Source organism: Ixodes scapularis, unplaced genomic scaffold, assembly GCF_016920785.2.
Source record: "Ixodes scapularis isolate PalLabHiFi unplaced genomic scaffold, ASM1692078v2 PGA_scaffold7__128_contigs__length_106722199, whole genome shotgun sequence".
Lineage (NCBI taxonomy): Eukaryota > Metazoa > Arthropoda > Arachnida > Ixodida > Ixodidae > Ixodes > Ixodes scapularis.
In genome coordinates this window covers 15,276,231-15,347,461 of record NW_024609882.1, presented here as the reverse complement: position 1 = coordinate 15,347,461, position 71,231 = coordinate 15,276,231, and the positions used below count along the sequence as shown (strand labels likewise).

The 71,231-nt window shown below is 45.5% G+C and overlaps 6 protein-coding genes across 6 annotated transcripts; 5 read left to right on the top strand and 1 right to left on the bottom strand.

The window, feature by feature from the left end:
• Nucleotides 1-14,975: 14,975 nt before the first annotated feature.
• On the top strand, nucleotides 14,976-15,803 carry LOC8025979 (elongation of very long chain fatty acids protein 4). Its single transcript, XM_040500297.2, has one exon. It carries the CDS (start codon nucleotides 14,976-14,978, stop codon nucleotides 15,801-15,803), a length of 828 nt encoding a protein of 275 aa, XP_040356231.1.
• Nucleotides 15,804-33,576: 17,773 nt separating this feature from the next.
• Nucleotides 33,577-34,902, top strand: LOC8025977 (elongation of very long chain fatty acids protein AAEL008004). Its single transcript, XM_002400829.5, has one exon. The coding sequence runs from the start codon at nucleotides 33,577-33,579 to the stop codon at nucleotides 34,396-34,398; it is 822 nt and encodes a 273-aa protein (XP_002400873.1). The 3' UTR covers nucleotides 34,399-34,902.
• Nucleotides 34,903-44,507: 9,605 nt separating this feature from the next.
• Nucleotides 44,508-45,426, top strand: LOC8025980 (elongation of very long chain fatty acids protein AAEL008004). Its single transcript, XM_002400830.5, has one exon. The coding sequence runs from the start codon at nucleotides 44,572-44,574 to the stop codon at nucleotides 45,400-45,402; it is 831 nt and encodes a 276-aa protein (XP_002400874.5). The 5' UTR covers nucleotides 44,508-44,571; the 3' UTR covers nucleotides 45,403-45,426.
• Nucleotides 45,427-49,246: 3,820 nt separating this feature from the next.
• On the top strand, nucleotides 49,247-50,586 carry LOC8025978 (elongation of very long chain fatty acids protein AAEL008004). The gene is made up of 2 exons (XM_002400831.5): nucleotides 49,247-50,040; nucleotides 50,517-50,586. Exons 1-2 carry the CDS (start codon nucleotides 49,247-49,249, stop codon nucleotides 50,584-50,586), a joined length of 864 nt encoding a protein of 287 aa, XP_002400875.4.
• A 6,443-nt stretch (nucleotides 50,587-57,029) lies between these two features.
• On the bottom strand, nucleotides 57,030-57,593 carry LOC120838499. Its single transcript, XM_040208438.1, has one exon. It carries the CDS (start codon nucleotides 57,591-57,593, stop codon nucleotides 57,030-57,032), a length of 564 nt encoding a protein of 187 aa, XP_040064372.1.
• Nucleotides 57,594-64,957: 7,364 nt separating this feature from the next.
• On the top strand, nucleotides 64,958-65,904 carry LOC8029424 (elongation of very long chain fatty acids protein AAEL008004). The gene has a single exon (XM_002404946.5). It carries the CDS (start codon nucleotides 64,999-65,001, stop codon nucleotides 65,824-65,826), a length of 828 nt encoding a protein of 275 aa, XP_002404990.3. The 5' UTR covers nucleotides 64,958-64,998; the 3' UTR covers nucleotides 65,827-65,904.
• Nucleotides 65,905-71,231: the final 5,327 nt, after the last annotated feature.

Below are 71,231 nucleotides of genomic sequence, written 5' to 3'. Positions count from 1 at the left end.
GCAATTTTTTTCCCGAGAACAAACGCAAGCTTTTATTGCGATCATAAGTAAAGCGCGAAACACATGTACGACGAAACCGTCCGATCCGACGTCCGACCGCGCAATACGACGGTCGGAGGCGAGGGTTTTCCACGCTCTCCGATGCTACGAAAACCCTCTCCCCCCAAGGTGATTCCGGCAGTCCGCACGTCGGATCGGACGGTTTCGTCGTACATGTGTTTCGCGCTTAAGCGGAATTTAGCGGAGCTGCTCGGTGAGGGCGGCCCCGTCCAAACCTTTGCGAAGTACGACTTGCGCGTCCGAAGGGGTCACAAAGGCTTCGGAGCAAGCACGCATGACAACGAGAGCTCCGAGCACTGTAGAGCACTGCATGGTTGCGCAGAACGAGCAGCTCCTACCTCGCTGCCGTTCCTGGCTGCGCAAGAGCCTCTCGGACTCGGGGTCTGGTCGCGATCGGCGAGGTCTGGCGCGGCGAAACGTGGAGGCTTCCTCAAAGCGTGCACACACACGTCGCCTCTCGTTCAGAGTGGACCGGCGGCCCGGACTGGAGTCCTAAACGCCTTGGTTTTGATGCTTCTTCCGTCGCCCAACTTCTTCCACAGCACCGAAGACAGCGGGCGCGATCTTTACGTTCACTGAATGCGTCGAAAGGCCTCCACGTGCGATGCACCGGAAAACGTGGTGCGGCTGGTGCCGGAACGGAACTGACGGAACTGCATAACTTCGAGCTTTGAGTCAACGTGCACGGCAACAAACCGATCGTGACACTAAGCCGCGGATACCGCATCGCCGGTCGACAGGGGCAAATGGCCCGTTGCTCGTATCGTGGGCCGTGACTCGTACTCGGCCAACTCGGCGTCTTTTCGTGGCCCCTCGCGTCGTCGCAACCAGCCGCAAACATACCAGCCCGCGACCGTGGCCGATGTCGGAGAAAAGCGAAACCGAAACGTAAAGCTTCCGCCCAGTGGCTTCCGCTGCCGCGCCTTTTCTAACTTCCCGGCCAGTCCCGGTTTACACGCTTCCGGTCGTCGCGGAGATGGCGACGCAGCCAGACGTAGCGGTTTTGGCGCTGGCTCCTGCGTTTTACGGGACAGCTGTTTTACGGTCCGTTTCTACTGCGTCTCTGGCTCTCAACTCGACGACGCCTCTCATGGTTCAACCAGGCGTGGTCAGCCGGGGTCAGCACAGCGCGGCCGGCTCAACTCGTCCGATCGCCGGACCGCAGGCGACTTCCGATTTCGGCCGTTAGGCCTAGGATCCGAAGGACTCTGTTTCCGTGAAGCGGTAAGCGAATCTCGCCCCGTTTTCGTTCTACTTTTAAATTACGTTAGGTGCGCTACAGTGTAAGCATGCGTGCCAAGTGTGCGTGACAATTTTGAACTAGAATAATTGTGCTTCATTGCGGTTTGTCATTTACGAAAAAGTAAATCGAGCAATGAACGAGGAGCCATGCTTGAAAACGATGTATGTACGATGTTAACTTCTACCTGGGCGGCTTAAAAAAAAGTCAAGACTGGTTACGGTTGGATGCGAGGCTGGTCCCAATGCAATGGTAACCACTTAGAGCACCTTTCTGAACAGCATGTAAGCAATATAGCGATCAACGAGACGAGCGACGACGAGAAGGTACGAGTGCCGGCGCCGAGCGACGAAGATTTCTCACTCTCGCCGCTTGCGCCGCTCGGTTCCTGGGCTTCTAGAAAACGTCGCTCATCGCCTTGATCGCTCGCACCAATCGCTTTCATAATGTGTGTCTCGTCGCGCAGCTGACTACCGTGTTTATTCAAATATATGTCGACCTTTTCTTTTTTTTTTTTTTTTTCCGGAAATCGTGACTAAAGAATTTCGACCTACATTCGCGACCAAATTTTGCGACCGTACCGGAGGCATGAAGCTATCGAGTCACCGAGCCGGCGTTGCCGTAGAGCTGCGCCGCTTCTTGTTTCCAAAAGCTTTTGTTAAACAACCGAAAACAACAGCGGTGGCTGGTGCCGCTATCGCGCGCACCTCTTGGGGCATTAGATTTCGCCATCGCACCTCTAGCGTTCCCCTTGCTGGGCAATGGGGAAGGAGAGGAACGCGATGCGCCATGCACTTTGTCCTCCATCCTCGCAAACGCGCACAAAAAAAGAAAAAAAAAAAGATGTTACTTTTGTTAGTTGCTTGAGGCGGCTCGGCTCGCGTGTTGCTCATGGCGACACGGCGGCTTTGTTTGCGTCTTTGTAGTTTGTCTTTCGTTGCTTCGCACCTTCTTTCGTTTCTTGTCGTCATTTTACAACGGTGTCAGTGAAGTATTGTGGCGGATTTGCGAGGATGTCTACCAAGCTGTGAAGTGATGTAAATAAAGGTTTCTTTCTTTTGCCCAAAATTTCCCCTGTTCTTAAAAATAAAAAAAAGTCGACCTATATTTGAATTGTTTTTTTTATTCTCGGTGGGTCCAACAAATAGAGTTCGACCTATTTTCGAGTAAATACGGTAACTTTAATTTTTATTTTGGGTTACGTCGGACGTAACTCGAATGCTTGACAGTTACGTTGGGCGTAACTTTAATTTTTATTTCGGGTTCCGTCGGACGTAACGTTAGACACTGCGTTACACTTAAGAAAAATAGGGGCTGATGGTTCATCATATAAACCAACCATTTGTGTTTAATTAAAGCGAATCACTGGCCTAAAAAAATACTGCTGTCCTATAGGAATGTAGCGCTTCAGATAAATTCGTTAATTTTTGCTTTTAGTCTCTGCCCCACCAGATACAACATCTGGCCTAAAGCAGTGTTCCGGATCTCCTTCCAAGACCTCAGGCGGGTCGTCATTCAATCCAGGAGGCGGCGGCGTCTCATGGGCGTGTTGCTGGTGCTTCTTACTGGATGGTGCTACCGAGGGAAAAGTGGTCGTGCTTGGGAAAGGCAAGTATGGCCGCCGTAAGTATAGATATTGTTTTTACCTTTGCTCGAACCCACCTTTAAGAAATGCACAGTTCGCATGTGTGCATCTCTCAATGCTTCTACAGTCGGCTGTTAATATTTGGAGTGCTCCAACTCTGTCAGCGCTAGTTTCTCTAGATTATGCAAATGGGATGCAACACTAAACCACATATGCTCTCGCAACAAACAGTGCTCTGCTGAAGCACGCACTGTGGAATCTACTCTGGCTTTATAATGCAGCACAAAATAGTTGACGCCAAGTATAGCTACTTTTGTGACTCCGTTTTACCAAAAGCTCTGCCGAAATAAACTTGCCACCTTATACGTAGTGCAAAAGAACCTCGCGTGCCTAACCTGGAGAAGGGCATTTTTTCATAGGTAAATTTTTTCTTAAACCAATACCTTCAGCCTCCTTGAAATGTTAACATCATGTGACACTCAGAAGAACAGTAAACCCCTTAATGTTGGCGAACCTTTAATTTTCGCGGCCTTTAATTTTGCGGAATTCAGTGGCTGCGATTATGTCCTCTGTGACCGATTCGAGAAGAAATAGGGGCTACCAAGATAAGGGGGTTTTACTGTCCATCGGAGGAGAGAGGAAGTCACCTTTGTTTGTATGCAAGAGTAAAACCAACAACAACAATCATGGTGCCGACACTTTGTGAGCCTATCTGTGTCTATTGAATGATATCAATTTTGTTTTTGTTCGTTAAAAATTGTTGCCTGTCCACTGTGGGATGTCGTCTTCAACACGAGCAGTGGTTTTCCTCTGAAGCAGGCAGCATGGACGCGTGCCGCAGCACAACATAGTTTATTTGCAGGTGGTACCGCAGTTTGAAGGATGGTTCGCACAATATGGGGGAATCGCAATTCAATGTTCTACCTCGGGCGTAGACAAGATTTGCTCATTCTAAATCATTTTGTCTACAAATCGGGAACTTGCAACGAATGTACCCGCATGGTTGGAAGGGCCAGACAAGCCTTGCGAGCGCTTCGTTTTCTAGCCTCTCAGTCCTGAACCTACTCACGCACCACATGTGTAGATGTTCCGGTACGTGGGAGCACTTATTTGGAAAATGGTGAATGGCAACTGTTGTTATCTTTAAGGTGGACTGCATATTTGCAGTACTTTTCCTCACTTAAAAATATGTCTTACTAAAAATATGTAGTATAGCCGATGACAAAAAGAGAATGGCTGGGCGTCCTCCAGCACATGCTTGTGCTTTTCACCCCGCTTTAGACAGATGTGCTCGCTCCAGGCTCATCAGGCGCTGAAACGTCATCGAAGGTAGCAGACGGGCTGGAGGTCGAACAACGGAGACTTCTCCCTGCCTTTCTGATGGTGTCAGTGAGCATGTACTTCTATACTCTAACTTAGCTTAACCTGCACAGAGCTGAGTAGAATAGGCTTGGCAAGTGCCCTTATTGCATATGCATTTGTACAGCTGAGGCACTTTCTAAATCAAGAACATTGTGTACCTTACCTTCAAAAACACATCATTTTGGGGGTGCAAAAGGAATTCTAAGGCATATTTTTGTTTGTATTGTCCTATTACGCATCGACTCCTTCAACTTAATGCGGAGTCGACCCAGCCTCTTGAAAAATTTAATGCTTGCCAGGTAATTGTTTTGCATTTAGTTGATATATCAGTATTCAGTTAGGTATCCCAAGTCATTAGTCGTTGAGGTGGAGTCTCTCTGTAAGTCAGTCATGTTTAACAGTCATAGAAATGCTTGTCAAATAATGGCACTGTCGAGGACATGTATTCAGCTCGAACAATCGCTGGGCACAAGCTGGTCGTGTGGTTACAGGCAGCAAACATCCCGGTTGGAACGTCCTATTTCGCAATGTAGCTGCAGACTAGGTGAGGGCCCCACTCATAAACGTCTATACTTTTAGTCTCTTTAAGCTGGACCACTTTTAAAACTACAAGCCTTTGCAGCAAAAACAGCATGACGCATGATTATAAGCTCGACGTACCATGGCGTCCAACTAGAAGGTCACATGGCTTGCTTTGTGCACTGAATTTGCAAGGATGGCTTGAAGCTTCTGTCGTGGTTAACTTTAAGCTGAGATAGTTTAAAATAATGCTCTCAGTTTTTAGTGTTGCCCGGCATGGTTAACAAGTTGGTGATATAGCGCTGCATTGAAAAGTCTGTGCATTCATGACTGTATCACCTTATGAATGCAAGCTACCTATTAAACTCTTCGTTTTTCAGAGAAATGAAATGCACTTTGCTTCCAATTGCACCCGCTTCTGTAACTTCATGGTATGAAGCACCTTATGGCTGCAAGCTCTGACCGATCTTGTTCTGTGGTCTGCGCAGGCCCATATGAGGGAGTCACTCCGAGAGCCTCACCAGAGTTTCCTGCCCGTGGTCGTTCTAAATGTTTTTGTTGTAGGTATGCATCCTTTCTGTCTTTCCCTTAATTGTACTCAAACGTCTTCTTTTCATTGTCGCCGATTTGCCTCAAAATTGGTTAAGCACACAAATGCACGCTGTACAACTGTATTGTACATATTTTTTCCAAGGTAACTTTTCTTTGCCAAAGTTACAGATTTTTTTATGAAGGTTAGTCTTTTTTGTTTTTATTTTCAAATTTATGTGAGTTTCCATGGGCAACACTAAAACGTTATGCCAGAAGCAAGGACAAGTTCACTGCTCTAATTTGTTCTCAACTGATTGCAAGAAATTTCGTTAATGTCGTGAAACCTCCTTCCAGCGCTTGCTTTGCAGCATAAAAAAAAATTATACATAGGACATACTCTGTTTCTTAAACTGCTTGCTCATTCTGCAGGTCTGCCTGCCATAGATGTCGTGCTACTGGAGAGCAGGCGAATTCGATTGCTGGTTTTGCCATTGCTTTTTTTTTTTTTTTTTTAGACGTTGTCTTGTCTTAGTAGTTCTTGTAAATTTGGAGATTTTCCTAAAAAGCAAGCCGGGAAGAATATTTAGTTTCGTTAGGAAGCTGAAAATAATGATTTAGTACCCCTTTGTCAGTAAAATAGATACTGTGTGCCGCTGTTAGTGTCAAGCCGAGATCCACGCTTTTTTGGCATTTTGCTCAGAGTGGTACCCATTCTTATTCGTTAGCCTCTTGGTGTGCCAACTAAACTCTTTGTATACAGACACCTGCCCTCTGCTGGTAAACTCTACCCTCATGTTCAGCGGGTGTATGAACCGGAGTTGTATCCACAGTCGACACTCGCTGAGCACGAGGGTAGGAAAATCTTTCCATTGCAGCAGAGCCATATATGGGGAGAGTCTGGCAGTCTATGATTTCGCTGTCGTAACGTCTCCCTTCCGAGTGAGCTGATCAGCCCGTGGCACAGAGCAAGAGGCGTGAGCGCATGCGCGTGAACTCTAGGCTGCTCCCAGCTGAACGGGGAGGGCCGCCATTTTCATTCATTCGCCCGGCATGGGATCGATATTCAAATTTCGGTTCTTTCTTTTTTTTTGGCAGGCTCTGGCAATAAAATGATATAGTGTTATTCCTCGGTGGCTTAAAAACCTAAAGAAAGAAGTTCCTCCATGTTTGAATGCACTTTTATTTAGTCAAAAAAAATAAATAAGCCCGTAGCAGACGACACGTAGCCTCAACAGTGCTCCGTGCAGACAGCTTTGCGTCAAAATGGTGGTCGTCTCCTCTTTCTTTCTCTGCTGCCTTCTCTCTCCCTCCTTCGGCGTTCTCCTCCCTTTCCTCCTCTCCGGCGCCTTCGTTGCCACACCCGCTGGCTAAACTCTCCCACTATACGGCTTTGCATTGCAGTAGTAGTTTTATTTGTAGTCTTTACAGTTGAATGTGAATATTTGACAGAAGTCTCAGGTTGGGGCGAAAGGGGGTTAAATGAATGCATTTGATCATTCACCTAAATTCGGTACCCATCATTTTAACGCCTACGTAGCTTTGTCCTGGGGGGTGACTATGACTAAAATAAGAGGATCTATGTGCTGATCACGAAAGAATATGCTAGCCATTCTAATGTAGCTCTGCCAAGTACTTGATTGTGATTTGTTTTTATTTTCAGCTACTTGGGTGCCTCAAGATCTGGAGATCCTAGTGGCCACAAGCTTGGACTCAATCTTTTTCTGTGGTCTGGGCAGGACCATGGGGGAGGTAATCCCAGCAACAAGAGCATCGCAGTATCTCCCTGGCTGTGACTTTCGGTCTGCGTCACGACACGGGAGTCCTCATGCCACCAGGTGTTAGGTATGCCACTTGAAATAAGCATTTTTCTTACCTATTAATAGAACAGCAAAAGCACTACTAAGCCTAAAATGCAAAAAAACATATTCAAATCTTGGGTTGGATGAAATTCCAATTACAAAAAGGAGTCTGCAGACATGATTAACATGTGAACTTAAAGCCCGCGGATGTAGGTTCGACGGTGTCACAGAAATAACTTCCCGCAGATCGCCTTGCTCGTGCTATACCCAAACAAATTCTTAAAATAATCATTGTGTTTCGTTGGTGTCATCAATCTTATGTCCCTGCCACACTCACCAGTCGGGACATGTGAAATATAAAAAAACAGGAACTTGCACATTGTCAGCTCTGCAAAGATCTATATAGTAAACAGAGCATAGCATGTTCAGCTTAAGAAAAAAATTCAGTGCAGGCCTATATTCATGGTTCACATATGTGTAATTGCTCTTTATAATGAAGTGAAAACTGCTTAAGTTGTGGCCCACTACAGGCTTTCTATAAGTGTTTAAAAGTGCGGTAGAAAATATGATTGCGCTTGGAAGACGGGGACATAGGAAGGACAGACACAACAGAGCGCTAACTTTCAAGTGATTTAATTCAAGAACCTCAGCGTAGAAACGGACTGTGTCACCGCACCACATCTCAACCAATCCGTGGCCCTGCCACGGACCGCAAGTACGCCAACTCCTTATCCGCCAAGTCAATTGACGCCACACTGACACAACTTGTGCCGGAACTATTTATAGTGTCAGCCTCCATAATCTCGCTAACAGTCCTATCTTTGTGCCTCTCAAGAACAATAGACGAAGCAAATAATGGTTTGCACCCGCAGTCATGACAGTGACACGACAGATCATGACTGCGAGTGCAAACCATTATTTGCTCAGTCTACTGTTCTTGCTAGGCACAAAGATATGACTGTTAGAGAGATTATGGAGGCTGATGCTATAAATAGTTCCGGCACGTGTTGTGTCAGTGTGGCGTCAATTGACTTGGCGGATAAGGAGTTGGCGTACTTGCGGTCCGTGGCAGGGCCACGGATTGGTTGAGATGTGGTGCGGTGACGCAGTGTGTTTCTACGCCGAGGTTCTTGAATTAAATCAGTTGAAAGTTAGCACTCTGTGGTGTCTGTCCTTCCTATGTCCCCGTCTTCAAAGCACAATCATGTTTTCTAACGTACCGTACCAACTTGCCCAACAATCAGCACTTGCTAAAAAGTGCTATTGTGTTTTAAGCAGCTCGCACCAAATATTTTCTTGAAATACATAGGTTCATGGAAATTATTATGTAGATGTTGGCAGACAGTCATGGTGAGGCCAATCTTTAATGCCAAGTGGTCCACTTATTCAGAGTTAATTGAGTTTGTAAATATTGTAGGTCGCAAATTAAATTTTTATGGTACGCAATGGGCACAATCATCCGTAATGACTAGCTCTACCTAGGGGAACTTCATACGTTTACTACGGCAAGATGGTTTCGAAAAACAAAGTATTTAGTTTATTCAACTCCTGCACTAACCTTGTCTTTAGAAACTTTTTATATTCTTTGCGATGCTGAGATAAGATTCTGGAAATAGTTTTTCTAGAACTACTCTAGATATTTCCAGTTCATCATTTTTCTCGCAAAGCATTCGAGAGAGCCAAACCCTGTAATGTACGGAGGGAACTCACAGAATGATGCGACTGACAGTTTGGAACATTCGGCACTGTAACAGTAATAATGACATGTCACTTATGTAATGTTCATTATCGCAGATCAAACTGCTTTTTCCGTCTACACTCATTTTCAGTAGACTCATTCAGCGAACTCCCACCTGAGACTGCAGCGCTGGGTTCTGCAAAGTAATTTGAATGAATATAGATGCAACAGGTTTCTTTGAGCGTGCGTCTAACACATATTCTTCATATTGAATCTGCTAACTGTATTCATGTCCATGTCCATAATTCCACATTCCAGCTTATTTTTATTTTCACATTTGAGTTTTCTTCAGTACTTTTCTCAACATCTGTGCTTGCTGAGCCGTACTCAAGTCCATACATCTTGTCTTTCGCTATTACATTAATATATAAAACTGTTGATGCCGAGTGAGAATTCAAGGTACCGAGTCTGTCGTGCGAGCTAAATAAGAACCAATAAAAAGCTCTACAAAGGAAATTTTGTTAAAGGATGCTGTATGGGCATTAGAATAGCACATGCCATGCTAAAAAAAAAATACAAATTCTTGTTAGGTATGCGAGGATGACAGTGCTGTGCTGTTTCTGATGTGTCACAAAAAAAAAAAATCAGTGCCATACAGTGTTCCTTATGGAAGTACAAACTGTTGAATTCGAAGCCCAGAAGTTTTATTCAAGAATGTTCCTCAATACAAATGTATTTAGAGATCTGAGCCACTGACTCATACATGACTATGTGGCAAACATTAATTTTCATGTGGATTATAGTTTACAAGGTCTAGTCTGCATTGATTTATTGCATTCATGCTGAAACTGGGAGGGGTTCCCTGGGTATGAATAAAGAGATAAACATTTCTTGAAATCAAAACATTTGAGAACGGACAAAAGGAAGGATCTGAGAACGGTATCTTAGATTCTCTTCTTTTTCTTACAGTATCTCTAATGTTCACTTTATTTCACCTGATGCATTTAGTTTTTAGCGCAGCTCTTAGCACCCGTTTCCGCGTTTCGCGGCGTCGCTGTCGGCGTAACCACCCAACTAAACTTGGCAGGAAATTGAATTAACGTTGTGGTCATGTGACGTTAATATTTCCGCTAAGTCTAGCTGAGAAACTGAATTTTTTTATGGATGACGTGACACGGTCATGCGACGTCATTTTCCCCGCTACTTTTAGCGGAAAAACTGCATTTGTGTTGAGGTCATGTGACATCAATTTCTGCGCTAAATTTAGTGGGAAACTTAACCAGCTAAATTTAGTGGGGAAATTTTCCCGCTAAATTCAGGGAAGTTTCCTGCTAAATGGGAGGGAGCAGAAGGGGAGGAGGGGGAGGGGGAGGAGGGGCATACCTTCCCATCCTCCTCTTCAAGATCTGTGCTCTAATTTCACGTTACAGAGAATTGTAAACGTCTCATATTTCATCTCATGTTTATTCAACTTTTATATTGCAGGTGCGCTCACAGCACAAATCTGGGTTGTGCTGATCCTCTACGCACAAGTTAGGAACTCCTGAGTGGCAAGAGTGGGAGTTTGGTCTGACAGCTCAAGGGACACCATTGTTCAGTATTGAATTTTTAATAATCTTCTTTTAAGCAAAGTTAAGCTTTGCTGCATGCAGTTCTTGTAAAAATAAATACCTGCAACCAAATTTACCAGGTCACGACATTTCGCCTCTGCTCTTAGTGGTCCTGGTGAGCCTCGGATAAGAGCTTACTGGTGTGCAGACACCATGCTTGTTTGAAACCACTCATTGATGTAGAGACTCGCTGACATCCAGCATTCCAATGAAACGCTGGATGTCCACAAGTCTTTCTTGAACAATGCAAGCGGGGAAGGAACCATACAATCGTATCGTATTGGGGGACATTCTACAGAGTTTTTTTTCTATGTTTTACAGATTTTAAAAAAAAAAAGCCGTAAAAGCTACATTTACGCGGTCTGTGCACGTGAGTTATATGGCCAGGGCGGCATAGTATAAAAGGCTAATTTGTAATGATCCGTCGGCTTATTACAGAGATATGCCAGACTTCTTTCAGAAAACTAGATGAAGGTTCATTCTAGCGTAGTTTTATCCCGCGAATCTGAATATCCCGTTCGTTTTCCTCAAAGATATAACTAAACGTGAGAAAACACAAAAAACATCCCACCAACAGTGACATCGTAAGAAGACCTTTCGGCCGCCAAGCGTGTGTCGCTTAAGGGCCGCGCGTCCAATCGCAAGTTTTCTAGGTATATTCTCCGGCACTGGCACCAGTCGTGACACATTTTTCTGCCCTTTTAAAAAATAGCACGTGCGTGCATAGCTTTGATAGGCGCTGAAGATGCGTGAACAAAGATTTTGAAAGCTGCTGTTGTGACGTCGCTCTCTAGGGAGGTGCTTTCACAGCGCTTTAAAAATGACTATGCAGCCTTGATTAATTAAATTAGTAAATAATTTTGATATTTGAGATTCTCGAGGTCGAATGAAGAAGATTTAAAAGTGTTTTCTCAAATACAAAACTGCTTCAGCCTCTCTCTAAGTATAGTAAGTTCGTGAAATTTTTAATCAGTGAAAATAGACCCATGGTTCCAATTAGAAACCTGCTAAGCATCATCAAAACACACTAAATCAATTTTCTTTGTAAAGATAGACGAGTAGCATTATAGGGCGTTATAAAAAAATGGTCAATTTGGACGCATTTCCAGACTTCGGTTTCTTACCAGAGCGCATCTTTGCACCTGCGGTCCAGCTGCCCGGTGACCGCAGTGCAAAGCCGCCCCCTCGCCTCCCTCGTAGGATGAAGGGAAGCAAGGCGCATGTGTGTTGCGTGTCTATGCCCCTGGGGAACAGGACCGTGGGCGCAGAGATGAGCTCTGATAAGAAACTGAAACCTAGAAACTCGTCCAAATAAAGCTTTTTACAGAATGCATAAAACGCTACCCCTGAATTATATCCTTCTAAAAAAAACTTGATTTTGTGGTTTTCAATGACTCAGCAAGTTTCTAATTGAAACCATATTTTCATTTTCACTAATTAAAAAGTTGATTAACAAATTGTATTTAATTATCTGACTGATCGTTACGACTAGGTCCCTATACTACGTACGCCTGGCCGTATAACTCGCCTGCACAAACCGCATTAATATAGCTTTCACGACCTTTCTAAACATATATGTAAAGCTTGAAACTAAATCGCCCTGTACAACAGTGAAAAGGCGAAACCAACACGCTGGAGCCATATGGCTCCACCATGCTGGTATCGCCTTTTTGCTGGTATAGGATGTCCCATATTACGTTATGCATGTATGGTTCCGTCCGCCTACATGGTTCCGCCTATATCCACTACGCTGGTATAGGATGTCCCATAATACGACACGCTTGTATGGTTCCGCCCACCTGTATCGTTCCGCCTTATTCCACTATACTGGAGCCGCCTTTTTCGCTTGTATAGGATGTCCCATATTACGGTTACGCTTGTATGAGCCTTTTCCGTCATCTTTCCATCATCGAGATTTTCCAACAGGGATTACGCACGCTAGGAATAATGTCTCGCTTAAGTAGATCATTTATGACTCATTACTGTCTTTTGAGAGTATACAGTACGCATGTGCGTTCGAAACTAGAATTTGCATCTGTAGTGTGGAACTGCATATTTATAACAGCAAGTGAAAGTATAGAACATGTACAAAAGCAATTTCTGCGCACCATTTACGACAGATATTTTGGAAGAAAGTGTTTTTATGAATGTAATATGATTTTAGCAAAATTAACATTGGGTACCTTATGTAAAAGAAGGTTTAGTTTTTACATAGGCTAATTCATAATGCAATAGACAGCCTTACTCTCCCCAACAGTGTTCACTTTCGCATTCCACTTAGAACAAACTCTAGAAATGCAAGAGCATTTTACCCTGACCTCATTCGAAACGCATCACCGGTTTCGCGTATCAAACATGTTTTAAACACTCAATTTACTGACGTCGATATTTTTAGTGCAAACCTGTCTTTTGGAGAATGATCAATTTGATGCATGTGTTTTTAATTGGCATATATACATGTTTATGTGCTTGCATGTTTTTTTCACAACTCTTTATTTTGTCAACTCTCTATTTTGTGTGTATTTCAAGTGTGTGTGCTTAACCCAGTGGGCTTTCGAGCTGTTGGTTAGCATAAGAAAAAAATAAACATTGATTGATTGATTCATTGATTGATATGATAGCTCTTCTTGTTCGCTTTTAAGTCTATAAAACGGTCTTGTGCAATCCATTGTCTATGTAAATTACTCTTCGTATAGTGGCTACTTTTATCTTTTCATTTTTGTATACCCACTCCTGCAATAGCCTCATGGGCTGACAGTATCAATAAATGAAATCAAATGAATAGACGCACGATTGTTCCAGCGAGCGCACAGCTTCCACCGCGCTCTCAACTTGAGTGCCAACGGAGTATAGCAGCCTATTAAACGCCGAAATGCATAAAATACGAGCCTATAGTCAGGACCCGAAGTCGGTTATAACGAAATAGCGGATATACCGAAGTGATTTCCGATTCCCGTTGACTTTGTTATAACCGGTCTTGGCATAGCTTGCCTTCCCGAAGCGTTGGTTGTTCGCTCGGAGGCTTTGCTCGGGCGTTACTTCGCGAATGACCAGGTCGTGTGGTCGCAGCTGCCAACCTGCGCTTTACGTTTACAGTACAGTAATTCTACGGTGATGTATACACGAAGTTCTCGAGAAACGAGAGCCACGTTTTTCTGCCCTGGTAAATTAACAATGCATCGCACAAAGCCCAAACTCTGTGAGAATGTGACGCTAGCGGTTAGATAGAACGTGACGTTACTTGGATAAAAAGATAAGGGCGAAAAATGGAATTTTTCTATACAGTCAGTAGCGTGCTTCACAGGGGAGGGGGGGGGGGCGCTTTGGGTGCAGTTCTCAGGGGGGTGCAGCTGGGCAGTGAAAGGGGGGGTCGCGGCGGGCCACGAGAGCGGGAGAGGGGGGATGTCACCGGGGAACTTGATTCCGCTCAATTTAGCGGGGGAGTGAATAGGTCACGTGAAGTCAATTTTCCGATACATTTAGCGACCACCTGATTCCGCTAAGTCAATTTTCCGCTAAATTTAGCTGGGAACCTGAATGGATGCATAAGTCACGTGAAGTCAATTTCTCACTAGATTTAGTGACAAATTGGTTATGTTAGAGGCGACAGACTTGGCAGAAAATTGGGATGAGTAGCTTAATAATGCTGTTGCATTAAAAACTCCACTAATAATTCTAGCTTTTTCGGAAATATATAATTGATTACTTGTAAGAAAAATAAAATAATTCAGCGAACGTTACCGCAGAAAAAAAGTTATTGAAGCGTTAAAAAGTTACAATAAAATGTAATTTGTTACAAGTAATTACTTACCTTAACTCGTTACGTACAAGTCTGCCAATAGCACATCCCAACAAGGCAGCGTACAGGAGTCTTTCTTGCAAACGTGTATATATATACTCGCTTCACGTGGGTAATTTCGAATGCCACGACGCAGAGCCAAAAGCAGGTGTTGCGATGAAGGTGATACGTTGGCACGTCACCAGCAAATCCTCGTTGAACGCGGCACATGTGTTAATAATCAGTCCATTGATCAACTCGCTCTTGGCTAAGTAGCACCTGCTTTCCCCGCGTGAGGCACGTGTAGTAAACTTCCACACGATGTTGCCATCGTTGGGTTCCGTGGCCGCTCTGAAATGCAAGCGCGTCACGCAAACAACCGTAGGTATCTTGCACAGATGTCCTCCAACCCTATATAAAGTCCAACGTTAGAAAGACGGCACCCACTTCATACCTGAGTTGTGAGCCGGAATCAATGGGATTCGAGTTCGTAGATATCGTGTCGAAACGATAGGACAGAATCAGCGGCCTGGAAGCCCGCCAAACGAATTTTTCGATTAATTCCAGAAGATTCGCTGTACAAAGGGCAGCGATGGCTGTGCTTGATTACCATGGTAATTGAGAGTATTACTTCACTTCACCCCCCCCCCCCCCCCTCGTTTCTTCCCGTTTCGCTCTCTGCACCCCTCTCTCTCTTTCTCGACATTCTTCATTTTAGATTTAGCTTGGCATTCTTGGTTTTCTCAGACCATCCGGCAGCACGCCGGTTTCTTCAAGTCCTCCGCGACGGGCGTCCAAGACTAAACCCCCAAAATGTACGGCACGGCGTTCGGCAACGCCACATCGGACCTCTTTCCCCGACGCGACCCACGAGTCATCAGCTGGTTCTTCGCGGGAAACAAGTGGTTCCTGATCACCCTCCTCTCCGGCTACGTGTACGTGGTCAAGGGCGCAGGACCGCGGTTCATGAAGAACCGTCCACCGTACGACAACCTCAAACCGGTCATCATCCTCTACAACCTGGCCATGGTGTTCCTCAACATGTACTTCGTCAAGAACTTCCTGACGAGGTCCTATGTCGGCGGTGGATACAACTACGTATGTCAGGGGATCGACTTCGACGCGGACGACCAAGTGACCAAAGAGTTCCTCGTGCTCGTCTGGTGGTACTTCTGGGTGAGAGTGGCCGACTACCTGGACACCATCTTCTTCGTGCTCCGCAAGAAGGACTCCCACGTGTCCTTCCTCCACGTCGTCCATCACATCATAGTGGTCTTCAACGGCTGGTACGGTTTCACGTACGGTGCCGACGGCCAGGCCGCCATGGGCATCATCCTCAACAGCTTCGTCCACGTCGTCATGTACTCTTACTACTTCCTGTCCCTTCTGGGCCCGGCGGTCCGCCCGTACCTCTGGTGGAAGCGCTACCTCACCCAGTTGCAGCTCGTGCAGTTCGTCATAATGACCGTTCACATTATGATCCCACTCTTCGTCGACTGCGGCTATCCGAAGGCCCACTCGGCGATTGCGGCCAGTGAAACGGTGTTCTTCATCATCATGTTTCTGCGCTTTTACGTTAAGGCCTACAGTGGCAGGAAAAACTTTGGTCAACGACACGAAGCAAAGAACAAGGTTCAGTGAGTTCCTCCGCATTCCAATTGTGGCCAAGGTCAACAAATTCCGCCCGGTGTGCGAAGTACAAAGAAAACTGACAAAATGGGAGTGCAGCCAACACTGTGGTTTTCAGCTGATGCATGTGTTTGAGTGAACAGAAGCAGTGTACAATATTGCTCAGCTTTAAGTGAGGATGCCAGATCCCCAGTCGAAACATGTGTAAACGGGGACCGAACTTAAGCAAGGCGAGTGATGCAAGGTACTCTTGGAACGTCTTCGGATTTTTGTAGAAACTGTGAAAAAGATTATGCGCCCAGAATTTAAATGCAGTGAGTCTGATTCCGCAGCGGTATGTTTGAAACTATACTGGGCGAAAATTTTAGCACGGTCCAAGGAAATTATGGACTCACCGAGGATGCCGGGAGGGAGATAGTGACACCGGCGTCACCTCCTTTCTTTCCTTTCTTTTTTTTCTTTTAAATATCAAATTTTAATTATTTAGCTTTCTTTTTTCAAGGACATGTACAGTTGGGAGCAAAAGTTTGCGGGGCACGGGAGCGCTTGCCGAAATACACCGCCGCGACGTGCAACGGCGAGCCACCGCATTAAAAAACCGCGCTTTGCGCATGCGCGCCCTTCGTGCTAGCAGTCATGTCCCTTTCGCTCGTTTCTGTCCGACTCACTCCTGATAACCGGAGTCGGCGCCAGGGGCGCAAGTTGCCGTTTCGCTGGCTGTCATGCCTTGCGACCCCTTCAGCTGCCTCGGCAGCCGCGCTGGGTGACGAAGCGCCTGGTCCCCTCCCCCCACGCGAGCTCCGTCACAAAGCGCGGCGGCTGAGGCGGCTGAAGCAGACGCGCAGCATGACAGCCAGCAAGCGCTGGCTCGCGCCCCTGGCGCCGACTTCTGTTATCAGGAGTGCGTCAGAAAGAAACGAGCGAGAGAGACATGATAGCAAGCTCAAAAGGCGCGCATGCGCAAAGCGCGGCTCCTTAGGGCGGCGGCGCGTCGTCGGACGGCGCGGCGATGCATTTCGGCACGCGCTCCCGTGCCCCGCAAACTTTTGCTCCCGACTGTACAAATAATGTATTTGAATAATTTCTAACCGGGTATTCAGCCCTATTTTACCGGCGTCAGTCGTGATCGGGAGGAATTACAGATGCTGCCGGACTGCCTTTCCCGGAGAGTCGTGGATGAGAAGTGCCTTCCCTAAATGTAGCGGAGTGGTGATCTCAAGTGAACGTCACGGACGCAACACCGCGACGTCACAACGCGTGATACCATTACGTCACACGACACTGTGACATCACGTGACACTGTGTGTTGCGTGATCACGCGTACATAGTGCTCCGCCTCAAACGCAAACTTTCTGCCTTTGATGACACTTCGTCGACGAAACGCAACGAGCACGTGCAGGAAGCGGACCTTCCACTGCATTCTCAAACCGCGTCACACTGCTCACATGTCATAAAAAAAAAAACGTTTTTGCGGACGCTGTTTTTGGCCACAAAAACTGTTCTCTCTATGAAGCAAGCATGCATCGAACATGGGTGAACATGATGGCAGATGTTTCCGTCGTCATACTGCAGACCGCGTATTTTGCATGATGTATGCGAGCAGTGGGATTGTGAATTTGCGGCTATAGCCTGCCACGGACAGTCAGTGTGCAGCACCTCGGCATTTTCCGCATTTTATTCGCAGAACAAGGCGTGGACCCACAGCGTTTAAGCAATTTCGTTGCTTTGACCCAAACTATAGGGCTTTGGTTGCGTCACGACTTCAAAACGCCAGAGGGGCAAATCAGAAGGGACTTGTAGAAAGTTGGACGGCATATATAAAAGCCGTGCACATTCGCCCAGCTCAACGAATGCTTAGCACGCTTCGAAGCAGGCAACATCAGCCGGGTTTGTACGGTTGGCATTGAGAGGGCTCTCTTTATGACCGTCCGCCCACACCACGAGTCATACATGGCTTTCTTACAGAAGGCTGCGGGCCCTTCCTTAAAAGGTTTCTTTTTCCCCGACTTTGAAGCTTTTTATGGAAACGATTCACGCACTCTTCCTGTTTCTATACCGCAAATAGACATAAGGTCCGTCCACAGAACGATTATTCATCGTCGCGGGAGCAATATTTAGATAAGAAACGAGCAGGCATTGCGACCGACCATTTCAAAAGACGGTTTTCACCACTGAAGATCCACGACAGCTACAATAAAAGCGAACCAATAAAACGAAGAATGAAGAACGAAAGACTAAAAACGCAGGCAAGTTGGTGAATTGTTTTTATTATATCGCCCTAGACAAAATAAAAGATAACAAAATTAAAAATAAAAGGGACACGCACACATGCACACGCAAGTACACACACACACACCCACACACACACACACACCGTCTCAACGTTGTGACGATTATGTGCATATCAGTTGAACGGTGTGTGTGCGCCCATGTTTTTTTTTTTTATTTTTGTTCTCACGTTGAAGTAGGAAACAAAGAATGCGGCTTTGTATTTGTTCTCGGTTGTAACGACACAACGTCTACCCTGACGTAAGCGTACGAGATTTCGTTCATTGGATAAACTTTCACTTTTGTTTTCTCTTTCTAGAGTTACAACTGTCAATCGCTTACATCGTGTGTGTATCAGGGACCCGCGAAGCGGTATATAAAAACCGATTTAGCTAACCGTACTTCCCCACACTTAAATATGTAAAAAAAAAAAAAAACATTTTTAAATGTTTATGTTTACGTATCCTACGAACAAGCGACGCGTTGAAGTAATATCTGAGCGAGCAGCGAGCAAAGGTATCCAGGTACTCTATTTTGAATCGCGGGTACTACGTGACTGTTACGGAGTACACCAGATCGATTTGACCCTCGCTGAGCGCGACATCGAACCGGTTTAGGCGAATTTGTTCCGCAATCTTTAATGGCTCCCGCGAAATCGCCGCAAGAGCTTATAAAACATTCAACAAACGGCCCTGAGCTTCGTTCGAGGTGCACATCACGAAGGCGAGTTTGATCGCCTGAGCGAATGATTAAAGAAAAATCCCACGCCGGAGAAAGTCCACCACCCGTTTGTGTTAGCGACCGCAGCAACGAGGTTTCGTGCGTATACCCTTTTTCCAGGAAAGATATCGATGTTTTCGACCGTACGGAGGTTTGAATTCGAAAAGTTCGCAACTTTAAAACACCGTGGAGTTTCGAATTCAAAAAGTTCGAAGCTTTCATGCTTTCTAAATGTTCGGGTTCGATTATTTCGAAACATTTTTTTACTTGGGCTGTGTTCCAAATTTTACCCAAATAAATCCGAGTTACTCCGGCGTTTCGTGTCACGTGACAGCACAGATTGAAAAACGCTGGACACGGGTAGGTTTTAGAACGCCAAGATACAAAACCCTTACCCTGGAGTAGGATCGAGTACATTTTAGAACTCGCCCTTGAGGTTCGAGAAATTCGAAGATTTCGAACTTTCCTAACTTGAAACTCGAGGGATTCGAAAGTTTTGAATTCCTTGGGATCTAAAGTTAGAAAAATCGAAGATTTCGAATTTCTTTGAATCTGAAGTTTGACAAATTCGAACGTTTCAATTTTTTATAGACATAAAGTTTGACAAATTTGAAGATTTCGAATTTTTTTCTACATAAGGTCGAAGAGTTCGATTTTCTTTTAAGGCAAAATTCGAAAAAAATAAACATTGAAGGTTTCGAATTTCTTTCAAGTCCAAGTGCGCCAAGTTCGAAGTCCGGTTTTCATGTTCCTCCACAGTTTTAGTTTCAAATAACGTTTTCACGCCTCACTGGTTTTCACGAAATCAGGTTTAGAAAAGTCGGGGTGTGATATTTAGTCTTCGCGAAGTTGCTCAGGCAATTTCGGTAAATGAGACGACGAGTGTCCCGGATGTGCTGGAATATTTGCCAGTGCAGAGTGACGTGTGACCATGGATCAGTAATTGTGACCGCCAGCCCGGGGGGGGGGGGGGGGGGGGGGGGGAGGGGGGGGGGTTTAACCTGCATCACGCAGTATTGATCACACGAACGCACTGTTTAACGATACTCATCCAGTTCGAAACGGCCAGGGGCAGGCAGGTGGTTGAGGCTCAGAAAGACCTTGAAGCTATCTGGAAAACTGCCTCCTTCCCCCTTGCACGCTGGTAGTAAGTAATTCGATAGAACACCGCCCCAGTAACGCTGGCATATAGTAAGTTTTTTGTTTGTTTTGTTACATGACGCAAAATTCTGAGACTGGGAATGAAATTTGAAAGAAAAAGTGTAAGAAGACGGAAAAAAAGGGACAGGACAACGTCTCAAACCCAGCTCAGGACAACGTCTCAAACTCAACTCAGCTGAAATCTCAGCTCAGCACAACGTCTCAAGCGGAACTGAGCTAAGTTTAAGACGTTGTCCTGCCCGCTTTTTTCTGTCTAACACTTTTTCTTTCAAATTTCATTCCCTGCAGTCTCAGGATTTCGCATCATGATCAACATACACCAGCTCGCCTGCACCTTGGCAATTTTCTTAGTTTGTAATTGCTTTGGAGGTTTATTTTCCGGGACGGAAGAAACGCCGAGCAAAAGGCACAGAAGCCGACACAACAAGAGGTCGAGGAGCATTCTACCACACCAGTGGCGTTGGAAGAGGAAAAACAAGGGGGGGGGGGGGGGGGCTCTAGCTCTCTCTCCCCCCCCCCCCCCAATTATTTCGGACTGTTAAAGGAGCTGTACAACAATTTCAGGGCTTTGCTTAAATAATTGTGGAAGTTGATGCCTGACACTTCTGCAGTGAACTACAGAAAACAGATTTTGCCTGGATACCCTAGTTTTTACTTAAAAAAATGAAAAAGATCCAGGTTTTTGCCGCCTCTCAACTCGTGCATCGTCTTCCGGGTCACGTGCACAGTGACGTCACTAGAGTAGGCGCGGAGTTCCGGAAAAGTTCTCTCTTTAGAGCCATCAGCGAGCAGCGAGAACTCATCCGCTGCCGACCGCGTGACCACCCGTCCTTGCCAGTGTGGCGCTGTCCCCCTCCCCCTCCGGCTTCTGGCGGCTGTTCGCGGTTTTGTGGACCTAGGATAGATGGCGCCACTAAAACTCCGTATAATAAAAGTTTTGTCGATGATACCAGGGTGTTGACGCATTTATATATATGTTGGAACGACAAGATTTGTAAAAAGAGTTACCTTTTATCGAGCAGGTATTCGCACAACTTGCTATCTTTCTTACAACGACCCAAGTGACGTCACGCCGCTTGTTTCTCATGGCCGCCGCTCGTGGCTGCAGGTCGGGAAATATTCCAAGTTTTGCCTCGCTATTACGCGGCGGAATCGCAACATTGCGATGAAAAGAGGTGTGTTTTCTGCCATTTGTGACACAGTGAACAATATCAAAAGCAGAAAATGCCAATTCCTTCAACGTTAAAATCGTTGCACAGCTCCTTTAAAGAAAACAATACGGGCAAAGAGGGCGAGGTGGAGCTTATTTTAATCTGATATTATTTATGCATATGTATGGGTTCTGTCGCTCTTCACTGGATAAAAGATCGCGCAGATGGTCATTGTTAGAAATCTGTTGTCAGAAGGCACTACTCGTCACATGCTTAGTGGTTCGGAAGTTCAAGGCTGTGTCTTTTTAACCTAAATAACTGTGCCATTAATAAAAAAAAGTTAAACATAACAATAAATGCGGGGATGAGAAGGTGGAAAAAAAATCTACCAAGAACCTGCCGGAACTATTGTATTCTTGCATATTCAGAGGCCCAGAACTTTGAAACACGTTTCTCCTACCGAAAGCGTGTACAGGCTGAAACACGTCCCAAAAACGTAAAATAAGAAAATAAAAAAATTAAAAATTAAAAACGTTTTTTTTTTTTTTAATGACGTGCTGAATTCGAACAATATTAGAAATCTTCCCCCATCAGTTAATTTACTGCTCAACGTGAAAAAACAATGAATACATTATTTTGTATTCTGCAGATGGCAATGATATGTACTGTCTGTGGTGTTAATTTAAATGCGATACCTCAAACAATTTAGACGAAAAAAATTACCAAGTTTAGCGCATAATTGCCGTAAATACATGTTTGGACATTTCTGCAAAACTCATTTTGAACAACAATAATGATATCTTAAACGAAACTTACCTAGGCTATACATAGATCATTCTTAAAAAGTTTAACATCTCTACCATAAATAGCTTCAGCTATAGCACGCTTCAAATATGGCACAAACGACAATTGTCAAAAACCCGTCGTCCATCCTCGCTCCTTTGGGAATTTATTTCTTTAAAACTAAGCATGCCAGAACATTGTCCATGGCATTGTCCTTTGCGAAGAATGCAGCACCGCATGTAAAAATCTGAGAAAAAAAATTACGAATGTACCTCACTGCTTGAATCCAAATAAAACCGCCCGCCGGTCTTTTCAAGTTCGATGAACTTCGAACTTTTACCCTAAAAGTTCGAGGTTCGTCGAACTTTTGGCTTCTCAGGATTCGAAAGTTCAAAAACTATCGAATTCTTTAGATAAATAAGTTCGAAAGTTAGAACATTAACAAATTTCTTAGCGTAGAAAGGAAAGTTCGAAAAGCTTCAAATTTTTTAGTGCAAGAAATTTGAAAGTTCGAACATCATCGATTTTTGTGTGTATCAAGTTCGAAAGTTCGACAAACATCGAATTTTGCAGCGTAATAAGTTCGAAAGTTAAAAAAGGATCGACCTTTTAGCTTAATAAGTTCGAAGGTTCGAAAAACAATGCATTTCTGAACGTGCATAGTTCGAAGGTTCGAAAAACAATGCATTTCTGAACGTGCATAGTTCGAAATTTCGAGAAGCGTCAAACTTGTTAGTTTTACAAGGTCGACGACTTCCGTCGAATTTCTTGATATGGAAAGTCCGAAAATTCGATATCTTTCGAACCTTCGACCGCTATATTCGATCATCGAACCTTCGGTTTGAAAAAAGTTCGCGGCATCCCTAGCCATGAACATCCATCCATCCATCCACCCATCCATTCATCCAGGCAGGGATGGATGGGTGGATGAAACGCGGCACATAAACCCATGACACCAATAGAGCGGCTGGAAACACACTGTAATGTAAACACACTCCATGCTTTTCTTTAGAAGGCACCATGACCTGGCGCACTGGAACAATAGAGTGGTGCAGGGTGCGGCAATACATCAACTCATTCCCAACTTTCTTGGACATCAACGCCTCGGCGCATGCACTAAAATGAGAATTTCGATTGAACGGCAAAGAGCATCGCAATGTTCCCCCGGGAATGTTTTAGGTAGCAGTCATACAATATCAATAAGCAGTAATTAAACTTTTAGACGCGTAAATAGTGTTTATTCCACAACTCACTTTTCTTTTACTTTTTTTTTATTGAATCCTATTGACCACAAACAAAAAATTGTAAATTTCTGCCTTTTTTGAAAAGAGATCGTAATGTTACTGAGCACTATCCGATTGCCCAGACATCATACACCTCAAATCAATTAGGATTTTGTTATTTTCTTGAAAACTCCTTTTTTTTTTTGTCCCACGGTATGTCCCAGAAAGTTAACCATTGGCCCAGCGGCGTTCCGGCCGGGGCGGGAAAAAAAAGTGAAAGCCGTTTACAAATCCCTGTAACGCCGATTTGGAGCGCAGCTCTTGAGGAGGAGGAGTGAAGGGTACTGAGGGGAGGGTAGACCCCTCCCCCTTCTCCTCCTCCTCCCCTCATTCTTTAATATGCTCCGGGGGGGGGGGTGTCACGTGACTTCGGGGAGGGGGTCACGTGACCTCGGGGAGTCGTGACCTGGGGGTGACCTCAAGGCCACGTGACCCCAAAGGTGACCCCCACGTGACCTTGGGGTCACGTGACCTGGAGGGGTCACGTGACCTCGGGGGGTCACGTGACCTCAGAGGGGTCACGTGACCTCAGAGGGGTCACGTGACCTGGGGGTCACGTGGGGTCACGTGACCTTGAGATGACATTGGAAGGGGTCACGTGACCTTGGGGGTCACGTGACCTCGGGGGCCACGTGACCTTGGGGAGGCGACCACGTGACCTCGGAGGTCACGTGACCTCAGAGGGTTCACGTGACTTGGGGGTCACGTGACCTTCAAAGGGTCACGTGGGGTCATCTTGGGGTCACGTGACCTTGAGATGACCTTGGAAGGGGTCACGTGACCTCCGAGGTCACGTGACCCCCTCCCCGAAGTCACGTGGGGTCACGTGACCCCCTCCCTGAAGGTCACGTGGGGTCACGTGACCTTGAGATGACCTTGGGAGGGGTCACGTGACCTTGGGGGTCACGTGACCTTGGGATGACCTTGGTTACGCCGACGCCGACGCCGACGGCGACGGCGACGCCAACGCCGACGGCGACGCCGCTCAAGCCGGGAACGGGCCCCTAAGAGCTGCGCTCTAAAAAGGCCCACAGAGAGCCGCGAGTATACGTCAACGGTCAAGCTGTTGAAAAAGAAATTGGAATGGGCTGCCGCATTTACTATTCCCGTAATATTGCAGCCGGTTTTGTGGCTTAACATGGCGGAGGTACCCCACGTGGAATTTTTCCCCTTGTAGCTAAAACTAAACTGGATCAGCTCATATGATGCCGCTCACTGCTTACGTTTCTTTTGCTGGGTGGCCAAGCGCACCGAGAGGACGGAGGAGAGCCTAAGGCCACCTAGGAGACAAGGCCTGCCCATGACGTCATCGCTAGTGGATCCCTGATCCTCCCGTAGTGGCAAACACGCCGACACGCCGCACAACAGCAGACGCGTCTTCGTCTTGGCATTTCCGAAGAAGTGGAAGACAGAGTGAGCACAGCGCTCAGGTGCCCATATTTTTTGTTTCGTTGCCATGAAACGTTGTCCTCAAGTATAGGTGGTAATGGCCGCGGCAATCGTGGAGGCCACGCACAACAAGCGAACTCGAAATCGCGGTAAAACAAAAAAAAATACCAAACTTTAATACAATAGCATGATAGGTTCTCGGCCCGACCAGTCTGAGGGCCAGTCGAGGTTCTTGTTGAAGTTTTTAGGGGCGAAGCTCCTTAGGGTCTAGCCTTGTCCAACCGGCGTCCGTGCTCACATCGATTGCCATCCATCTGTCTTCTTAAAAAAAAAAATGTTTACGCAGTCGACAGGATTCGAACCTGTGCGGGGAGACCCCAACGAATTTCTAGTCCATCTGCTTAACCACTCGGCCACGACTGCGGGACGAGTAGGGGGCTCTGAGATGTGGTAGTAACTCAAGAGCTGGGGATGTCATGGAGGAAACGTTGCATGTAGCCACTCAACGTCTATACAGGAGAGGGCGCTGCGGTCAACTGCGTATATAATCGCGTTAAACTTTGCATGCATTGGCTCAACGTTTATACACGAGAGGGCACTGCGGTCAAATGCTCAACTGCGTATATAACCACGATTCATACCACACATTCTCTTTCTGACATGGACCGTTGACTTAAGCGGTGGAGATGCGTTCCCTGGGCTTCTAGCTGATCCAAGCTGATCCGCTAGAAGAACCACTGGCTCTGCATTTCACCAACCATAAAGCAGTAATAATGAAGTAGAAACGCAACCCGGAACTAAGCACTACCTATGAGCAATGAAAAAAAATCAGCACTATCAGCACTACCTATGAACAATATCAGTTTCATCAGCACCACCAGAGCTTCGCCCCAATCAACATCATTCACCACGTGGAGATGCGGTCATTTTTTTCCCCTCTTGCTCCAACATTTTTTCTTCAATGATGGAAGTAAAGTTTATTATTAACCAGGGGGGAAATATGAGAGAGTTCCCCTTTCTAGAGTGATAACCGCGGAACAGGCTTCATTCCTCGGTCCTGACGACCAAGTCAAACAAAAGCGTGAGAAGCAAACAGCACGAAGCCACGTAAAAAAAGACCTTAACGACGGTTATCGAATGTAGGCGCACAGGTCACGTCTCCTCGTAAACGTGACCTCACGCAGATTTCTCGTTGTATATAATTCTCTGCGGGCAGTGGGAAAGAACTTACACTCCTCAGATTCGGTGACCGAGCGGCTTAACAATGTCATCATAGCGTACGATGTGTTGCAATCCTCGCGTCTCGCCCGTCGTCGGCCCCCACTCTTGATCAATATGCAACACGATGTTACTGAGTAGGCGGCGAAGAATGACCTCTAATCAGGTATAGGTCTTCCCGAGTTCCCACGGAGTTTTATTCACTACGTGCAAGAATCGTTGGCTTAAAAATTATCAGAACACGTTCGGCTATTGTAGACCCGTGTAAAGCGTTAATAACTCGGGCTGGGCACTCGATCGGTTAACGTACCGATTTATTGAATAATACTTTAATCGCGGTTAATCTTTCTAACCGACTAATATTTAAAAAATAAAAGTGAAATTTAATGCTTTCATCACGCAGACGTGGACCAGCCACCTAAAGTAAATTGTAGGGGCAATATTTCTAACTCCAAACAAGTGGAGAAGGTCATACGTGGCCCAACCACTTCAAACGCCGTGCAAGTAACATTACTCGCGCGGCGTTATTTGAGAGTAAGGGAGTTGATCGTTCTCAGCTACACATCAATGGTGATTTAAAATCTGAAATCGTATACATTTTGGCCTTATCACATATTCAGCAAAGCGCAAATATTATAATTTTGACCTTTTTTAAGTTATTATGCGTGAAAATAAGTGAAACCTATTAATCGATTAAAGGGTGGCGATTAATCGGGTTACAATATTTAATCGACGCCCAGCCCTATTAATACCTGCACTTCAAAAGCTTCGAAAATACACCTATGGGGCCACTAATCAATAAGTTTCGCTTTGAAAAACGACGCTACAACCTTCAAATTATCCCGTGGGCGCCGCTATTTTGGTGCTTTTTGTGCTGAGCGGGCGTAACTGGCGTCGTCCTCGGCTCCATAAACGTTTAAAAAACGAAAAAAAAAAGAAACCTTGGAGGACGCTTAAGTTTTGCATTTAAGAGTGGAACGTCATAGCGATATCGGGTCCCGTTTGCATCGCCTTCTCATTCGATTTTCATGCTCTTCCTGGCAGTGAGCAGGAAGGTGGGCGGACATGGTCATTTATCATATTCTAGTCATTTATTTATATATGTATCCAAAACCCGCAGCGCCTTTCTGCATTACAGCGGCGGGGTTACATACGCCAAACAATACTTGAATACACAGAAGCAGGCTTCTTGTGAAGTGCAGTTGGGTTAAATGACGGCAAGAGTACTTATATACATGGAAGCAAATCACAACTTCGCAACACGCAGCGTCACTCTATATCAACAAATAACGGCAGGATAGTTTACATATATCGAAGCAGATCTCGAATCCGCGACACACATTGCACAACTTTTATTTTAGAAACTTGACTGATTCCAGGGCAGAATAAAAGGCATCGTTTGACGAAATTGATACTACGGCAGAAGGTAACCGGTTCCATTGGAAAATTGTTTTCGGGAACAAAGCACTACTAAAAACTGCACTCCCACATCTGTACTCACGAACCTTACGAACGTGATCCACACGGGCGGATTGATAATGTGGTGAAAAAAGATAGGTGTCACGTGGGATTCCGGTTTGGGAATGACATATGCTGTGAAAAAACTTCAAGCAAAGCTTTGCTCTACGGTATTCGAGTTTATCCCATTGTAGAGTTTATTTTGCACCGTGACACACTAAAACCTCTATATTTTACTGACATTCCCAATACATAGGGGGCCGCAAAGTTTTGCACCGTTTCTAGTTTATCTCTATCAGTGATAGTCGGCGGGTCCCGCACAGTGCAGGCATATTCTAAAATAGATAACACATTTGTTTTATGCAACAGCTCCCGGGTGGCTTGAGGAAAGTTACGCGTATTTCTGCGAAGAAAACCTAAAGATTTTGAAGTATTTTGTCACAGTATAATTGACATGTCGACTCTAATGTAATGAAAATGTAAAAAAACACCTAAATACTTGAACTCAGAAACGACTTTTAGATTAATATTGGTTATTTAATAATGGAATTCGCTCACTGTTTCTTCTCCTGGAAAAAGTAATGCACACGGTTTTATCCAAATTAAGATTCATCCGCCAATTTTCACGCCAAGTTCGTATTCCATTTAAGTCTTTTTGAAGGATACGACTATCTAATTTACAATTAACTTTTCTATATAACACGCAATCGTCTTTAAACATTCGCATACATGATGTAACGTACTCCGAGATAACGTTAATATAAAGTAAGAAGAGTAAAGGCCCCAAAACTGACCCTTGCGGAACCCCGGATGTTACATCAGAAATACTCGATTTCGTTCTATGTGCTACCACGTACTGAGATCTTGCGCGTCGATATTCGGAAACCCAGGAGATAACACAAGGGTTAATATTATAACGCCACAATTTGTCAACCAATAACGCTTGAGGTGCCACATCAAAAACTTTTTTTTTTAAATCCAAGAAGATGCAGTCGACTGTTGCACGGCTATCCAGCGCTTCAGCTATATCGTGAGAAAAATCCGTTAATTGCGTGACGCTTTCTAAAGCAAGCCATGCCGCTTCTGATTAAACAAAGAATTAATGTGCATGTGTTGGGAGTTAGGCGTGTACAGGATATGCTCAAGAATTTTACAGCAAACGGAAGTTAATGAAATGGGACGGTAATTTGAGACACTGTTGCGAAGCCCTGATTTATAGACTGGGACTACTGACGCTATCTTCCAATCATCAGGGAGCGAGCAATATTTCAGTGACTTCGTGAAAAGTTATTTTAAATATAGGATCTCAGTAAAGCAGTCAATATACAGTCAGGGCCAGCAGTTTTTGAAGCACTTAAGCCCTCCAATAACACTTCTATCTCGTGAGCATCAAAGACGATATCTTCCATGGGTGATACATCCGCCAGAGCGAGGTCGTCTGCAGTGTTCTTTTCTTTTTGTTTCTTTTTTATAACAGGCAGGGAAAACACATAACTAAAGAAAGTGTTCAGAAATTCAGCTTTGTCACCAGCATCAGTGACCATATCGTCACATCTCACGAGAGCAGGAATAGATACGTTATCTTTTTTATTCCTCTTTATGTATTTCCAAAGTTCTTTAGGATTGTCTTTAACTTCAGTTTGGAATGACTCGAAGAAAATTGATTATGCTTGTTCTATTTTTCTTTTTAGATTACTGGTTACCGTTTTTCGTTTGATGATATTTTCAAGCGACGGATTGTTCTTATAGGCCCGATAAATGCTTTGTTTTCTATGGGTCAAGTTCCGTAGTTTTTTGGTAAACCAAGGTTTGCTATCATTACGCCTCTTAGTTAAAATCTAAGAAGGAACAAAGCGGTCTCGCAATTCCAAAGCTTTCGTCTTAAATAGCGCCCATAATTCAGCTATAAAACACGATTCAGCAAGCGTTTAAAAAAAACAAAAACAATATCAGCATCTAGTTCAGCATTTATCGCGGTAATGTTAGATTTACTGTAATTAAATATGCGTCGACTGCTTTCATTATATATTTTTACGTGATCTAATTTCATTTCACAATGAACAGCGTTCTGATCGCTGATTCCCGGAATGACTAAAGTAGTTTGCACCAAATCCGGTTCGTTTGAGAAGAAAAGGTCTAGTATGTAGTCCCCTCGAGCGGGCTCTAGCACTGTTTGAGTGAACGAAAACAGGTTGATAAAATTGTACATTATTGCAGTGAGCCCCCGAGTTACTCCAGAGTGTGTGCTTGGTTGGTGCCAGTTAAGATCGGGCAAATTAAAATCGCCACCTATAACAATGCCATCAAATTTAATCGTTTCAACCGCAGCTGTAAACTCGACTAGTAGCCTAGTACATCGACTGAATTCGCTGGCGGCCGGTAAAAAGAACAAACTGCCAAAGTTTTACCATTTCGAAGTCTTAACTAACTAGGATCAAGCTTCGCTTGATCCTAGTTCAACCTCAATCTTACTCGAAGAAATCCTCCGATCCACTAAAATAAAGCTAGCAACCGAAGGGTCGAGGGTTAGAATTCCGCTTCATATTCTTCCAATTATTCTTCGAGACATATGAATTACTTTATAAAGTCAAATCATTTGAGACACGCGACAACCTTTAATTCGCATTACACGTCATGTATTTTTTTCAACACTTTCATTTCACGCGTGACGTCACGTTTGACGTGAGCGTTGTGGGTTGTTTGAAATTCCCGCGCGAGGTGATGTAGCTATGAGGACATTGTCCTATCGACCAATCAGGAGTTTCCCGTCAGAACGCCACCGACGCCGGCTTTTCAGCCACACAAGCTCTTTAACGCTGTCAAATTTAAAACACAATAAGAGGAAAATTTGAAAAAAAAATCGATGTTAGTTAAATTGCATTTTGGAGAGATTGCCTTTCTAAGCATTTTCAATTGTCATACTTTTCTATCAAAGTTATATTTCGGGCTGAAAAACACTTTTTTCGAAAGCAAGTAACGGATGCCCACGCCCCCTTTTGGGATACGCTCCTTGTTTATTGATAAATTTTCCAACAAAAAATATTAACACCAGATTTAAAAGCATGTTCTGAATGAGCTACATACACCTTAAACATTATCTAGCAACTATTGCAAAGTTTTTTTGTTTTTTTTTTAACCAAGATAATTTTAAGAGGTTATGCACGTTTTTCCACGTGTGTGCTTTGAAGACATGGCGACATTAAATGCTGTTTTTTCATTCAACGCTGGTAGCATGGAACGAGCCACTATTTTGAAGTCCTGTGGATTGCAACCTGGGTGAAACAGCATTAGGTGGCTGAGGGAAGTTGACGTCATTTAAATACACTTTGCCGGCAGGGCAACACGACAGGTCACAAAAGAGGCCCGGCAAGCAAGGCGAAAAGAGCAAGGCGAAAAGCCAAGAAGCGGAGACATGACTAATAGCGCCTACCAAGCTGGCGGCTATTGAAGAAATGACTGTAGGGGTGTTGATGCCAATACCAATTTGTTATTCACCCGTATTTTAACTTTAAACTCAAATAACTCGAAACAGTGTTTTTAGTCCATGGGTTCCCTTATTTCCTTAACCTGCCGATATATAGAGCGCTGATATTTTTCTTTCCTGCCACCTACGTAGGTGTTGAAAAGTAATAAGCAGAACTTAAAATATGCACCTAACCGTTTTTTTGTGTTAATACGCCAAGAGAGCTAAAACGTTATTACTAAAAATATTTTTTTTATAAAAAAGTTAATTTACAATTGTATTTAATATCTCTAGTTCAGTACAAAAACACAGTTTTGAATCAAATGAAATATTATGTGTGTGCGCGTGCGTGCGTGCGTGTGCGTGTATGTGCGTGCGTGTTTGTGTGCGCGTGCGTGTGTGTGTGTGTGTGCAAGGGAGGGAGAGACAGAAATATTCCTATTAATTACAGGGCGAAATGTTCCTCAACATGGCTTAAAATGCATGGGATGTACAGGCCCTTACCCTGTGCCCTTAAAAGGGTTCCTGCCCGGTAATATTTTCAGTGTTTGGAGGCGTGGCCAATACGACGGCTAGTGTATCAACGCTGTGTCGGTGTGCATAGACGCGGTATCGGGCAGTTCGGTCGAAATCGTTTTTGTTGTGTTCGCAAACGGATTGAACATTACCGCTAGGACGGAAAATCGTTTTCTGCGATTTGAGATGTACAGAGAGTTTCGGATAATTGCCAACAACGGTTTTAATGAGCGCCAAAGATAGCTGAAGCGGTGTTACTTTGAAGCGTATATACAGCTGAATGAATGGCTCTAGCTCCGCCCGTACAATTACCTGTCATTTGTACGATACTTTATATTAGATAACCAAGAAATTGGCCGGAGCTGTATACGATCGGATGGGGTACACTTGAAGACCCTCGGTGCTTCTTTTTACAAGTAATTAACGACAACTAAACTAACGACGAAGCACATTCCGTAGAACAGAATGACATCATTCAGTTCACTCTTCTGCTTTGCGCCGCCCATTCGCTTCCTACAATCTGTACCGTGACGCAGTCGGCGCTTTAAAGAATGTCGCTACTTGTAGGAAACTCATATCTACAAAATTTAGGTCAACTGAGCTGCGCCAAAAGTGCACTGTCGCGGCGCCTTGGTCGTCTTTGCGCGTCTTCTTTCCCCGATTGAAGCAGTCGGGCAGGCTGAGATGCCCCGTGACCTTGCGCATTCTTCTGCGCGTCATTGGATTGAGTCGGGGAGAGAGTAGACGGGCCAGAGACATTACGAAGAGGAAAACGGCGCCAAAGTACGGAAGACAAAGAACGAGAAACACACAGACCGAGCGCTGACTGACAACTGGTTCTCTCTTCGTAACTATGCATAACCAACTCGCCCAATTTTCTTCGGTGCCCAGAAACGACGACGAGCGCCTGGACAATGCAACTTTGGAGCTGCTTAATCGACTCCGTTCGAGTGTTAGCAACGGGTGTGGTCGAACACAAAGATGAGCCGAGCATAGCCTTGAAAGAATATACAGGAGGCCAGCTATAGTCGGTGACCAGTTAGGAGTGAAGGGGTAGCTCCTTTCATCTCTGTCCACTTTAGCAGAGCTAACGCCGGAGAGGAGAGTCACCTCCTGGGCCCCCAAACTCGTCAAGCAGAAAGTTGGGGCCAAAGTTGACGGAGCGCACCGATTGGTCTATCACGACGATGACTTCGCGCTTTTTTCGCCAACGTCCAATCAGCGCGCTCTGCGAACTTTCGGCTCCAACTTTGTGTTGGACGAGGTTAGGGCCCCTGACCTGCGTACGCTCAGCTGAAGTGGAAAGAGGCGGGAGGAGGAGCTCTTACTTCACTCTCAACCCGTCGCGTACTATAACCGGCCATTTATAGAAACAACCAGATGCTATACTTTGTTTCGCTTCAACTCCAGATGTTACGGACACTACGAGTTGATGGAACCGATCGAACGGCGTGCGAAAGCGCTAGTCACTAGGTGTTCCCTGTACACGATTGGTTCAGCGATGATAGAACACGTACAGGCACTTGACGAACACCGTGACGTTGCACTTTTGAAGCTGTTTGATTGGTCCCCTAAGTTTGTAGCGTCGGCTGCGTCTTGACTTAAGGCGAAACGAAGTATATAGCAGTCAAAAACACACACAAAATCATTTCAGATCTAAATAATTTCTTGCATATTATTTGGCATCTAAATAATTTCTCGAATGAAATGATTGCAATGTTTACAATATCAGCTGCTGTATTAGTAACCAAACTATTACAATTACTCGGTCCTGCGACTGAAGCTATGTGATAACCAATACTACAACGCAATACTTTTTTTTTCTTTTTTTTAAATGAAGCTTGTGGCATAGTTTACGAATATAAATCTATGAAGTAATATTAACGCAACAAGATTCCATGGGCGCCTTGGCCACATACGGGCATTTTATTCCTCGTCAAAGAAATGGCGTTCGAAACTTAGGTTCAGCTCATTAAACGAACTGACAAAACGAGAGAACGAGCCTTACCAGTATTTCGCGACGATCAAACGCCCCTTCCGTCGGCCCGAAAATTAAGCAAACCTATCACGTCAAACCGTAAGTAGCGTACGTTCTCATGACGCTGGGAAAATGCTTTGCCTGGAAGATAGCCAGCGGATTCTACTTGAACTGCACAAAAAAGGAGTTGTTTGGACTACAGATAACGTCGTTGCCTTCCTCATCTAATGACGGGAAATGAGGGCGTAACCATACTTTCGGTGTTAGTTTTCCTTCTCACAAAGTACATAAAAGCTGCACACGAACCCATCTTTAAGTTTTTGGCGTTGTTCCACGGTGTCGGTGGCTTCAGAACGCGTCGCATTGCTCGAGAGAGTCGGCCACTTCTAACCGCGAGATGAATTCCTTCACCGCCAACGCCACCGATGTCTTTCTCCGACGCGACCCACGGACCATCGACTGGTTCATCGCCGGTAACCTCTGGTTCCTGGTCATGCTGCTCTCCAGTTACGTGTACGTCGTCAAGATTGGAGGACCCCGCTTCATGAAGGACCGCAAGCCGTACGAGAACCTCAAGCCCGTCATCCTTATCTACAACTTCTCCATGGTATTCCTGAACGCGTACTTCGTAAAGAACTACATGAGACTGTCTTACTTTGGCGGGGGCTACGACATCGTCTGCCAGGGCATCGACTACGACACCAACGACAGGGTCTCCAAGGAGTATCTGGAACTTTGTTGGTGGTATTTCTGGGTGAGAATCGCTGACTTCCTGGACACCATCTTCTTCGTGCTCCGCAAGAAGGATTCCCACGTGTCCTTCCTCCACGTTGTCCATCACGTCCTGGTGGTCTTCAACGGATGGTATGGTCTGACCTTCGGTCCGGATGGACAAGTGGCCCTAGGTACCATACTCAACAGCTTCGTCCACGTCGTCATGTACGCTTACTACTTCCTGTCGCTCCTGGGTCCCGCCGTCCGCCCGTACCTCTGGTGGAAGCGCTACTTGACGCAGTTTCAGCTTGTGCAGTTTGTCATCATGATCGTTCACATAATGATTCCCCTCTTCGTGAACTGCGGCTACCCAAAGATTCATTCGGTCATCGTCCTCGGTCAAGCTGCCTTCTTCTTCGCCATGTTCATGCGATTCTACGCGAAAGCCTACAATGTCAAGAGGACCTCCCCTGAAGTGAATGGCTCGAAAAACAAAGTTCAGTGAGCTTGCAACGGATCCGCCTTTATCAACGACAAGGGTAATCCGTCAATGTTCCTGCAATGTGTCGCAACTCGGCGGTTTTCTGCCGCTCAGTCAAGAGCACGGAACAGCTCTGGTTTGAGCCAGGTGCCTAACAACATTTATTGCCTCGAGCTCCCAAGGTGTAGACCCCGCACTTCCGGCGTCATAACAAAAGTAATTATCAGACAAGTGACATTTGGATTAGCATCGACAAGTATGATTGACGTGTTCCACTGGAATGATGACGCTGCAACCCAAAGAATAATCTGAAGTATCTGGCGGGGCTTCCAGATATTCACGGTGGTAAACCAATGGCAAACAAGTTTGGGTATAGTGCAGAAAAAATAGTCATATTTAAGTGATGCCCAGTGTGAGTTGATTTTATTGTGGCCTTTTGAGGACAACAGTGTTTGGTTTTTAATATGGGCATGCGTCAGAGTAATCGGGCATCCCCAGATCTAAACGGTGGTGCACTAATTTTCGGACTTGGTGCCAATACTTGTAGGAGTTGGTTTCTGCCACTTCCAGAACGAACAAAAAACATGTTGGCTTGCGTGCGCCAGTTTTTATTCACTTTTATTCACATAAAAAGAAATAAAACAGTGATGTTTGTGCCTTTTTTTACTTTTTACATCGTCTTCTGAGTCACGTGCGAAGTGACGTTCTCAAGTGGGAGAAAGAGCTTCCGGTTCTGTTCTCTTTACAGCGAAGCCAGCAAGCCCTGTACTGTAACGATAACAGAAGTTTAGCGACGGTAAAAAGGCCTGCGAGAACTTCTGTTTAAACTGAGCAGATAATTGCACAACTTGATAAGTCACTGCAATATAGTTCTCTTTGAGGACGTCGCGCTGTAATTTAAGAATTGTTCGTTGTTTTCTTGTTTTTTGGCTTTGCAGGTTTGACATTACACAGTGGAGTTAGTGTTCCGGCATAAAGCGACTTGTTTTATTTAATGTGCTATAAATATTTTAAAAAAAATACAAGTAAACGCTGCAGAAATTTGCGACGCTCATATCGTTGCAAGCCCCCTTTAAATCACTATACAAATTTTGTTATACTCCAGAATAGCTTAAAGGGAAGATGGGGCACTTCTACATTTGAGAAAAAACGCTTGAATCGCGTTCATTTTGCCTTTAGAATAACAGATATCAAAATTATATTTGAATGCGACGCGCCGGAGAGCCACAAGAGCAATTTCAAAATAGGGCTGAAGCCCCGCCCCCTTAGCCTTGGGCAGCCAAAAGAGCCTTCGATGACGTCACGGACAGCGACTGTCTTTCGCGTTTTTCTCGCATTTAACAATACTTACGCAGTAAATGGTTTGGGTATTCGGGTTCACGGGGTAAAAATACACTAGAATTCACTTCTAACTCATTTTTTCCAAGAAGCTCCGTAGCTTCCCTTTAAATGCACACACTGATACCCCCCCCCCCCCCCCAATGCAATTTTTAATTTGCCGAACGATTGGACACAATACCTAACATCCATTACAAAAGTTGAAGGCCAGAAACAACGTATTTGAAGAGAAAAAAAAATTCTTGCAAAGCCTGTAAATGCGAGTGCCTTGCGCACCCGCATTACAGGCAGCGGTACGATGAGAACTTGACCGAAAGCCTGTGCAGTGCATGTGGTGAGGTGGAGGAAACTATCCAACATTTGCTCCTTGAGTGCCCGGCGATCGTACCTGCGACAGACGTCGGCACCCGCATTGATCAGGCCCTCGGTTTTACGGAGGAGAACAAACATGTATTGTGCTCTAAGTGGAGGCTCAAGGCATGGTGGAAATTCCGCTCGTGATACTTGAGAGTGACTACGAACCATTTCTCTGGCTTTCTCCTTTTATTTGCATCATCTTTGTCTTTTTTTCTTCTTTCCTTTACTGGCATGCCTATTTCATAGACGCTTGTTAAAAAGAGCCCCCCCCCCCCCCCCCCCCAACTGCCTTCAGAAATACATACATACATACATAAAGCCGACTTTGAAGTTTCTCGCCTCGAATTCAGCCAGAGTGGGTGCGCATTTTCGGCACCGATTTGATGTTCAGGGGGCGTGGCCATTGACGTCACAGACGTCGAATTAGCGGCACTTATTATTTCAACGTCTAGGACGTCAAAATTATATTTACTGTTATTTTGACGTAAACACGATTTATTTTGGATGCCGCCGACTGCATTTTTAATTGTCGGTCGCTCGGCGTGTCTGTGGCCGGATGCTCGGCGGCTCGGCGGTGTCCGCGCTGATGTCTGTTGTCAACGTGCTGCCCTCGTTGCGTTCTCAGGAACAGCTACCCTAGAAGGGTGTGTACTTGGGCTAGTTGGTTATTCATGAATAGGAGGTAAAAGCGCTAAAAAACGACGGACAAGTTGAAGAATGACGAACACCACAGAGCGCTCTGTGGTGTTCGTCATTCTTCAACTTGTCCGTCGTTTTTTAGCGCTTTTACCTCCTATTAACAGCTACCCTCGACACTAGTAGGCACCCTATTTCCGTCAACTCCAATACTATACTTCTCAACAAGGGCGCAGCCATCTTGAATGCCGACACTTCTGGTATGCAGTAAAACATCGTTTTCATTTCACCACACCGTTTGAAGGTGTTTACGAAAAAGGCGTGATTGTCACACATTCTCATTTTGCCTGCACCTACATGTTCTCGCTAATTCCGGGAGGAAGTGTTTTTGTTATTTTTTCGGCCCACATACCAGATGCGGAACCCACGTGCCTGAGAACAACAGGAAGCAGAAAAGTTTACACTCCGTTTCACGATAACTCGATGAACTGTGGAGGCTGCGGACCCCGCGACCCAATTAGGGCACCGGAGCAAGGCACGTGACGGCACTCCATGTCAGACGCCACAGGGCTCTCGTTACTGCCACAGCAACAAAACCCTCCGCGACAAAATGTAGTTCTAGGCTTCTTGTTCTTTTAACGGCAATTGAACTCGTGCGATTCCATCTATAACGAGAAGATATGAAGAATAAAAAAAAAATCACAAATTTATGAGTTTCAATTATATATATTTAAACGAAACAAGTTAAGCCACATCCGCATCCGCTCGATCTTTTTTTTTTTTTTTTTTCGCCTTGTAGCGATGTGGCCGTTGGCGACCGCCGGCGATCGGAGCCGCGTGTAACCCACTGTTTCCGCTCAAAACATCGCACTGTACCTTGCCATTATCACCCGTCACAGATTCACGGCTGCATTGGCGTATGGTTGTCTCATGAGCTGTTCCCAAAGTGCTCGCTATTCTAGCGGACGGAAATGTTGCTGCGGTGGACATTCATCCGAAGGCGGTTGGTTTCGGAGCAGACGACTCTTGGCTAGCAGACGACAGCCGGTTCCTCCGGGCCTCGCGCAGACTTGTACACGTTACTGAAAAAAAGTAACTGATTACAATTACAATTACTACAGTCAAAAAAGTAACCGATTACCGTTACTGATTACTGCCTCCCAGAAGTAATTGAACAATTACTGCAAAGTAATTGATTACTTTTCAAGTTACTTTCACGTTACTTCTTATTGCGATGATAGAAATACACAAATACACAGTAAAATATTGCGTACACAATTTTGTTTGGTTATTGTTCCCTTTTTTGTTTTCAGACCCGGACCTTGTCGTGTAGCTGACGCGTTGACCTAAGAAACAAAGCCCACTAAAAAGTCAATAGCGAGTTCCCGCTTCCCGTCGACTTTATCAGCAATCTGTAACGAGATCCGGAACTCCCCAGCCAAGGCTGGTGGCGCGCTTGTAGAAGAGCGTGGCGCAAAAGAAAAAAGGATTTGCCGACTAATCCTAGTTTTATTTTTTTTAGATCTTAAAAAAATGTCAATCATTTTTGCTCCATGGCTGAGTGACTATGTTGATTTTTGTGAGAAAAAAAAATTGTGGAATGAAAAATGTAATTGGTAATTGTGTAATTGATTTTGTAATTGATTACAGAAAAAAGTAATTGAATTACTCCGAGCGTTACAGCTTGACAAATGTAATTGAAGCGTTACAAAATTGCACTTAACTGTAATTGATTACAAGTAATCAATTACTTGTAACGCGTTACGTACAAGTCTGGCCCTCGCGCCTCGCTTTTGGCGTAGTGACACAAATGCTCCCATGACGTCGCGTCACGTGCCTCGCTCGTGTCGCTCTTATTGGGTCGCGGGGCCCTAGCCTCCACAGTTCACCAAGTTATCGTGAACCGGAGTACAGAGGGAGTATAATTGCTACTGACGTCACAATAACGCGTTTCTTGTGTTTGACCGTTTGAATATATTGATGCAAATATGTGTGTCGATAAGCATGCGAAGAATGTGCGTAGGATACAAGGGGTGCTTCTTTTTTATTTCCAACAGATTGTTCTCGCAATTGGTGTAACGTGCTCGTGGGACCAGTCACACGTCTACCTTTTGCCACGTGATCGCGCTCCGGACCTCACCCACACGCAGAAAAGGGGATCGGGTGATGAAAGGGTGGAACAATTGATTTGTCCGCCAGGCACGTAGTTCCCATCGCACCGTTGACTGTAGTCAAATTCTGTTTTGACCTATTATGATGTTTTTTTTTATCACGTAATAGCCAAAGACGCATCGTGTATCCCTCGGACAACACATCAAGTCAGGTCATTCTGTTCTTTACATCAAATCGTGCAGGATCTATGATCCCCACGAAAACGAGGGTAGTTCTTCGAAATTAAAAATGCCTCGCTCCTCTAAACTTTACGCAACGTACAGACAAGATGGACAAGAGTTGTACAAGTAAAAATATTCCCCCTTTTATATATATATACATAAATTTCTTTTGTCTTCTGGGCCTAACTTTAAATTCAGGCTTGCTTTGTGAATTGTTTTTCTTTTTATTTTGTCATATGGCCGCACTTCTGTAACTGTGTCCCCTTTTTTGCTCTTTGTGTTTGATTATTTCGTTATTATTGGATTCACGTGCCGACTATCTCTTTTTTATTGAGTCTGTCTTTTAGTAACATCAGAAAAACGCACAATGGAATTGATCGTTTGTAGCAGCTGAGTCAAACAGTTGCGGTCTGCCATTGGTTTCTCTCATCCTTTCCACGAGGGGTAACAATAAATGTGAAGTTGAACTACACTTTGAAAGAATCGTGACTGTTTTAATGGTGCATTGCTCTAATACTAATAAAACAAAAAAGTAGAAGTATAATTTTTTTTATTTAGTCTGGCTTGAGTAGAACATTCTCTACTCTAGCAGCTTTTTTAATTTTGTTTTGTTTATTTCTATCTGCAAATTGATTCGCAGATGGAAAACTGAGGCAACAGGTGTAGGTGCCTAACAAGGCCCTGAACCTTTCTCGGCGTACAGCCGGCACCATGCATACAGGCACAGAACTGGAAAAGATGCAATTATGTTAAATTTACAGTATATATATAAGCTTTCTGGACAAAACCCAATTAAAAAAAAACAGTAAATATAGTATAAAATTAACAACACCCCCGAAACCTACACTATACTGTAATAACTTTTCCGGAAAGTTAGTGGAGGCGTATACCATTTACGTATCTAAACAGGTTTGACAGGAGAAACGTAAACATAATAAAAAGAAAACAAGAATACAAATACACGGAGAAGATAAATCTGTACCCTTATAAATAAGAGTCCTTCTACAATCACATACACCTAAACTGTACAACTGGCACTATACATAAAAATTAAATTCGACTTTTTCGCCCCTACTCATTGTTATAAAATTATAAACCCCTGTCCCCATGACATGGTATTGCTAATGAACCCCCCCCCCCCCCTTTTCCCCCATTCCCCCTCCCCAAAAAAGAAATCTGCAAGTCTAGAATAACGTAGAACAGCAGCGGAAAAAGAAACTTGGACGAAAAGAAACGTGTAAAGAGTGCGCAGAAAAAATACGCGTCTGATCGGTTTTTCTTTTGTCCGTTTTATCGTTGTAGCGTAAAGGCTGTCACGTAAGGTACTAGAGTGCGGTGGAATGAATTTCCGTGATGCACCTATTTAGGCGATAACAATTGTGCTGCGATACTGGGGAACCCACGCAAGGAACGCAACGAGCCGACCGAGCCAATCAGAAAGCGCCAAAGTATGCAACGTCACGGCATTTGTCATTTTATTGTACGCCCAAATTCAATGAATGCACTGTGACCTAGAGCCTCCAGTATGCATATGTCCGTGTTTGTATGTCTCCTAGACTGGCTGCGCTCTTGCTTATGGTGAAACCAAGTGTAGTGAAATGTGAAAATGCGCCTATATACTTTTTGTTTTTCGGTGCCGTGGTGCACAGTGCTCATCGACACCTATGGAGCGTGTTCTCGAGCGATATTCGTGCGTAAAAAAACAATTCGTGCAAACCAATGAACGTGGTACACTCGAACTTATCACAAAGGTGCTCTTAGGTGGTGCATTGTTAATATTAACATATAAATATATGTTTAAAAAAAAAATATTTTTTTATGCACAAGTAGGAAAAGCGCAAAACCCGTCTGGTTGACGGTTCTACACTTATTCACGGATGGTACCACACACGCTCGAATCTGCTCGATATGCTTTCGGGCATTCATATCTAAGAAGTTTTCCCTTTTGGGCTTTATGTGATCTGCAGTGTTGCGAAGTACTTTAAGTACATTGTACTTAAAGTACCACTTTATGTAGTTTTAAAAATGTGTACTTTATTTGAAGTACATTGTACTTAAAGTACCACTTTATGTAGTTTTAAAAATGTGTACTTTACTTGAAGTACATTGTACTTAAAGTACCACTTTATGTAGTTTTAAAAATGTGTACTTTACTTGAAGTACATTACCTGAGTATGTACTTATACTTAAAGGAGCTGTGCAACAATTTTAATGCTTTGCTTATATATTTGGGAGTTGGTGTCTCGACCTTTCTGAAGTAAAGAACAAAAAACCGCTTTTGCCCTGCAAGTCCAAGATTTCATTTTAAAAATGGACAAAGATTGAGGTTTTCGGCACCATCTTCCGAGTCACGTGCGCGATGACGTCAATGGGTGTCGCGCGGGGTTCCGGTAAAGCTCTCTCTCTAGAGCCATCAGTGAGCAGCGAGAACTCATCCGCTCGCGACCGGGTTACCACGTGCTGGCGCAGCGCGAACAATATAGTGAAAGGAGGAAGGTCTCATCCGGTTCCGGCCATACCGTCCGGCTCTGTCCCCCTTCCCCTCCGGCTTCTGGCGGCTGTTCACGGTAGCAGATAGAGCTGGGGGTTTTGTTGACCTTGGATAGATGGCGCCACTAAAACTCCGTATACATAATAAAAGGTTTGTCGATGATACCAGGTTTTTGACGCAATTAAATTTATGTTTGAACGACAAGATTTATAGAAAAGTTACCCTTTATTGAGCAGGTAATCGCACAACGTGCTATCCTTCTACAAGACCCCCATTGACGTCATGCCACATGGTTCTCATGGCCGCCGCTCGCGGTTGCAGGTCGGGGAGTATTCTAATTTTTGCCTCACGATTACACGGCGGAATCGGTGTGTTTTCTGTCCTTTGTGACAAGATAAACAATGTCAAAAGTAGACGATGCCAATTCTTTCAACGTTAAAATCGTTGCACAGCTCCTTTAACCTGGAGGGTCTTTTCTAGTACTTTCCGCGAAAAGCACTACTCCCTACGTCAAGGTACATTCCCCAAACTTTGGTCTCGGTGAAATTCAGCTCTTTTAAGGACCAGGAACTCGGGTCCCTGGCTTTCCCAGTATTATACCCAACTTCTGAGGTTCAGCATAAAAACTCACCAACCTCTAACAAAAAAATAAAAAAATAAAAAAGAAACGGTGTATTATTATGTGAAAATGCACTGTTGCCTTTCGGGACGTCATCTGGTCATTTCTCTGAGTGAAGTAGTGGCGGCTATAGGACCGATACAAATAAGTGCCTTATAATAAGGGTGCCGTGTTTTCGGAGCTTATCTCTTGAACAATTTGGAGGGTTGTTTTTCGGTGTTTATTTTGCGCTAGAAATTCGAGGTTTATCTAGTTTATTTTTGTTATATTTCAAAAATCTTTGGAATTCAGTGTTTAATTTTACTGCGTTCCAGTTTTTAAAAATTCTCTATAAAAATGAATGTTCGGACAAAAACGTGTCCTAAGTTTATACAACCTCAAGGGTATTAAATTTATTTCTGCTGCTGCATTTGGCACTGGTGCCCTTGCGATTGGCAGTACTAACTACCCCAAGACAAATCTCGCAGACAAGCGTTGCTTCAATAAACGCCGGTACTTTGAAATAGCCAAACTCCTGGACGTAGTCGTTGAGAAGCATAAACGCTTCAGCTTCCCTCCCCCTTCTATGAAACCTACAGGTTACAAGCCCTCCACTATCTAAAAAGCACAACACTGTGGTCTAAACTGAAAACCGGAACAGTGCTTTTGTCGTAACCCAGAACTGCATTAACCCGTTGTACCGAACGTTGTACTGACCCCTTGTACTGAACAAACCCTGACAAGACTCCCTTTTGTCAGTAATCTAATCCTATACTAAAATAAGAATAATACTGATGTGGCCTGTTTTCAGGATTACTAATTAGGTAAACTGATGACCTTTATTCGTAAAATATCGTCTTTTTTGCTTTTTTATTTTACCATTCTGACCGCCAAATTCTGAGCTTTTCGGATAACCACAAACTCATGGGCATTTTAACGGCGAGTATTTTCCGGAGTTTTTAAAATTTATCCGAAAACACGGTCTCCTACTTATAAGTTGATTGTGTTAAATAGTTCATCAGTGGTATTAAAAAAATTATTATGTGACCCCTTGACTTCACTCAATATTTTCTGCTATTTCCGAAAATAACTGATTCATTACACCTCGGGCAATGCCTACCAATAAAAAAAAAAAGACTCTATGGGAAAACAAGGACATATTGAAAGCTTATGTTAAGTACTTGTACTTTACTTTGAAAGTTAGATTGCATTTATAGTACTTTACTTTAAGTACACTACGCCCGGTGTAATTACTACTTTACTTGAAGTACATACGCTCTCATTTACTTTGTACTTTTCTTCAGGTACTTCTTAGATGTACTTTACTCAACACTGGCCATCTGTGAGTAGCAGTGTCAAGGAGAACATTTTTGTCGTTTTTCTCCAGGTGCATTAGAAAAACAAGTTTTTAGGCTTATTGTGCTAGTAAATCCTACAATCATAGAACTTGGGTTTTATAAATGCACTTTCTAAAGGCCTTTGTGAGAAATTGCAATGCACTCATCTCGATAATTCGTTTATTTATACGAACTTTCTTTTATGCCCCAATACCCCCCGAGAACACCCTGCGCCCAAATTACTGAGAACTGTAATTTCATTGGCGCAGCCATAATGACGAAGTGCTGCACTCTTAGCAATAATCGCAAGATTATACTTTCTTCAATTGTCAAGTAAAGTGACCCCGAACAGCCATCAGAGAACAAATTTTATATACCATTAACGTTTATATGAATAGCTTTAGTTTTACAAGCAATCCTAGGTCGAGCAAACACAGTCATTCAGTCATGTCTTCTATGACCATCCAATGACCATCCATCTGCAGTTGCACTAATAGCAAAGTCATTTCGTGTTTATAGAAATGTTTTACTTGTGTATTTTTCTGTTTAATCAGCTGTCTTTCCTTAAAATGTTTTGAGTGTTTATTTTTTTCCTGTTTTTGTTGCTTGATATAACAATGTTCTTCAGCATGTAACCCACTTTTTGTTTGTTTCCTTATATAATGTTTTTTCAGCGAGTACCCCCCCCCCCCCCACCCTTTGTGTAATGCCCGTAAGGGCCTTCAAGGTTTAATAAATGATGATGATGACGATGATATTGTGGGCAGCGTTCTCTCTGTGCTACCAAGAGTGAAATTAAAATGTTAAAAGTGTCGAAGAGCTGCTGCGGTTTCGTACACTCGTACGCAGCCATAAAGTATATGCTGAAAGTCAACCACACTTGTCTTGTCCAGTCGCTTCGCAATTCAGAAAAATAATAAAATGCGTTTGAACAAGCTGCTAGCAACGCAGCAAGCTGTGGATCGCTCTTATACCGTTACATCGTTTTCGTCGTACTCGCCGGTTAACTATGCGCGACATAGCAGATGTTCAGTCGAAACACCGCGCACAGCACAGCTTTATAGTTTTAGAAGCAATCATAGGTCGAGCAAACACAGTCATTCAGTCATGTCTTCTATGAACTACAACAACTTCAACGCTTCCAATTTCCTACCAATACGTGACCCTCGCACCATAGGGTGGACTCTCGTTGGTAACGTACCATTTCTGATGACCTTGCTCTCTGGCTACGTGTACCTGGTCAAGTGCGCTGGACCCCGCTTCATGAAGAATCGTGAGCCGTGCGAGCGCATCAAACCGGTCATCCAGCTCTATAACGCGTCCATGGTCCTGCTCAACATCTACTTCGTGAAAAACTTCTTTACAAGGTCTTACTTCGGCGGGGGCTACGACATCGTCTGCCAGGGCATCGACTTCCAGAAAAACGACCGAATCTCTCAAGAGTTTCTCGAACTCTGCTGGTGGTACTTTTGGGTCAGAGTCGCTGACTTCCTTGACACTGTCTTCTTCGTGCTCCGCAAAAAGGACTCCCACGTGTCGTTCCTCCACGTCGCCCACCACGTCCTGGTGGTCTTCAACGGGTGGTATGGATTAACCTTCGGTCCGGACGGACAGGCTGCCTCGGCACTCATCTTCAATGGCTTCGTCCACGTCGTCATGTACGCCTACTACTTCCTGTCCCTTCTGGGCCCGGCCGTGCGCCCGTACCTCTGGTGGAAGCGCTACCTTACGCTGTTTCAGATGGTGCAGTTCGTCGTCATAATGATTCATAACATAATTCCACTTATCAGGGATTGCAGCTACCCAAGGGGCCATACGATAATAGGTCTTCCTCAGGGTGTCTTCTTTATTACCATGTTCATTCGCTTCTACGCAAAAGCATACAGAGGCAAGCAGATATCTCCTCGGGAGAGCAACCGGAGGCAAAAGGCTCAATAAAGCTGCTGTGGATCCAAATTTGTAGAAACGATTGTTTGTATCTTTAAGGTGATAACCATATAAGAAAGGTAATAAAAATAAACATACATGACTGACGGAACTTACAGTCATTCTAAGACTGTTTATTGTTGATTTCAAGTACTGAGATACGTGTAGTCTGACTTTGTTAATGCCAATTTTGATTATCCCACAATCGGGTAGGTTCTGGCGCTCCACAACCATAAAGAGTGAATGAATACCTTAAGCATTATGTCGCATCAAAGCACCCTTTAGCCCTCGGAAAAAGTGCATAGGATGTAGAATTATTAGTGTTTGTACAGTTGGACAGCAAGTAGAAGTGTGCGATCCGTGTTGTGAGTACACGCAGAAAATGTATTTGTTTGTCGAGGATAAACCTTTGCATCTGATTTTAATGCATGCTTGTCATACGCTTGTTTTTGTATGAGACGATATCATGGGGACTGATCCCTCTTGTCTGCGTAATATGTCTTTTTCCTTTTATTGTCTTCGTGTGTCGACAAACGTTCTTTTCATTTCTGAGCCTGTGTTTTATAACCCCTTTTTGGGGAGTTTTCTTTGACTACCGTCCCGCAAAGCACTCCAGAAACCGCTCTGAGATCCAGAATGCTGCAGGCAGCTTCTAGCGGAGCGCACGCGCGGTAGAGGCGTCTTCGTTGCGGAAAGAGCGTAGCGGTCTACGCATATTTCTGGGGTGGTGCCAGCTGAACATTAATGAACACAAATATAGACGACCGCAAGACCATCAACTAAGCCTTCTTCTTCCTTCACTACTATCTGTATTTACGACCTGAATTGAAGCCCTCTTCTTCCTTAATTACAAATTGTTTCCAAATTTTAATATAAATTTGTAAATTATATTATAAATATAATAAATAAAAATATGACTAAAATATATATATAATAAAATTAAAAAGAATTCTTTACGAATGGGCAAATCCAGGCTGTAAATACTGATAGTAAAGAAGAAAGAAGGCTTCAATATAGTTGGTAGTCCAGCGCTTGTCTATAGACGCCTTGCAGCAGCTGTGCATGGACGCCGCCATAACTGACCTTCAGTTTTTGTTTCCTCTTATACCGTTGATTTCATTTCATAATTACCATAGCAGGCCAGGGTATTGCCATATCAGATTCAACTGTGTCCTTTTCTAAAGCATCGGCCTTTGTAGAGGATCGTTAACTACCGTTTCAATTGGTCGTCATCTCGGTAAGACAAGAGAAGGTCAGCAATGGCGGCTGTAATTTGGCGCGTGTGTAAAGCGCCTATATTTTGTGTTTATTAGTGTTCAGCTGGCACCGCCAAAAAATATGAACCAACTAGCTCAGTTCCAACCAGCAGTACGAAAACTTGCTATGCGGGTAGAGGCCGAGGGAGAGGAAGGGTACTCCCGAGCATCGAGCTCTGACTGGAATGATTCGTGCGTAGACGCGAAAGTTAGCCGCCTTCGTCTCTACCATAGCCTCCTCTAGACTCACAAACCCTGGCAGTTCGACGACGGAGCCATAGAGTGCCCGGTCGCAGATATGGAGTGCGAGGATCAGGAAGCAAAGAGCATCAAAGAGCCATTTCTCGGGGGACCTGGGCGTCAGCGCGCAGCTTTTGCAGCGGCGAATACCCGAAACACACTTGTTCGCTCGGGAGGAGTGTGTTTCAGCGAGGGAGCGCAGGAGCGAGGGCGCTTCCGACCTTTTTAAAAATAGCAAGAGCGCTCGCACTGACTCTTCCGCACTGTTGTCAGTGCGGGAGAATATGCCTGGCAAGCTTGCACGCGCTATCCACACGAGCGACAATCGCTTGGCGGCTGAAAGATAATTTCATGACCTAACGAATGGTTGGAGGTCTTTTGAGTTTTCCCGCGTTTATTTACATATTCGAGGAAAACGAACGTGATATTCAGATTCACGAGATAAAAGTACTTTACGATTTACCTCTAACCAGTTTTTTTTTTTTTCCAGACCCTTTTCGGCTTTCTTTTAAGTAACTGGACACTTGATGGAAAATCGGAACAATATTGAATCTTTCGGTACACTCAACGTAAAATCAGAACAATTCGAGACAACAAAGTTTATGGAAACCAAATGGAAATTGCCTGATAGGTGCGTACTGGTACAGCGAACGAAATAACGAACAAGACAAGAACAGAGAAACGGAACATGCATGACACACAAGCGCTGACTCGCAACTGAATTTATTCACAAAAGGAAGAAGAGAACGTGCACAAAATCACGCTGACACTGTCATCGAAACGCTCTTCAAAACCTGGACATGTCCCGGAAATCCAAGCTCTAGCGTGACTCGTGGCCCGCTCTATTTAGCGGTATACTTTTCGGCTAAATTTGTCGGGAATCACGTGTTGCGACTGTGACGTCACATAGTGCCTGACGTCACGTGACATGGCGTCACAATTTCCCCGCTCAAAAATCAGCGAAGGCATCCTTCTGCTAAATTTAGCGGGAAAAGTGTTGTGAGTTTAGAGGGAATTAATTCGTCCCGTCACGTCATTTTGCCGCGTGGCGCCATGGTACCCTCAGTGTCACGTGTCATGGCGTAACGTCGGATCACACACCGTCCGCCAAATTATGCGGGAGATAAATCCGCTAAATTTAAACATCGAAGTGTAACTGCGGGAAACAGTGTGCAGCGTTTCGGGTGCCGCCGCAGTTCACTCGCAGGACAGGACAGGAAACAGGAAATGAGTTTCCTAACATCAGAACATGTACCACACGTTTTTAGCCACGTGCCACGGGAAAGGGGACAGCGTACTCGAACAGCTCCAGTCTGCCCTTCATATCGCGCTTTTTCCACAGGAGAAAAATTAATAAAAAATAAGGCCGAGCTCGACAATTCAAAGGCATCTTGAATATTTTCACGGTTTAATGCTACCGTGCTGAGTAAATCCCTGTCAACGGTTAGTCCAGCTTGGACGAGACTCCTTTCATCCAAGGCATCGGAAGGCAACTGCTTCACTCCGCCGAATATGTTAGTTATAATATCGTACAACATGGAGCGGAGAATGAATTTCGACAAAGAGAGATATTCACAGGTCACCCAGTTAACAAGCGAATTCGATCGCTGTTGTCTTTTTGTTTTCTGCTTCTTTTTTTTTAACATACTATGTTATAACATATATTCCGTTATCTAAACCACGAGAGACTTGTGTGGTGCGCCGTAGTAGTCAATACATTTGGTTGTTCGATCCTACCGTCTAGGAACGAGCAAAAATGTTAATTTTAACTTCGGACTTTGTCGCAAAGTATGTGTCGCGCACTATTTTAGGTGTCGAGTGCCCAAATCAGTTAGAAGAGAAATTGTATTTGCTTCACAAGACAATAGGTATTGACACCTGTTTCTTAATCAGTGAGATGATATCTTCAAAAAGAGGTAAATAAAAGGATCCAGACCATCTATCAAAAACTCACTTTTATCGTGTTAATCTTCGCTTACATCTGCCGGAGAGCGTAAATTGTCTGATGCGCGATGTTCTTTGTGATAGAGTCAAATGAAAATAATAAAAAAAAAATCGACGTTTGGCGCTCTGTGGAAGGTCTGCCGCAGCTCTCCACAGTCAGCAATTATGATTAAATACAATGACACTTTTCTGACGTCAAATGCATCAAAAACAAAAACAAAACAAAATGCCATTAAATGCGCTTCATAGAAATCGGAGCAGTGAAGCAAGCTGCGAGGGGCTCTCCATCTGTCGCAGCGTTCCCGTTCGTCCGGAATCTAATACTGAATCCGACTTAACAGCCGTGCAGTCACAGAAAGCGTCACGCCACATACTGCGACAGTTCTGCAGCATCGAGCCAACATAGCCGCCCGAACATGCCTTCTCCGAACACAAACTCTAACTCTTCAAACTTAATACCGATCCGCGACCCTCGGACCATGGGCTGGACGCTCGTCGGTAACGTACCGTTTCTGCTGACCCTCCTCATCGGCTACGTGCACCTAGTCAAGTACCTCGGACCCCGCTTCATGAGGAGGCGTAAGCCGTACGAGGGCATTAAGCCGGTCATCCAGCTATACAACGTGTCCATGGTACTCCTCAACATCTACTTCGTCAAAAACTTCTTGAGCCGATCCTATCTCGGAGGTGGCTACAACTTCATTTGCCAGGGCATCGATTTCGAAGCCAAGGACCAGACCACGACAGAACTCCTGGAGCTCTCCTGGTGGTACCAGTGGGTAAGGGTGGCTGACTTACTGGACACCGTGTTCTTCGTGCTCCGTAAGAAGGACTCCCATGTGTCCTTCCTCCACGTCGCCCACCACGCTCTGGTTGTCTTCGACGGTTGGTACGGCCTCGCCTACGGTCCGGACGGACAGGTGGCCCTCTGCATCATCATCAACAGCTTCGTCCACATCCTGATGTATTCCTACTACTTCCTCACGCTCCTGGGTCCCGCTGTCCGCCGACACCTTTGGTGGAAGCCCTACTTGACGCGGCTCCAGCTGGTCCAGTTTGTCGTCGTCTTCATCCACTTTCTGGTCTCATTCTTCGAGGACTGCGGTTACCCAAAGTCCCACTCCACATTGATGATTTGCGAGGAGGTTTTCTTCTTCTTCATGTTTGCACGCTTCTACGTAAAGGCTTATGGCCACAAACGAGGTTCTTCGTTCCTGGGCGGTTCCAATGGGAAGATTCAGTGACTGTTCAGAAGAACGACTAATCTAGTTGCGAGGCCTTTGGCCCGCAATCCGCGATAGTAGTATCAGGGTGCCTGGAACGCATCTCCAATTGGTGTGTTTACTATGTCAAAAAAAAAAGTGGCCCTTCGATTTTTTTTTTTTTTTTGACATCACACAAGTGTCATATTGTGGGCGCGGTCGTGATCTTGGCGGTGTCACGGCAGCGGTGGTTGATGTGGCAGACACCTGTTCTACTACCGGTCTCTCTCCACTTTGACAGTCCATGGGAGCTTTGGCAGCCAGGAGTTCGGACGCTGCGACGACAGCGACACCCACGCTCGCTCCTGCTTTTCGCCAGCATTTCTACGACCAACCGCCAGGGTGGCGACATCCAACAGCATGACACTCCGGTTTCTGTGACGTCATTTGTTGCCACTTCGGAGCAATTTTGATGTATGGCCAGGATAGGACGCCAAACGCAACAGTCGGAGACGCGTTCAAGGCACCGTAGTACAACTAATATAGCTTTGTGAGGTAATTTAAAACAAAGTAGGTATCATTGTTAAATGCCCAAGCGCAATTCACGACTCGTGTTTTTTTTTTAATTAAACAAATTTTAAGGCGCTATAAAATGCCATGCGACTGCCCAGATATCGGCAATTATTTCCTGAATAATTATTTGCACAGCAGGTAATCACACAATATTTCTTTTTACAAAAGAAATAAACAGGTTTCAATAAGAAGAACCAGGAACATTGCCAATGCTATAACAGTTGAGAAAATTGCACGTGGAGAAACCTGTCTCTTTTCTCGCCGTGCAATAGCATTTACATGCCGACAACTGAATTGAAACTGAACGAAACCAAATGAAAAAGTGTTGTATGTGCCACTCATTAAACTGATCCTATTTAAGTGCACCTTAGTATTATATGACATCTGGTCATGTTTTCTTTTGTTTCTCACTGATCTTTCTGTCAGATGCCTTTAGAGATTAGTTCTTGTAAACGTGTTTTTGTCTGTTTTTACGAGCAACTTGTTAGTTTGTACCAACGAGCTGCATGTGGTTGATTGTGTATTTTTCATCCACCCTGTAATAGCCCTAAAAATGACTATTAATAAATTTTAAAAAATATCAGGTTTTTGTGAAATCATTACATCAAATGTTACAATATGAAACGGAAACAAAACCGTTTATTCAACCTGAGGCCACCCTAACAAAACAAACATATTTGTTAAACGGTCAAATGAATTTCCTGAAGAACCGGAGATTCAAATGCTTCGTTATTTCTACCCAGGTCGCGACACATTTGAGCACCACCACGAATCAAAAGAACTGCTCCTTATCCATACTGGCATTGTTATACGAGTATAAGCACCAAAGTTAAACATTGGAACGTGCAAAGGCCATAATCGCGTTTACCAATACATGTTTCAAAGTCTCACCATAAAGCTCCATGCTTCAACCGTCGAGCGCTGTTCGCTTCTAATAAAAAAAAAAAAAAGCTGCGACAGGCATAGTTTAGCTATACGAGTATAAGCGCGAAAGTTAAACATTAAAACGTGCAAAGGCCGTAATCGCGACTACCACAACCTGTTTCAAAGCCTCACCATAAAGCTCCATGCCTCAGTCGCCGAGCGCTGTTAACTTCTGATAAAAAAAAAAAAAGCTGCTCGTTGGCAGGATACCCACACTATAAAAGTATGCATTCCTGAGAGCTCTATCGGGGCGTGTACGAACAAAATTCGCATAAATAAGTCAATGAACGCGGTGTGTGTGCAATGTAACTTTTTACAAAGGTGCCTTCTCGGTGGTAGATTTATTATACTCAAATTTCACCAAAGTTGGTTCCCGGAAAAAAATTTCAAGCCTAAAAAAAAAACCTTGTTATTCCCATGGAGGAAAACGGAAACAAACCTTCCGGTTGATGCTGCTATACTCACAGATGGTACCGCACACACGGTGAGGTAGAGGGGCTTAGAGTGGCAAACCGGAAGTTCGAAAGTGGCGCCCCCCCCCCCCCCCTGGGTTGCCACCATGTTGTACGCAAAACCGACTTCCCGTCACGTGACCTCACAAAATCTGTGACGTCAAAGAAAAGATGGCAGCGCCCAGAGACAACGGGGGCCGTGGGAGACGTGTGTCCGAGCAGAGGAACGGGAATCGTGGCATACGACCGGTTTAAAGCCATTTCTTCCTTTTTCATGCTCTCTCACGTAGGTATGACATGAGAATTTCACGGTCCGCGTCTTTTTGTCAGTTTTTTGCTCATAGTCGGCGTGATTATCGCAAAAGAGTAATACAAAATGAGCCCCACGTTGGTCGGCCATCGCTAAGCGTTGTTTGAATGTCAAGTTGGACATCAGAGATTCGCTGCGTGCATCACGCGTGGAAGAACAGTTTTGGAACGACAGCGAGCAACCCAAGTTCACAGGAGAAACCCTGTCAGGATCTCAGTACTTTATTGTAGTCGCCAAATCGCCCTGCCGTCGCAGTCTTCCACCGGAACGAAACCGCTTCTTTGGAGTTTACGGTGCGTGCCTTTCAGCGAGTTTGGTGCGAGGTTTCTGTCTGCCCGCGTCCCATTACTGCAAACTCTTCAGCTGCCCCAAAGCTCTGTGTTCCCCGGAATGGACGAGATGGTGCCGTGCGAAGTGCCTCGACTGCCGTTGTGTCCGCCTCGGCCAGTCGCCAAATCGCCAAGTCTACCACCGGAACGAAGCAGCTTCTTTCGACTTCATGACGCGTGCCTTGTAGCGAGTATGGTGCGAGGTTTTTGTCTACCCGTGTCCCTTTGGCATGAAGAATCCTCAGGGCTGATCGTCGGCCGAGTGTGTTTGTGCACCACAGGTTGGAGTATGCGAAGCAAAAGCTCACACTACAGAACCCAGATGTCAGGAGTTTAGTCCCAGCTTCTGCCCATCTTGATGTGAATGAGCATTGTACCGGCGTCCGGTCGTATATCACTACTGCGTTATGCTTGTTAAAGACCCCCAGACTAGCACTGGTGCTGTACTGGCTAAATTTGTCATCTAAGCAAAGGTGCTGACGTCCATCGGGGATAAGTAACTTCCCTCTGTCTAAACATACACAACACAACTTTGTTCCCTTCCTCTGGGTGAATACTGGTGACCAACCAGCCAGCCTCTGTTGCACACTGGCTCTTTTTGCCCATGCGCCTTCATTGAGCTGTCACAGTGACTGGTCATTCAAACTATGAAGGATTCTTGGTCTCTCTGAACTTTGAGGCTTGCAAAGATTCTGAGGCGGTAAAAATGTTTCAGTTCTTGCTTTTTTTCTGAAATCGTGCTTCTTTCGGTGTGTCCCACCACGTCTTTATGTATGGGAAAGTCCACAGTGCTTGTCCCTCGGTACTGTAATGCAGCTGTGGCCTTGATACTGCCCTCGAAAGATGAAGCAACTTTGTGAAAAGCTGTGGGAGAACCACCCCTCTTTTAGCGGTACTTTGCTGACGGCACATGTGGTGTATTCGCATCTTGAAGTAGTACTCCAGCATTGTATTCATTATGATAGCACAGTTGAACTGATGATCAATTGTTTGAGCAAGAAATACATGATCAAACCTCCTGAAAAGTGTGGTTTTGGAGGCAATGCCCATTGTCTCAGTCTGCAGCTTGAGGAGCCAGTTTCGGACTCTTTTGGCCACCGCGTCAAAGTTTTGCCGAAACACCTTTTCTGCTATTGTGCTCAAGTGTAGGACGTCTTAGGAGGGGCTGTGGAGGCCACCAGCGTCTTTGGTGAGCACCAGGCAACGTTTGTCACTTGTGACCAGCGCACTCCTGGAGCATTCTGGACACTTGGTTACTTTGGCAAAGTTTACGGCCACATTCCCTGCGATATACTCGACAACGCACTCATCGAACTCATCGAACTGAGAAAGTGGCTGGTAGGAGTTGATCTCGTGGGTGCCTCCGCCCCCTTGCAGCTTCATCTCTTGCCTGGACTTGCTGGTGCCTTTCTGACGAGCTCACAAGAAGTGTTGCCGTGCCGTCGACTTGGCAGTTGCCTCGCGTTTAGGACAGGACGTTGTCGACTAGGCACTTACTATAGGCAGAGTAGAACTCGAGTGCCGTTGGGCTGTCGTTGTTGCGCACAGTCGCAAATAACAGTTCAATGTGGTCCTGGCTGAGCTTCCTCATCAGCAGGCATCTGAGTGGTGGACTCGGGCCCCACACCAGGTCTTCAGCGAGGCCCTTGATGGACTTGAGCAGGAAGCCGAGGATTAGGGTTTCCTTTCTCCTTGGCTCAGTGGCTGGCCCGTTGAGTCCTTCAGGCCCCGGAGGTACACTCTTAAAAGAAAGGGTATGGAGAGTCCTCCCTTAGGGGAGGAACGGTCTTGTAACCTATGTTCCTTTAGAGAGGGAGAAACTTTCGGCCCTGAAGCAGGGGAGCAAAGTTCCTCCGTCGCTTGCATCTCAATATGGCGGCCCCGAATCGAGCAAATGGAGCCCAATAAGGCTTGACGAGGACGCTACGTCTCTTGTACGGGACGAGAGCAGCAGCAAATGAAAGCGTAACACGACCTTTGCGCAAACTGTGTTTATTTCCTAAGCCAAATTCCCCCCACAGGTACAGAAACTTGCGTTTCGAAAGCAGTACCTCAGTCTTCTCGTCGTCAGCACTGCGATGTTAAACGGAGACAACCGATACCCAGTTACTTCGCGCACTTTGCGTCTTACCTTAGGTGTTCCTCGAGTCACAATTCCTTCGTCAACCGCACATCACGGAGAAGGGCAAACTCAACCCGCGAAACCAAAAGCCGCTCTCGAAAGAACAAACTCGAAGCCGCTGTTTATCGCGTAGCGTGGAAGAAGGTTAAATCGCTAGCCACCAGATGGCGGGGTCAAGCAGAGTAATTGCAAGTAGCTAGGCTAGGTGGCGCTAGGTACCGCCCAATTCATGTTCTAAAAAAAATAATTTGCTTCTCTCAGGCCACACTGCGCTTGGGGATCATCTACTATACACACATTACGCTTGTTACAAGCATCAGGTCAACATACATTGAGCACATACACGGCACACACAAATATCAATACATCGGAACACCACACTAACCCGAACACTACACCCGTGCTCTGCGTTTCCGCCTTTTATACTGGTCGTTTTGAACGTGCTGAACTTTTCGGTGACTCCCTAAGCAATAAAAAATATTCCCAGCATGTTGATTTTTTTCCCAGCAATGTCATACCTCTGAGAGTATTTTGAATGGCTCAGAGGATGAATCTCTTATTAAAAAGTAAACGCTCGATCATGCCGTAATTATTTGAAAGCCAATAAATCAAGCCGCTCCAATGCGGTTCGAAGCGTTCGAAGCCATGAGTTTGTTTCCCCACACGGCACGTCGTAGCCTGTATTTCTATTGGTTTTTCTATTTGTGCTGTTCGCGCAAAGCTGCAATTGCCGTCTTGAATTAATCTCTGTAGAGCGGATATTCACTCAGCTGGAAGTGATGCTTCACGGGCTGAGAAATCGCTTTTCGATCAACTTGAATGCAGTCAAAGCCGCGACTTGCGGCAGGAGCTACGCCGCTACACCGTGGCGAGCCCGAAAACTTCTAGACCTCATCCCAGCGTGCCACGGAGGGCAGTTTCTCCAGGAACCGTAGTATATTTAAACAGCAAATAAAGGGTAGCTTTTTTTTTTCTCTATTTTACCTACTATTGTTTTTTAATGCCGAAATTCCATACTGTAAATATACGTACTTTCCGTCACGATTTCGTACTGTTCAGTCCTTGCCCCAGAGCGCAATCGCTCTGGGGGCGAGACAATCCCGACAGTCACATTGGCCACTGTACGATAGGAGCTTCTACTGTTCAGACCAGCGTTCCAACATGACTATCCGCACGTTGATCGATTGCACGTAATCCCTCAAGTGGTATTAAACTGTTTAATGTAAAGCGGAACATCAACCCGCGATACCCCGCCCCCTCCGATTACGGCCCGACCAGCGGCATCAATGCCCAACAGTTTACGATCTCATCTTCTTGTTACACCACTGATACGCGAACACACGGTCACATCGGCGATAATTACAGTCTTCTGTTCACAACCCACAACACTGCCATCATGATGCTGCAGCTATGTTGCTGACACGCACAAACACAGAACCACGTTGAACGCCGGTTGCACTCGGCATCGGAAAACAGAACAGAACTCAGGGGGGAAGGCACCCAGGCAGCCGGCAGCAAAACCTGCCTGTCTTGGACGTGGTTCCTGCGGTTTCCATAACGTCGAAAACGTCGACACAGTTCCGCGTGGTTTCGCTACTGTAGGGACTGTAGTGCTAGTAGTGCTGTGGTTCCGTGCCGCGCGAGTCCCGCAATCCGGAGACGGCCATCCCCCAGTGTACGTGGCGCTGCTGGCACTGCTCCGGAACTTCGCTGTTTCTAGCGGCTTCGTTTGCTCGTTTGATAAAATTAGTGATAAAAACGTCAATGCAACCGAAATGTTCTGCACGTTTAGACTAGAAGACAAAAATACAGGCGGCCTTCGCTGCCGCTGAAGCTCAATCAACTCAACAGCTATTTATTAAACAACGTGCGCGACCTGCTCGAAAAACGAAACCGAATGACGATGAGTCGGGAGGGCGAAAGCTTTCTCCCGTCTGCCTGGAGAAGGAGAAAAACGTTGCGTTCCTCCCCTTTTCTCGTGTCCGCTTGGGGGCGCGTCGGTAGGAGGGAGGAAGACGCGCCGTTGCTACTTTTTTCCTCCATTTTTTCTTAGAGTGTAGTGTGAAGCCTGGTCGATGCGCGTCAGCATGGTGTCCTTGTTGATGGCACGAACTTGCTTCCACAACCAAGGGGGTGACAGGAGTTGCTCAGGTCGAAGTGTTGTTGACTGCTGCAGCTAACTCTGCGGTGGCCTCCACACCCTCGAAGTCTCGGATGCCCTCCTCCTTGTGAAACAACGATGGACAGCCTACTGATCGTCTCAGTTTTTGGGCCACCAGAGAGACCTTTATCTTTTGGCACTAGAGTCAATGTGCTGCTTGCGCAGCTTGTTGGCAGCATGAAGGCCCTCTTGTTGCTGCAGACTGTACAGAGCCTCAAGGTAATTCCAGGTCCCGACCTTACCTGCCCCATCCCTGATGCACTGCTTCTGGGCCAGAAGGTTGCGCATTATGGTCATCTGGCTGGGATATAAAAGGTCGTACACCTTCCTGGAGGGGTCAGAAAGGTTGGGAAACCAGCTCCTCAGCGGCCAAACAAAGCGCATTCCAAGTGCTCTCAACATGGAAATGTTGCAGTTGGTGCTGTCGCATGCTACGCTGATGAACTTTGCTCCGGCCTCCGAGTTTGGTGATATACTGGCGCACGAGGTTGGCGCCCGAATGCTGCCTTCCAGCCCGTCGATGAGGGCATAGCTCGGGGGGATTTTCCAGTTTCTGTTGACTGCGAACGCCCGAAACACAAGTGCATGCTTGGCACAGGCGACGCTGTCGTTGTTGAGGATGTCGTCACCCAAGTCACAGTACCGAATGACCTCTTTGCCGTCCCAATCCACTTCTTTCTTGATACTCATCTTGACGAACATTAAGCTGACAAGAAGACGTCCCTTCTTGGCTTCTTGCGTGACTCTGTTGAAGGACTCTCTGGCGAAGCTTGGGTTTCCATCTATCGCCGTTGCCCATTTGCGAAAAGCACTTGGGTGTGGCAACCTGATGTGCTTCCACAGAAACTTTTACGCCTTTGCCGAGTAAAAGTGCATCGTGAGCGTAAACTTGCGCACATCCTTTGCCTACATGTTGTTCGGTTTCCTGGATCTTCTTAGGACAAGGTTGCGCATCGTGTCGGTGAAGATGTTGTCAACAATGTTGACTGCTGGCCCAGGAAGCCGCCTTCTCAGTCCTCAGGGGAGGACATTCAGCTTTTTTTATCCTGGCCGTCTTTCTGATGACCTTCTTCTTCGCCTGTTGAAGCAATTTTCTTGCCTTCTGCAGTTTCCGTCTAGTTCTACGCAGAAGGTCCCTGTGTTGTCGTTGCGACGCAGCTGAATTGTTGTGATCACCGGAACAAACCTTGCGCCGCACACAGACGTCTTCGGGCGTGGTCTCAGGTGTCGACTACGCACTGCTTCCGAGTCCAGTGGCGGCGCTGGCTTCGTGACGCCGCTCAAATAGATATTCGGGCATGGCCTCAAATGTCAACTCCTCAATGCTTCGCGGTCCAGTGGCGGCGCTGGCTTCTAAAGCCTTCCCGGAGCATGGCTGAGTGGTCGACGAGCCAGGCTGTCTCTCCAGAGGATGAGACCTGCCAGCAGAAAAAGAAAAAAACGCACAATCACTACAGTTGACTTCATTTTAAACACGGCAGCTTTCTTCATAGTGTATAATTTTGTCTTGGCAACGCGGAGCGCAGGTTCGTCTGCTTCTTTTGCGGGGGGTCGTGGTGACGTCGGAACGCCAAGCTCTAATTGGTTCTAATTAAAGGATAGTGGGTAGACCACAAGGCAGCTTGCTTTGAGGTCTGCCCACTATCCTTCAATGAGAGCCAATCAGAACTCGGCTTTCTGACGTAGAACAGACATACTTGCGCTTCGCATAGCATATCTGCCGTCAGATTAGAACAAGTGTTCCTTTACTTTCCACAAGCCATAAAGTTAGGTTCCCGTGTTTCTTTTATTATCCCAGCTGTAGCGACTTCTCTTAAAAAATATAGAGACGCTTTCAGCGCGCGCCAGATTGAGCCGCCATAGCCGACCTTTTCCTGTCTTACCGAGATACCGAGTTACTGAAGCGGGCGTTGACGAGTCTCCACAAAGGCCTATGCTGGGGATAAGGACGTGGCAATACTTTAAACGGCAATCACCTGTCCTGCTGTGGTAATGATGGAGTGAAGCGAACGGAATAAGTGGGAACAAAAACTGAAGGTCGGTTATGGCGGCGCCCATTCACAGCTGCCTGAAAGCGTCTATACATGTGGCACCAGTTAGGTAGTTCTGCCAATACAGCCATTTTTATCGAACATCGACATATTTTTTTTTTTTTTTTTTGCCTCTGACACACATTTTTCTTCTCCGTCTCTATGTTCTGCTGCTGTTTTATTTATTTTCAGTGTTGTCAAGGTAAAATCTGAGCATGATAGTGTGTGTATGAAACAGCCACCCATCGTTGTAATCAGTATGTCTTTCTCAGGCAAATAAATAAAGTGATTTGCAGCGATGCACCTGTGCCTTTGCTTGCGTTGCTGGCGCTGAACAGTGCCCACATGAGACTATGATCGTTGTCGTCTCCGAGGTTACCGTTCGGACATGCGTGCCGAAAAGTTTAACTGCTTTGGCACGCCTCCTTTTCGGAGGTACCTGTTGCTGCCCAGCTGGTAGAAGCAGATAACGGGAGCCACTGAAATTTCTTTTCCTACTAGTAAATAACCAGCTAAAAAATAAAAATACAACAGACTATATTTCATTTTTTTGACCGTGCGTTACAAGACGTTCTCACTCGCTTTTGCTGAAAGAATATTCCAGCCAGAACTACGTCTTCGCCCAATCATACTTTCCTAGGACAATTCGTGAATGGAATTGCCTCGGCCCAGAAGTTGTAGGCAGTGATTCTCTGGCGACCTTCCTATCACAACTTGGTAAAGCAGACTATACTTCGTCTCACCCCAGGATGGACTAAAGGTAAAAGCTGCGGGCCACCAAATCCAATCACAAGCGACTATAACATTGCGTGGTATTTCGCTTCGATGCACGTGTCGGTGCCGGCGCCTAAAATCACGAATGGGTATGGGCGGGCAGTAGTTCAAATTGAATAGCACTGAGTGACTTATCAATTTTACATCGCAAATAAAGCCACGACATAAAAACTCTTTGCAGTGTCGAAGCTATAGAAATGATGCAGCGTTTTTTTTATTCGGAGCGTTATTCGTCCTCCCCTAATCAATGTTAAGCATGTCATAGTTTTCCGTGTAACGTGATTGGACCCGGCGGCCCGTGGCCTTGGCCTTTAGTCCATCGTAGGATGAGACAAAGTGTAAGAGTAAAAGATAAGTATCAGATTTATCTCCCCGAGCTGAAATGAAGCAAATAAAGTTTTTGAAGTGTTGTGTGCTGATGACAACCGAATTCCTTTTTTTCCTCTTTTTGGCCACTGATAGGCGGTCATGTCACCAAGGGCACTGATCAATACGGCTCTTATACCTATTTATTTCCTTTTTTGTTTGTTTGATGTAAGTATCTATTTTTGAATTGCTGAACGGCGTTTTGAAATGTTTTCTATGAATGTATCACAATCACTTGTGCGAACCGGCTTGGTGATTGGGACATAGTTTGCAGCGTGTTTTTATCCCGTCATGTACTTTTGCGTGAAGATTGGTGTATTTTGCTTTACCACAGTGTCCACTCTGCTAAAACATTAATGAGGTTGCAGTACTGAATAAATCAATAATTAAATCTGCAAAGTGCGCTGAGTAGAACCTCGAACACCTTCTGCGTGTCCAGTCTTCGCATGCCATTTCCTCATCCACGCCTTCAGGAGTTCCATATCTCCCAATGGGAACCTGTGACAGTATAGGAAAGTGTGGGTGGTGAAGTATCGGAAAACAATTTCCAAAACTTAGAAAGTCTTTTCTTTTCAGAATACATAAAAAACAAAGTACTAATCCCCCTGGTGAAGACGTGAACCCTCTTTATGAATGAACAAAAAACTTGTTTTCCTTTCGGGTTATTTGAGCTGCTCACTTTTAAGAAACTGCTATAGTATAATGATTATGGGCTGGTTTTATTACTAATATCACCCTCCTCTGGAAAGCTGCCACTAAATAAGAATGCCCTACTTTTCAAGACAATCAATTCCCCCTTCTGAATGCATGAAAGTAAGTGAACAAATCAAACATGTGTTTAGCATAGGACAGGTTGTATTAAGTTGCTTTCCCCACAGAGCACGCTTGCAACTGAGCACGAATGAGGGTTGTAGATAGTTTAGCACGGGAGCACGTGCTAAAAATAAAAATACGCGCGAAACGATCATACTCAGAATTTTGCATAGCCAGCAAAGCTCGCGATGCAATTATTAAGAAGTAAAATTTAACTTACCCGTTTTAAACGAGATCGACGAGTTCGGCCTACCCCTGTTGGTACAGGGGTAGCTTCCCCCGCAGGAAACACAGAGCTTTGGGGCAGCTGAAAAAGAGTTCGCGCCAATGGGATACGGGCAGACAGAAACCTCGCACCGAACTCGCTGCAATTGCAGCGAGTTTGGTGGTGGACTTTGGACTTTGGACTTTGGACTTCACGCGTCGCGAAGTCCAAAGCAGCAGCTTCGTTCCGGTGGAAGACTGCTACGGCAAGGTGCTTTGGCGGTGCTTGGTGAATTGGCGACTACAATAAAGTACTGAGATCCTGACAGGGTTTCTCCTGTGAACTTGAGTTGGCGCTGTCGTTCCAAAACTGTTCTTCCACAAGTGATGCACATCATGGCAAACCTCTGACGTTCAACTTCAACTGACGTTCAAACAACGCTTAGCGATGACCGACCACCGTGGGGCTTATTTTGTATTACTCTTTTGCGATAATCACGCCGACTATGATCGAAAAACCGACGAAAAGACGCGGGCCGTTGAATTCCCAAAATTGTACCTACGTGAGAGAGCATGAAACACGCAGAATTGGCTTAAACAAAACTTTCGAGCTCACAAAACGGCTGGACTGAGAAGCGGCATGCTGCAAAACCCAAAAACGTCACTCATATAACGATATCTCTAATAGATCGCCGTATTTTTTGGAAAAGAAGTGCGTGATTGAACACGGCCGATGAGGCTAACGAGAGAAGCCACGTCACGATTCTGATTCCCTCTCCTCCTCGCGTTGTTCCGTCGAGCTGGTGAACCGAAGCGAGGAGGAGAGAACCGAGGCCGCCTCCCTTCATTCTCAGCCGTTCCAGAACTTTGACGTCATAGCCCTCGCTTGATCGCGCCTTTCTTTTCCAAATATACGGCCGTCCGTTCGGGATATCGATGTATGAGTGATGTTTAGGAGATCGTAGCGTCCCGTTAGACGCTTTGCGGCCTTATCTGGCGAAATCCAAATTTCGGTTCGGTATTCCTTTAAAGGGATGCTGAACCGAAATCTGGATTCCACAAAACACGGCGGCAAAAGCGTGCAACGGGATGCTACAAACACACAAAACATCACTCATACATCAATATCCCAAACGGATGACCGTTGTTTTTTTTTTTTTTTTTTTTTTTTTTTTTTTTAAGGAGGCTTATTTGACAGATATGTTTACGTCTATACACGCTCGGAAACTGCTGGACCAACTTTCGCGCGTTCAACTTCAATAAACTTTCGCGTTTTCCTTTCATGTTGCGCCGTCTGTGAGTAGCGGCGTCAACCCGATAGTTTGTCATTGTTTACTTCAACTAGCGAAGAGCAGCGTTCAAGTAAAACTGAAACACTTCAAGAAAAACAAGGAGTTGGAGGTGAATTATGGTGCATTTTTGTCCCGTGAATCTAAATATCACGTTCGGTTTCTCCGAATATGTAACCAAACGCGAGAAAACGCGAAAAGCCTCTGACCAGTCGTGACGTCATACCATGATCTTTGGGCCGCCAAGCGCGTGTCGCTCGTGTGGGCAGCGCGTGCAATTGCAAGCTTGTCAGGTACATTTTTCCGCACTAACACCAGTCGTGACGTCTCTTTTTTACCTTTCTGAAAATAACAAAAGTGCGCGTGCGTAGCTTTGACAGGCCCTGAAGATGCGCGAGAGCAGAGATTCCGAAAACTCCTCGTATGACGTAACGCCCCGGGAAGGAGGGGCTTCGGCGATTATTCAAAAAATAATTTCTGCAGCCTCCGTGCAACAAACAGAAGAAAAAAATGAGAGGCGCTATCAAGTGGCTCCGGTGCACCGTCAGACTTGGCTACTGCGCAACGGAGGCGTACAGCTGGGCACACGGCGGCGCCAGTGCGTCTGCCGCGGCTATGACGTCATTCCTCTGGAATGCGCAGACTGTCGAGACGCGCGCGGCGGCGGCGGCTCCGGCGCGCCAGCTGTGCGCCGTGTGACGTCACTGCTCCTCGCGCATGCGCAGCACGGTTCTCCAGGAGCCACGCGAAACTGCTCAATCTCGGCCAGTGTCTCACGCTACAAAATGATATCGGTATTCGTGATCCTCTGGAGGCCGAATGAAGACCATTGAAGTGTTTGTTTTTTTCTCAAATACAAAACCACTTCAGTTTCCCTTTAGGGTTCCTCGATAAGAAGTGCACTTTCTGTTTCCTTACAAGTCATTCTTCGAAGCGCCGACAGCGTGACTGTGCTCGTTTTCGGAAAGCAGATGGCGGCTGGCAACAGAAGCAGAGTGAACTGAAAGACTCAATTTTGTTCCAGCGGATTGAGTTTTGTCATGCGTGTCGATTGTCGTATACTAGTGAAAGAAAGTACCGAAGGACTTTAACCAGAGTAGATTGGAGAGAAAGGCTGCGTCCGCGTTCGTTTCTGTGTTCATCTGTAGTCACAAGAGTCGCCATCTGAAGCCTGACGCGCAGCGCTCAGGTTCAATATGTGCCCAGCGCGTGCCTCCACTATAGCTGACGAAACGAATCCGGCACAGTGGACATGTTATCTACATACTTCGTTTCTCCCATTAGTCAAAACCGAACCGAGGCTTCAAGTTGACGGGCCAATGATGCAACATCAAAAGCGCAACGGCGTTCGCCATCTTTCACTGCTCGCGTCAACACCAGAAAAACCATAGCCTCCTTGACAAAGCCTGGCAGATCGCCACCAGACGCGGCCGCCGAAATTGAAATGGTAGGACGGCAGACAACGGATGAAAAAAAAGTTAGGTGACGGGCGCCCCGCTGCGGCGAGACGCCGAAACACGCTTCTCCCGAGCGATGGAATGTCCGATCGTGCTCCTCGTGTTCCTCGCGCTACCGCGTTTTTTCTCGTCGGGTTTGAAAACTATTTTTCGGGTCCTCGCCGCTGCAAAAGCTGTGCGCTGACGATGAGGTTCCCTTAGGTTCCCCAAGGAATGCTCTGTGCTACCAGATCCTCCCGCTCCAAATCTGCGAACAGGCACGCCATACGGCTCCGTCGTCGAACTGCCAGGCTTTGTGAGCAGAGGAGACTATGGCAAAACCAACCAAACAGAGCGCGTTAGCCGCTAACTTGACTTTTTAGACTGCGAGTCTGTGTTCGGGCTACTTCTAGTCCAGGGGTCTCCGAACCTCGGCCCGCGGGCCGAACCCGGCCCGCGGAGGTCGTCCGACCTGCACGTGGCTGGCCCCGGTCCTTCCGATGAAGCCCGCCTCACGGCCCGCTTCCAGCCGGCCCGCTGACGCCGGCGCGAAAATAGGCGTGTCAAGAAATGGCGCCACAACGTGCACCGAGCGCCTAAACAAAGACGAGCAGAAAACAAAACGAGAGAAAAATGGCTATCATAACGCGTGTCCTCTCGTCATGTTATTCGTCAAAGGGCACCTTCGTCGATATTTTTCAGTTTGAGATCACGACTGTTTTCAGCTACGAGGTATAATTTATCATAATTAGCTAAATATTGACTTTAAAAAGAAAGTATACGAATGCATCCGCCTTAAATGCTGCTCTTATTTATTTATGTTTATGCTTACTTTTATTTTTTGTGTTTAAAAGCTTATCTAGGAACATTTATTTATATATTTACTAATTTATTTTCCGATCATCGAGACAGCGACAGATCCCCGATCACACCCCCTTGCCAAAAACTTTGGAGACTTCTGTTCTAGCATATGGTTTTGCTCCGACTTGCAATGAAATAAAACACAGCGGGCGTTGCATTAACGAGATCGTCGATGCGTTGTCTGCCTCTCCATTTTTGTTTTGTTTTTGTTAAGCCCTCGGTGCAGCTGCACTCTCACTACAGGTACAAGCTACACCGATCTCGGTGCGTCATCCCGGTAAACCGCCACTGCCAGCAGTCAAGTTTGGGCAGGCAAAAAAACATGTCTTCCACAAACCCCAACTTCGATGATCTCGGCATCTTCCCTACACGTGATCCTCGCACCTTGGGTTGGCCACTCGTCGGCAGCAAGTCTTTCCTGGTAACGCTGCTAGTCAGCTACGTGTACCTAGTCACTGTCGGGGGACCACGCTTCATGAAGAAGCGGAAGCCCTATGAAAACCTCAAGCCGCTCATTCTACTCTACAATCTCTCCATGGTTTTCCTCAACGTGCATTTCTTCAAGGGCTTCTTGACCACGACGTACTTGGGCGGCGGCTACAACCTCGTCTGCCAGGGCATCGACTTCGAAGCAAGGAGCGAGGTAACGACGGAGTTCCTGGAGCTCGGCTGGTGGTACAACTGGGTGAGGATTGCTGATTTTCTGGACACCATCTTCTTCGTGCTCCGCAAAAAAGACTCCCACGTGTCCTTTCTCCACGTTGCCCACCACGTCATCGTCGCCTTTAACGGCTGGTTCGGCCTCGCCTACGGACCGGACGGACAAATCGTCCTAGGAGTTTTAATCAACACAATCGTCCACGTCGTCATGTACTCCTACTACTTTCTGTCTCTTCTGGGTCCCCGTGTCCGGCCGTACCTCTGGTGGAAACGCTACTTGACTCAGCTCCAACTGGTTCAGTTTGTTGTCACGCTGGTGCACATGTCGATTCCGCTCTTCAAGGACTGCGGGTACCCGAGACCTCACATGGTGATCATAATGTGCGAAGAAATATTTTTCTTCGTTACGTTCATGCGTTTCTACGTGAAGGCGTACACCAGCAAGCGTGCTTCTTCTTACGCCAGCGACTCGAAAAGCAAGGTGCAATGATTCATGCTGGCTTTATTTTACCTCGGACTTGGACACTGGGTTTTCAATAAATCATATGTTAAAATGTAAAAAAAAAAATCGTCATAGAGTATGCGTCGTTAAATACTGTTCATGATAAGTAATCTTACACTTTTCACAATTTGTAGAGCTGCCAACCAACGAATGGCGAAAGAAACATACACTCACGATAACTAAAATGACAGATAAAAATAAGGAAAACAATCTAACGAGTATCAAACAAAAATTGAATTATTGACAGAGTCTGCACGATTAGCTTTGTAGTTTTTTTTTTCTTGTTATGGTGGTGTACTACATAATTATTTTATGTTTTATTCAGTAGATAACTTGCGCAATGGCCGCTTCAGCGCAATGTATTTAACAATCACCGAACGACGTATTCATAAAGAGATGGGCGTAAGGGTACTTCATCTGTGCTCACTTTTAGCTGGTTTAAATGCTCCTCACACGCTGATGTTTCATTTTCAAAACATTGATAAAATAGAAAAATAAAAAGATATATAGAAGCTCGGCTTACCGCGTGCTTCGCATCAGCTTCCAACATAATACTTGGTGGGAGCACTAAACCAGATGGTGACATAGGCACTTTTGTGAGCCATCTGCTATTGGAAAACTGAGGAGTGGGCAAGGTGCCCCCAGCGTGCAAATGACACACTGAAAAGCCCAGTGGAGAAACGCATATGGCAAGCGTTTTCAAGGCAGGCATTTAGTGCTGACGGGCGAGTATTTTCGCGAGTGTAAGAAGACGACTCACTTCATAAATGAGTGACGATCTATACTTGTCGTCACATCAAGAAGAATAAAAAGATTTGCGCATTATACATGCGCTGCACGAAATGGTTCTTACACGATTTGGTTGTCGGAGCAATAAACTAGGCTTTTGGCGTTTAAAACATGTAAATCTCGATAAAATAAACAACAATCAAATCTAAAATTCACCCGCATATACCTTAATTTGTAAGACGACATAGTAAATCAATTACATCCCGCCAAAAACCGGCCTTTTTTTATCCCGGTTCTTAAGGTGAATGCGAGTGGCGAATACCAGTATAGGGCTGTACATCTTTCCATCGCTTATCACCAAGACGAAAATTGCTGAGTCACCTGGCTTGGGACGCTGGCAGGATTAGAACGGCGTGGAGGTCCTACATTGGCCTCCCTTCCAGCGCAAGCTCTCTTTCTTCGATAACAAATTCGGCGTCTCGTGAGAATCAAGAGTACACGCGCCGCAACAAAAGCATGACGGAAGGCGACGAGCGCGTGCTGGAGGTCGTGCATCGGAAAGGGTCGTCCCCCGCCGTTCACGCCCAATCAGCAACTACAGGAACCAAAAATATTTTTTTTTTAAACGAGAAGATTTTTCTCACAAGACATCGGCATCGGTAGGCGCAAAGAAATCGAATCAAACGTACGCTATTCGCAAGAGCGAAGAAAGACCATTTATAATTGCAGCGATCAAAACTACTGATAGGGAACATTGAGGAGAACCGGACAAGTTTTATCCTCTGACCCCAGAGTATAAAATTAGCGGCTAATACTTCAATCGAAGGACCGCGGTGAAGTTTCTTCGAACAAACAGTGATCACTAGCCCACTTAAACAAAGCACGAACGGTATTCACAGGCAGTCTCTCTAGAGTCTAGACCACAATCGCTGTACAGTTCACAACCCCCCCCCCCCTTTCCAGTTTAATGGGGAGCACAAGTTTGTCTGCTTCTTGCACAAGGGTTGCGGTGATGTCAGAACGCCGAGCTCTTATTGGCTGATTCAAGAGCCAATCAGAGCTCGGCGTCGTTATGACGTCACCGCAACCCCTGAGCAAGAAGCAGACGACTTGCTCTCCGCATTAAGATTGCACTGCCTTCATGCAATATGGGCCGTAAGATAATTACGTTTAATTGCATACTGTAAAACAAGAGGTACGAATAAACCACATGTTCCAGCTGTGGACACAGACGCGTACCTAGCCGATCCCACCTAGAACAAAGACAAAGCGTTTGCATGACGTCATCACTTATGAATCTTCGACCCGCCCCCAAGCGGGAACAAACGGGCTGAAACTTGAGCAGACGCGTTTGTCTCGGCGTCGCCGTGTGCCAGCGTCGTGTTCGATGTGAGGCGCTGCACGACGCGTTGGCGGCGACGCTGACGCGAGCTAGGCGACGCTCGCGGATCCACTATAGCTAATGACGTCTGTGGGGAAAGGTGTTTGTTTTCTATACGTGATATGCGGAGAGCCAGTTCGTCTGCTTCTTTAGCAGGGGTTGTGGTGACGTCAGAACGACACCGAGCTATGATTGGTTCTAATAGAAGGATAGAGGGTATAGACCTGAAGGCGGCTTGCTTCGAGGTCTACCCGCCATCCTTCGATCAAAGCCAATCAGAGCTCAGCGTTCTGACGTCACCACAACCCCTGCAAAAGAAGCGGGCGAACTTGGACTTCGGATTGACTTGGCTCATAAATGCAGGCCACTATAGTCTCTATTGACATGTTTTCGAACGCAAGGAACAAAAGTTACGTATCCCGGCGTTGCCACGCGTGACACCTGCCATGAGCGGTCCCTTCAGCGCCAAAAAATCGCTACTTTTTTTTTTGAGAAAGCCAATAATGTTGTGGTATGAGACAACTGAATAGTCGGGTAGAGGCTTAGTTGATTACACTGATAGGCGCGCTGTCTGATCTGAAAGTAAATTAATCCGTTTAACGTGCGACAGCGAGTCAAAGCGACATGAAGCAACGCACCTGCTTCGTTCCTCAGCGTTGGACGCTCACTCTATGCCACAGCAATGAAGTATTTGATGACTCACAACACTTACGTTGCAAGCTTGCCTGTAGTCACGCGCTCGATTCACGCGGACTTGTACGTAAGGAGTTACAAGTAAGTGATTACTTGTAATTCATTACATTTCGTTGTAAATTTTGAACGCGTTAATTACTTTTTTTCTACGGTAGCTTTCTCTGTAATTCAATCACTATTTTCTGTAATCAATTATATGTTTCTAAAAGTGCTAAAATTATTGAGTTTAGTTTTTTTTTACGCCAAAAATCGCTCTGTCTGCCAGCGCGCCACTCGTCTATGTTGCACCGAGGTTGGACACTTTCTTTGACCCCTAAACGACTAAAAACATATTCCAAGGTACCAGAAGGATTAGAATGTTAACAGGCTCAGCAACGTTTTTTGACTGTCGGGGTATATAGGGTGTATTCACTAGACGCCATGTTTGTGGGTGCTGTCTAGGGCGCGTGCTCAGAACGAGCTCACATCAACAAGCCGCTAAGACCGGCACTTTTGATGGTGCGGAATGCACGTTGGAAAAGAACTGTGGAAGCTCGCCATCAGCACACGCTCAGCATTCGCGCACACAGCTATGGCCGCCAGTGAATACTCCCTAAAGAGTGCGTCGTTTCCCGTGTACGGGTCGTTACGATCTTGGTTTGCCGCGGCATACGCGACTGTGTTTTGCACCAAACTTATCTAGACACGGAAGCGTCCGTCGAGGCACCGCGCATCCCCGAACTGGTACGCAAAGTGTTGTGCGCTACAACGCCGCTCTTCCCTCAAGCGCATCCGTCGAGAGGGTCCTTCAGCGTCGCGGCAGATATCTTCACCAGGAAACGTTGGAAGATGACTGACCAGAACGTCTAACGAGAACTACTGTCGAAGCTGAACAAAGTGTCAGTGACAAAAATAATCAAAATGTAACCACTATGAACATAAGTATCCATTTTTTTATTTCGTTATAAAAAGTTTGCAAAAGTAACGTGAAAAGTAATCAATTAGTTTCTGGTAACTTTTCAATTGCTTTCGTGATGCAGTAATTGATTACTGTAATCAGTTCCATTTTTCGATAAAGAAACTGTAATTGTAATCGGTTTCTTTTTTCTGCATGTAACACGTACAAGACTAGATTCACGGCACTAAAGGGGTAAGGCTTACTACCCAGCGAGAGATTAGCCAAGTGAAGAAATAATATTCACGTAACAATAAACTGACTTGTGCCTGAAATAGAGGGCAACTGAGCCCTCTTAGGTCTGGTGACGAGGCGGATTTCTTCCTGCTACTGAAAAAATCCGCCTGGTCCGGGTTATGATGAAGACTAGTAGCAACTAATAATATTCGTTTGCTGTACTGACTGTCAGCTCCTGGTTAGCTCAGTTGGCTTTTCTGGTATTGAAGATGTTCGGGGGTCCAGTCCCGAAGCAAGCGGATTTTTTCAGTGGCCATCAGTCGCCTAGAGGGTCGAGTTCCGTTTCAGGGAAAAGGCAATTCTCGGGTAAAAATCCTCTCCACCTTGGGTACTTTTCCGAAAACTCATTATATCGAGGAAAGAGTGACAACATATTGTTTAGGCTGATTTGCCACTCATTTGCGGCACTGTATTTTTTCTTTTAGCCTGAACTCCTTGAAGTTAATATCTTCATGCATTTTGTACGAGGAGTATACTTTTAACGCAGCTCAAATAAAGCAAAAAAAAAAAAAAAATAGGATGCGTCCAGTCTACCCCAGTTATCGTCGGGCCTGATTCGAGCTGAACCACTATGGTACACTGTAACCTCTCACGTCGTCAGACAGGGTTGTAGGCCTAACCTAGAAAAAGTAATGGTATACGTTATTCGTTACTTTAAAAATAAAGCAACCCGTTAACAACCTACTTTGCCTCAAAATAAAAAGAACGCGTTTTCGTTACCGTTACTGATAAAAATAAACAAACGTTAGTTTTGCGTTACTTTTTACCTATAAATTGACGGTAACAGTGCGTTGTTCTTGTTTTTTGGCGGCCGCGTTTTTGGACATTGGGATAAAGAACCTCGGCTTTAGAGTCTATCTAAAGTGGTACTTTTTTCCGTGGGAAAAAGAGCCACAATTTAGAAGGTATATGTAAAATGAGCGCGAGAAATAAAGACTTGGCGCCTATAGACGCTTTCAGACAACTCTGCATGGGCGCCGCCATAACCGACCTTCAGTTTTTGTTCGCTCTTATTGCGTTCGCTCCACTTCATCAATACCACAGCAGGACAGGTTATTGCCGTTTTAAGTGTTACTGCGTCGTTCTCCCCAGCATAGGCCCTTGTGGAGACTCGTCAACGCCCGCTTCGGTGGCTCGGCGTCTCGGTAAGACAAAAGAAGATCGGCTATGGCGGCTCAATCTGGCGCGCGCTGAAAGCGTCTATAGGGAGTATTCACTGGCGGCCATATCCGTGTGCGCTGCTGCTGAGCGCGTGCTGACGGCGAGCTTCCGCAGTCCCTTTGGAGCGTGCACTTAGCACCATCAAGGTTGCCGGTCTTAGCAGGCTATTAATGTGAGCTCGTTCTGAGCATGCACTCTAAACATCGCCCTCAAATATGGCGTCCAGGGAATATCGTTTAGCCTTGAGTCCAGACGACA

Coding starts and splice junctions, on each gene's coding strand:
- LOC8025979 (XM_040500297.2), top strand. CDS start 14,976: ATGTACGGCACGGCGTTCGGCAACGCCACATCGGACCTCTTTCCCCGA.
- LOC8025977 (XM_002400829.5), top strand. CDS start 33,577: ATGAATTCCTTCACCGCCAACGCCACCGATGTCTTTCTCCGACGCGAC.
- LOC8029424 (XM_002404946.5), top strand. CDS start 64,999: ATGTCTTCCACAAACCCCAACTTCGATGATCTCGGCATCTTCCCTACA.
- LOC8025978 (XM_002400831.5), top strand. CDS start 49,247: ATGCCTTCTCCGAACACAAACTCTAACTCTTCAAACTTAATACCGATC. Junction 50,041..50,516: donor GGCCACAAACGAGGTTCTTC/GTTCCTGGGCGG, acceptor ATGTATGGCCAG/GATAGGACGCCAAACGCAAC.
- LOC8025980 (XM_002400830.5), top strand. CDS start 44,572: ATGTCTTCTATGAACTACAACAACTTCAACGCTTCCAATTTCCTACCA.
- LOC120838499 (XM_040208438.1), bottom strand. CDS start 57,593: ATGAGTATCAAGAAAGAAGTGGATTGGGACGGCAAAGAGGTCATTCGG.